General features: G+C 40.5%; 4 protein-coding genes and 1 long non-coding RNA gene across 5 annotated transcripts in view; 4 read left to right on the top strand and 1 right to left on the bottom strand.

Annotated features, from left to right (window-relative positions):
- Positions 1 to 3408, top strand: part of egln2 (egl-9 family hypoxia-inducible factor 2) — a 13739-nt gene extending 10331 nt beyond the window's left edge. Inside the window, exons 3-6 of the mRNA XM_006795401.2 lie at positions 82 to 201; positions 403 to 539; positions 1370 to 1437; positions 1568 to 3408. Of these exons, the coding sequence (XP_006795464.2) occupies positions 82 to 201; positions 403 to 539; positions 1370 to 1437; positions 1568 to 1620 (378 nt within the window). The 3' untranslated portion in view covers positions 1621 to 3408. The remainder of the gene's footprint in view (positions 1 to 81; positions 202 to 402; positions 540 to 1369; positions 1438 to 1567) is intronic.
- Positions 3409 to 28440: 25032 nt separating this feature from the next.
- LOC102777568 (uncharacterized) lies at positions 28441 to 30735 on the top strand. The gene is made up of 3 exons (XR_437082.3): positions 28441 to 28809; positions 28946 to 28973; positions 29121 to 30735. It is a non-coding gene; the product is annotated as an uncharacterized LOC102777568 (long non-coding RNA).
- An 8926-nt stretch (positions 30736 to 39661) lies between these two features.
- Positions 39662 to 46390, top strand: slc1a5 (solute carrier family 1 member 5). Its single transcript, XM_006795402.3, has 8 exons — positions 39662 to 40335; positions 43934 to 43976; positions 44124 to 44192; positions 44325 to 44491; positions 44965 to 45198; positions 45319 to 45513; positions 45698 to 45832; positions 45958 to 46390. Exons 1-8 carry the CDS (start codon positions 39800 to 39802, stop codon positions 46160 to 46162), a joined length of 1584 nt encoding a protein of 527 aa, XP_006795465.1. The 5' UTR covers positions 39662 to 39799; the 3' UTR covers positions 46163 to 46390.
- A 2240-nt stretch (positions 46391 to 48630) lies between these two features.
- Positions 48631 to 52224, bottom strand: fkrp (fukutin related protein). Its single transcript, XM_006795403.2, has 2 exons — positions 51852 to 52224; positions 48631 to 51598 (listed from the first exon to the last, which is right to left on the bottom strand). The coding sequence occupies exon 2, from the start codon at positions 51483 to 51485 to the stop codon at positions 49896 to 49898; it is 1590 nt and encodes a 529-aa protein (XP_006795466.1). The 5' UTR covers positions 51486 to 51598; positions 51852 to 52224; the 3' UTR covers positions 48631 to 49895.
- Positions 52225 to 53064: 840 nt separating this feature from the next.
- On the top strand, positions 53065 to 69823 carry strn4 (striatin, calmodulin binding protein 4). The gene is made up of 18 exons (XM_006795404.3): positions 53065 to 53567; positions 59854 to 59957; positions 60131 to 60207; positions 60381 to 60459; positions 60593 to 60778; positions 62203 to 62380; positions 62926 to 63082; positions 63610 to 63705; positions 64034 to 64152; positions 64259 to 64434; positions 64559 to 64606; positions 64782 to 64903; positions 64992 to 65159; positions 65336 to 65476; positions 65604 to 65702; positions 65779 to 65865; positions 66288 to 66476; positions 66743 to 69823. Exons 1-17 carry the CDS (start codon positions 53250 to 53252, stop codon positions 66455 to 66457), a joined length of 2325 nt encoding a protein of 774 aa, XP_006795467.1. The 5' UTR covers positions 53065 to 53249; the 3' UTR covers positions 66458 to 66476; positions 66743 to 69823.
- The last annotated feature ends 2096 nt before the right edge of the window (positions 69824 to 71919 follow it).

Raw genomic sequence — 71919 nt, 5'->3', positions numbered from 1 at the left:
TAAAAATCAAAAGTTAACTCTGTTTTTTGTCATAATGGTGTATCAAGTTATAACTAATGATCCCATTTCTTCTGTTTTTAGGCCATGGTTGCCTGTTACCCAGGTAACGGGGCAGGGTACGTGCGCCACATTGACAACCCTAACGGTGATGGACGGTGCATCACCTGTATCTACTATCTTAACAAGAACTGGGATGCCAAGGTACATTTTTTCCACTATTTGTTTCACTCAGTTGAAATGAGAAAAAAAAGTTAATCATCATTAGTTCATATGTGCATCTAATGTTATTGCATTATTATTGAAATTTTGTATTTGGTAACCCGGGTAAACCCTCAGGGATTCACATTATGTACTTTGGAAATAGGTATTTCTGTTTCTGTTATGCATTTGTCTTGTTTGTAGAAACAAGGTGGGTTGCTGCAGATCTATCCTGAAGGCAAAAATGTGGTAGCCAAAGTTGAACCTCTCTTCGACCGGCTGCTCATCTTCTGGTCTGACCGCAGGAACCCACATGAAGTTAGGCCAGCCTACTCAACTCGGTTAGTAACACGTGCATATTAATTCATGTGAAATCATGCAATGGGTTATTGGCAGCTAACTGTCTTCTGTTGCTCAGTTCTATAAGTACATCATAATTAACATACAGTTTAGGCTTTTTGTGCAGAAACCAATATATGTTTTTATCAAAACTATTCCAGCAGGTTAAAAAAAGATTAAATTTATATTTTCCCTTCTCCCCCCTCTCTCTATTCTCATTTTACTTCAGCGTGGTCATTGTCGCTGTCTTTCTACAGTTGATTACGTGTGTATAGAAAACTGGGTTTCACATGGGTTGAAGTTTCCTTGATGCTCACACGAGATAATTCGGGCCCACTTTACAGACCGATGTAAACGTTTGCATGTTTATAAGGTCACGTGACACGTAGCCTTTTACTCTCCCATCTCTTCTCCTCTGCGTCTTGACTGCTGGGGGGCGAGGTGGGGCCGGAGGCAGGAAATATGTGTTTCCTGAGGAGGTCGGTGGGAGGGCGTGGGGAGGAAGGTTCGATTGCAGGACTCGTGCTGGAAAGGCAAAGACATGAGAGACAGGAATAAACAATACAGCCCCACAGGAGAGATGAGAAACAGCAGGAATTAACCCTATGCTGCCTGTGACGTCTGCGGCCTGGTCGACTTTAGTTTTTATTTGTTTCTTTTGTGACATTGTGACTGTTATGACCATTGTGTTCCTGCTTTATCAATTTATAAAATTCACCAACAATGTCTCTTTTTTTTCTTCCTCCCCCCTTCCCTTTTGAGCCATAGTTCTTTGTCCATAAAAAGATGAGCTTTTATTCTTATTTCAGCCTTTACCTCTTGTCTCTTGCAGCTATGCCATCACAGTCTGGTACTTTGATGCCAAAGAGAGAGCAGAGGCTAAAGAGAAATACCGATTGGGTGAGTTTCTTTTTAGTTAAATGCCTGTTTTTACTCTTCTTGGTTGTGAGCAGCGTTACTTCTTGTTTCATTTGGTGTAATTTGTTGCTGCATGACGATTAATATGCCTTTTCTGTTCTTGCATCCATAGCAACAGGACAGAAAGGTGTTCAAGTGCCTGTCACTCAAAACAGCAGGACATAAATCTCATCTAGTGACTGGAGAGCACTCTCAGAGCATTACGTGCCTTCCTTAACTGTTAATGGACGTTGTGATCATTAAGAGAGATGCCGTTAAGCTATTCATCACCGCAGCTCTTCAAGTGTCGGCTGTCAGAGTCACATCACAGCCCGTGATGTAATATTTTTGCTGCCCTATGACCGGGCTGCTGAAACGTAGAGCACAGTGAGCAGGATTGTATGGCAAAGGTCATATTTGCACGTCGTGGCAGAAGAAGAAGGAAAATTACTCGAGCTTCTCACTGAATCGCCTATGAACACAGCAAGCTGAAAAACTTTATTGCAGTTTTTGCCTGCTCAGTTATCAGCGGTGTATTGAGATATCAACATTTTTACTCTGCTCTCATGTATTTTTTTCCCAAGCGAAACACAGCGAAGCACAGAAATCAACGCCATGAGATTCTTTGCTCCCTCTCGACTGTAAGACTGTGCCCTTGTCTCATAATGTGGGCAAGACAAAAAAAATGGGCCATGACAACGCAAAGAGTGGCTGTCAGCCACGATGCAGTGGACAGTCGCGCCGTGGCAATCATTTGGTCCTGGCTGAAGGACTAATTCTTGCATGAGGACAGCTCTACGCCGTAGTTTGACACTGTATAGCACACTATGTAGGGTTCATAACGTGTGGGCTCTTTTGCAACAGCCTCTCAAAATGTTAGTGCAGTAAAAACACGAATCCAGCATGAACCTCTTTTTTTTTTTTTTTTAATTTTTTTTAAAATCTTTAGTAGATACAATGTGTGTGTAACAGATTTTCAAGAAGTAAAGCTGTTCTACATACTTGATGGAGAGTCCTCTGTAAATGACTGAAATTCACGGCTCACATATGAGACAAGAGGCAAGATGTTCACTGACAGTGGACAATACAGGGTTTGAAGAAACAGACTGTGTGTGTGTGTGTGTGTGTGTGTGTGTGTGTGTGTGTGTGTGTGTGTGTGTGTGTGTGTGTGTGTGTGTGTGTGTGTGTGTGTGTGTGTGTGTGTGTGTGTGTGTGTGTAGATCCAGCTTGATTCTTAACTGTTCTTAACAAAATGGAAACAAGTTACCGTCAGTGTGGATGCTGTTGAACAAATCTACCCACCCCCTCAAAAAAAAAGAGGCACACAAAAACAAAAGATGGATAGGTAAAAGAATCAGATGACTAAGTTAAACTTAGCAGTAATTAACAGAACGATTAATCTCAGTCAGTCTGTGTGCTCGAGACCTTTTCATATACAAAGCACAGAGTAAACATACACTGTATAAATGAACAAACAGCCAGGTGAAAATATTGCCTACTCGTGTGTGGGATTGAGTATTTGTGTGTAAATGTGCGCGTGTCCGTCAGATTCCACTGTCTTGAAGAGGGCTGCAGGTATTGTCTCAGTGTATCTTAGATTGATTGAAGAGAAGGTTGTTTTTTTTAAATTAAAAAAAAAAAAGCACTTTATTGTTTAAAATTGCCATGCGTGAATGATAGAGGGGGGGAAAACATGATTACAAATGTAGATTAATGACTTTATGCTGTGTATAATATGATTCATTCAAATGCAATAGAAACTAAAACGATGAGAAAGAATGGAAGCCGTCTTTTTTTTTAAAAAAAATTTATTTAATTAAAATGTTTCTGTTTTGTACACGAAAATTGTAATTGATTTACTGGGCGGGGGAGAAAAAAAGTCTAACCTGAATTGTAGTTTAACTTGCTTTCTCTTCATCTCAGATGAGAGAGCATCTTCCAGTACATTTTTAAATAAACATGTTTTCCAATGCAGTAATCTCATGTGAACTTTGTAAAGCATTGTGACTATAACAAGTGACTTGTTCTCCAAATATCGTATAAATGTGTGCTTATATTAAAATAAAATGTCAAGCTCTTTTTTCAATGTTGCACACAATGTTCCAAGGCCAGTTCAACAAAGTGAGTATCTGTCTTTACACAGAGAGCATCAGGAAACCGATAACGTGTCGGTCCTTATGATTCATAATAAAAAAATCCTAACTAGCAGGCTCAGTGTTGCAGATTTAAATGTTCATACGCAAGTTGTTAAGGGTACGCCTGATCCAACAAGCGTCTCTAATTAAAGTTTATTATAAAGCGTCTTTTACAAAGTGCCTGACACCAAAAGAACCTTAAATAAAAGAAAAACTGCTAAACTGATGCTTAAATGGTACAAGGCCAGATATATGATTACCCAAAGTGTCTTTAGCTAGAGCTTTTTGTTTGTTTGTTTGTTTTTAAAACCTTCTGAAGCAAAATTAAGGGAACAATTAGTCAAAAAGTTTTGGAGCCTCCACCCCAAAACCCCCCAACCTCCATGTGTTTTAAGTGACTATATGGGACCAGCAGTAGCAAACAAAGGCCTAAGGGACCAGTTGGAAGAGTGGGTCGATAAAAGCTGTGCGATGTACTGGGGTGTGTTACAATTCAAAGCTTTAATAGTTAATATGAAACTGACAGGAAGCCAGTGAATAGATTTTAGAATCTGGGAGATATGAGGCCTTCCCCTTAAATCAGTTAAAAGATGTGCAGCTGCATTTTGGGCAGTTGGCAGTATAAAGATGATTTGTTGAGACGGTTAAATTGGGAGTTTAAATAATTTGAGTAAGAAAAGATAAAAGCATGAACAATTTTGATCCAACTCTGCCTTGGAAATAACACACATATGAACACACTTATCAGTGTTCCTTGGATGAAAAAGTGACAGATGAATTATCTTCCTGGCATAACAGTTTGAAGACAGGGAATTGTCCAAGATAACCCCAAAGTTACGTGCAGCACTGTGCGCTCACTTATTACCTTATTTATAGTTTGGACTTGAGCAATACAGCTCTCCAGTATTTCTGAGGATCTTTCAGGTTTTTTTCTTCAAAGATAAGAACATGTTTTTCTAAAAGTCTGTCACAAAACATATTTGTTCCCAATTCCTCAGTTGAATCTAATGATAAAACAGTTTAAGTTAACAGAAAAGGAGTAATTCCTTGTATAATTCCAAACAACTTTTAGCCAAAACCTAGAGATATCTCGGTATGGTGTGCAGTATCTGACACAGGACATAGAGATGCATCTGGCACATCAGGTAATCCTTGTACTGCTCATTGAGGCAGTTATAAAGGGAATCAGAATAAAAAAAACCTAAGATCTGCCAAATTACACAGAAAATCAGTGGCAACAGGTCTAATGGAGAGATGAATCCAAATTTGAAGATTCTGGTTTAAATCCTTCTCAATATACGTATATATATGGAGGAGGTCAGTAGAAAACATGGTGCATTTTAGCCCATGGTGTTAGGGATCTTATCACAACTGATGACATTGATTGGCATTTTAATGCCAAATACTGTGCTGCCAATATAGTAAAAACGTACCATGATAGAAAAACACTATCAGCCACGGACTGCCCTCCTCAGAGCCTGATCTCAACTTTACTGAAGGAGTTCAGCATCAAGATTTTTTTTTTCAAATCCTTGAAATTTGAGAACAAAGAAGTGTCTCTATGATGTAGTGGCTAAGACATTCACCAAAATCCCCAGTTTAAGGCTGGGAGGAAACAAATTTAACCTCAGGGGGTCACAAGCTAAGGTACTCCTATTTCCAGTCTAAGCCTGGATAAATGGAAGGGTTGGATGAGGAACTGTGCTGTATGAAATGCGTGGATCCATTTGCTGCGGTGAACCCTTTGGGAAATAAGGGAGCAGCGATGAGGTTGGTATCACAATGTTGTTATGAATTAGAACTTTCATGTGCCGTAATATGTTCAGACCAGATATCTACCCCACATGGGGATATGACCCATGAAAACTTACCCCATCCACTTTTTAAAGTTTCTCAGAAAAACATCAGAAAACAGATGTAAGAAAATCCAAGTCTCCAGTGCTTGTTTTTGTCACTCGGATTTAAAGCCGTTAAATTGCTGCGTCGTTTCTAATGAAACTATTGATATTGATGCTCAAAGTTGATTACAGGGGAAAAAATAATTATACAGCTTTAAATGTTCTTGAGCTATTGTGCATAATAATCTTTACATCTTATACCGACTATCTCCACATTCACACTAGTGAAATTGTGCATTCAGGGTCACAGTCATTTATATATTACTAGATAAATAAGTGGGTTTTTTTTTTTACAAGGATTAAGTAAATTCTTGTAAAAGCTTACATGTAAAAACCAAAGAAGTGACATTTCCTAAAATATTTTGTTAAAAAACACTCATATGAATGTTCAAGCTCATCTTGAATCCAATCTGGGTTTTTTTTGAATCAGACAGACTTTTTAAATCAGACAGAACCTTTGTCAGCCTGTACTTTCAAGTCGTGTTGTTCAAGTACAGTGATGACTGATAACTACCTTAACCTTTTTTTACTTTCTCATAGTTATGAGATTCATTATCGTTGTTCAATGCAATAGCTTTTGTTAACAGCCCGAGTACCCTTCACAGAGCTGGAACACACTGTTGCCTGAACATTAGGGGATGCTAATCCCTTTAGATTTTGATATCCTTTGATGTTTTAGTGAGTTTACATGTAAAAAGCCCAAACATGTGAGAATATTATTTTGAATTTAATACCCTTAGAATCTAAGCTGTGTCAAACAGGCCAAACGACAGCAAGTTGTCAGATTCTGTTGCACGTATTGTGGTGTATGATTAGTTGGATTTTATGTGATGACATTTGAGCTCCATTAGCTCGTCATAGTCATGTGTAAAACACATGACAGATTTTAGGGCTTCACTATTGACATGATACCTGATAGGATCACAGATAACTCAATTTGTTTAATGTAGAAACACAATGAAGGCAAGGAAACAATAGCAACATTTTACACAGGTCATCTCGACCATTTCGGTTATCGCCCTCACGACAGTGTAACCACGTGATCTGAATAGACTGCCGGCATAACTACCTCCTGCTGTTGGCAAAGAAACCCTCCACGGTGCTTATCAGTGTTTTTACATAACAATATTTTATGAATGTAGTACAATCTCACAATCTCTGCTATTATGATCCTAGTTACTTCCAAATTATCTTGAACAAATGTCAAAAATGAATAATAAAATGTAACCAAACACTTGCTCAGACAATGCACTTTTATGGCTCTTGTTTCTGTTTGGAAGCACTGTTACAGTTTCCTCTTTCCTCCTGCACAGTCCTGGAGGCTCACCTAAACTATGATTTGTACTTTTGTTGTTTTTAATTTTTAAATTCGCTGTTGTACAGTGTCCCTTCTGAATGTGTGTGATACTGGATAAGGAAAGATTTAAACCCTATCCCTAATTTTCTATATGTATATTTTATATACTATATAACCACATGTCCACACTGTCCTTGCCAGCACCTTATTGTTGGATGTAGATGATTGGTTGTTTTTAATATTCTTACTCATTGCGCATTTAGAGAGTAGAGGTTGTAGAGATTTCAAGAATTTCAAGGGGTTTGTGCATCGGTCTTCAGCTCTGTGTGACTGGGACTTAAGATTTTGCATTTGATAATGAATGTCAGAGGGAAAACAAACCAATGACGCACATATAAGTACATGAAAAAGTTTCTGCTGCACTGAACATTCCCAAGGTGGGGATGCTGCCAAATAAACTAAATAAAATAAATAAATAAGTTGCTTTTATGGTAAACTGACCAGATGGACATTCAGTCACTTAATGACTCACAGAGAGTTATTATGGAGAGAAAGTAATGTAAAGATTTATAGCAGTCCTGAGTCAAAACCTTTCTTGTCGTGTCTAGAATCTCAGGTTACAAAGCATACCATTGGAAAAATCTCTGAAGTGACTTTGGGAAAACTCTGTTAATCTTGCAGCGTATCCAAGTCCTGAAGCCAGATAAGCACCTCCTCATGCAGTGATTGAGCTTAGATATCTATGTCATCTATATGCACCCAATTACTTCTGGGGGGGAAGAAAGCAACACCTATGAACTAAGATCTATGAACTAATGGAACTATTTTGCTTGCTCACACAGTTTTGTATTTTCTGTTGTTTATTTGCTAAATCTTCAAATTAGCAAAGACAGCCTTCCTTGCAGCACTGCCACAGTATTTGTATCTGCTGGTGGGGTTGCTCAGGGGTTAAAACAAAACAAAAATAAACCAGAGTAACTTTTTACGCGTATATTTTACAATGTGACAGCATGTGTTTCAACAGCTTTGTGGCAAACACGTTTATTGCTGTCACATTGTGCCACCTTGTGGTTTATTTCCCTTCACAGACGAACCGTCTACTTGGTTGTAATGTAATGTGTAACCACTAGGTGTCAGCACTTACTATTCAAAGTTTTCATGATGCCAACCTCTCCCTGTAAATGGCGCGTTTGGCCTGATGTAATCTTCTCTCACAATTTCGCCTTTCCTCTGCCACCTTTGTTTGGTGGAGTGTATTGGCACTGTATTGGATCAAACACACCCAGATATATGTAGTACTGATTAAAACAAACCTGGGCCTTTGTGATGACGCTGTAAAGTGTGTAAATGTGGATTTATAGTAACGATCTGTGCCATGGGTGAGGGATAATTCTTAGTAGTACCTTGTAACTGATCACTTTATAGTAAAAACATTGCACATGTGCTACATTATTTGACAGTTTTGACAAATTTAAGCGTTTTCTGTCGGGTTTACCAACACTTCACATGTTCAGTCTAGTAACAGATGTACAATCTACACAGGCAGGACAGCATATGGTATTAAATATGCACATTTTTTGGGTTCTTGCACTTTATTTTTGTGCTTTGGTTGATGATGTGATTCTCCCAAGCTATTCGTCCTCAACTGTTACTGAAAGTTACTGCTGACTCAAAGTGGTCCCTCTCACTGCTTTTATCAGCTGGGATCTCCAGTGCAGGTTTTAGGTAATGACAGCAGTGTTTTGCACTTTAACCCTTTCAAAAGTACATGTTTTTCTTTCACTTTTGCAAGCTTCAAAATCACTTATTTGACCCATTGTTGTTGTTGTAATGTGATGTTCCACTACTCTGAGAAACTACTTTCCCTTTAATTGTTTTTTCTTTACTTTTGCTGGGTTTCACGGTGTCACATTGCACGTCCATGCAAATGTTTTATTAGTGTCCAGCTGTGTCTTAGCAACCATATCCCCTGATCTCACAAAAATGACTCTTACTTTGAAGTGAATACAGTTCCTGTCAGATATCGTGTATTTTGTTCTTTATCCTTTGAAATACTATAAGTATCAAGAAAACATGCCACATGATTAGAGATCAGACTTCTTATAGTGAGTACACAGTTAACATTTCTGTAGTCTTATGTTCAGTAAAAGCACATGGCTGTGACAAAGCTGTTGGTGGTATCATAAACAGGAAGGTGACAATTTCCACGCCATGTAAACTGTTCAAATCGTGCTATTTTAAGTGCATGGTGTATTGCCTGCTTTATCTTAATGCTAAGATGTTCCTTTGTCCCTCAGTTTCAAATTAATATATTATAAATATTCCAATCTGATATTTAAAAAAGGGAATTCGCAAGACACAGCAAGAGGAAAATGGGGCGCGACAAAAGCTGGCACTTCACTTGATAAGAAGGGCGAGTACCATTTATGGTGATGATTTACTATACAGTGAATAATTTTTTGTGAGAAATAGAAAGAAGGAAGTTCAGTTCTGAAACGGTTTGTGAGCAGGCACGCCAAAAATAGTTTGCTCTAAATAGCTTTTCTCCTGACGTGCTTCTTCTTCTTCTATGTACTTGTGTCTGTGTATGTGGTTGATTTTAAGTGATCATTTAACACTATTGTCTTTATTGAGGAAGTCAGGACCATATTAAATTATCAAAGCAAAGGCACCAGGAATGCTGTTATCAAGTATATAACAACATGATTCCCCCCCTGCAGTCTCTTTCCCGCCTCTCATTTGACCTTGGAATGTAGGCGCAGGTGGAAAATAATAAATGGAAAATTTTATGGGATATTGCAGAGTGTCCAGTAGATCGAGCCAAGATGGCCTTTCTGTGATAAACAAACAAACAGCAAAGGTTTTCCCATAAGTTGTGTTAAAGAATGAGAAAAGTTGGTAGCCTGATTTTTTTTAAATAACAAATATCAATTCATTAAAATAGAATATAGTTAGTAAAGGGAAGCAAGCTGGTCATGGTTGTCTACTTATGCCTCTTAACTTAATGTAGGAGTCCACTGAGATAGTTTTCACTATTAAGAGTTGGATCTGACTTTTAAACCCAGTGAAACTTTCTTGTACAGCAATTAAAGCTACTTGCAAAATTGTAAACATGATGAAATTATGTGATTATGCACCAAAAAAAGAAAGCAAAGCTCAGTGGAGATTAAATGTTGGATTATTGCTGGCACATCGGTGTGGCTCAGGGATGGGGAGCACGAGGCCATACTGACAGATAAAGTGAGCAAAGAACTGTACTTTGAGCACTAATTTATGATGCACTAGCATTAATTATTCTAAACCACATACAGTTTAGTAATAACATGTAAGGACAGGGTCAGGTTCTTGTTTCAAAAACTAAGAACTTTATTTGTTACGTTTTTTTTATTACGAGTGCAGAAGATGACTGTAAAATATTTCAAAGTGGATACAAAGTACCAAAATTCATGTGTTTGTCCCTGTGGAGCCTTTAATTTCAACAATCCCATTATAGCCACTTTCCTTTTCAAATTGGTCACCAATTTGACCATTTTGACCAATTCCAGCCACAGGATTGATTTTAGACTTTTTACTCTTGATTTATATTTTTTGAAAATGGGGAAACCAAATTGAAAACGTAAAACTTGTTACAATTTGAAACACATAAAAATGTAATTAGAAGAAAACTTTTATTACGACAATCTAGGAATACGTATCAAACTTTAAAACTGTTTCCATATTTTATAAATACACAGTTGATAAAATCGTGGTTTATCATGTCATCCTTAGACTATGATGACCTGGATGACTGAGAACCTTCACAGACACATGCTTTATCTGTATTCATTTTGCCACATGCAAAAACAGCACTGGAAACTTGCAATCTGTCAAATTCAGTGAATCATATGTGACTCATATTATAATTATGAGAGAGCACTGAAGCAGCATTTCTTAAAGTCTCTTCAACGGAAGTGTGAATTCTTGGTATGATGTTCCCCTTTCACATTTTCCTCTGTTCGAACATCCATCTTGCATCTGGACCAGTAAAGGGTGTGAAACATTGCAACATTGCAACAATGGTGTAGCCATCATTAGATAATGTCTGGGTAACGGTTTGAATAAGTTTGCTAGAAAAAAGATATTCAGAAATGAATCAATGCTGAAAACTACTATAAGATTAGAATCATATTTGCAACAGTATCTATAATGAAAATTGCCTCCTCCAACTGCCATACAAATTCACACAGCACTGCTGCAGATAGACTAGCACACAGCTCCTCCCCTCACTAGCAGCTGAACACATCAACAGTTCATGGCGGTCACAGCATTGAAAAACACTTTCTGAGGAATAATATGTGTTCAGCAAAGCTTCAAAGTTTCAACAACATTGAAAGTAAATGTTGGTCTGAGCAGCACACAAGTCAACATCAACCAATTTACTGTTAACAATTATCTAGCGGAACATTAGCCATCTGTCATCATTAACGTTAATGTGGGAGATAGGAAGCAAATGTTATCAGTCCTGCCCGTCTCTAACGTTAATAGATGGTGTAAATTTAAAAGGATAAAAAATTTATTTGGTCTAAAAAGTGTCACAAAGTCCCAAATTAAAGCTGAGAAAGTGCCAGGAACTACGCAGAAACAGCGGCAGCATACCTTATCAACTCAATATGATAGGGGTTGCTACAGTGGATCATATCTCTAGGATCCTTTTCTGACACACCAATCCTCTGCATGTGCTTCTTCATTTCATCCATGAACCTCCTCTCAGCTCTGCCTCCTTTCTCCTGTCTCAAAACTCCATCTTTAACATCCTTTGTCCAATATTCCCTATTCCTCCTCTGCACATGTCCAAACCATCTCCGTCTTGCCTGCCTAATTTTTGTCTCCAAACCATTCAGCCTGAGTTGTCCCTTTGGTGTGCTCATGTCTAATCCAGGCCATCCTGATCACATCTTAACATCATCAACTCTTCACACTGGCTTGTGTTCCCCTGAACCCATAAGAATAACACAAGTCAGTGTAACGTTGTGCCGGGCAAATAGCAAGAGTTGAATCAGGAAGTGCATCTGGTGTAAAATCTTGGCCAAATCAAACATGAGGATCATAATAATCGAGACCTGTATTGTACTCTTGCCCTAGTTTAGCTTGTGAGCCAGTGTCCCAGGTATGGCCACTGCTGTGGACAAGCAGCTTTAAAAGCCATAGGCAAGAGTTTATTAAGAATTGGAAACTAGAGCCAGACGTCCCTGCAGTCATTGTGGCTGAAACACAAGCAGCTCTGAAATTTCAAATGGCTAATGGGCTTTATCGAAAAGATTAGTTGTAAATTAGATTTTACTCCATATTGACATGACAACATCACACAGATTTGTTGACTGCACAGTGGTAATGCAAATCTTCAATTCTACCACATCCCAAAGTTTCTATTTCAGTAAGATCTGTGGACTGTGGAGGCCGTTTTAGTACTGTGAACTCATTTTAATGTTAAGGAACATGTTTGAGCACTAATGACACATCTGCTGTCATTGAAAAACTACAAAAGGGACCTGTTTGTATCACGATGGAAGAAATGGATGGACTACATTAAAAAACGCAGGCCAGTTTTTGATTTTGACGATGTTAACTACTAGAAGACTAGAGGAAATATTAGTTATATTAATGGAAACAAAAACACACTCCCTACATGCCTTTTGTATTTTTTTCCTTTTTTTCTGCTTTGCTTCTTTTTCTATTTTCTTTCTTTCTTTCTTTTCTTTTCTTTTTTTTCCTTCTTGGATATTTTAGTTGTTTAAATACAGAAAAAAGAAAAATACATGTAGTGGCAAATTGTTGGAGTTGATGGTATTGTACAGTGATTCCTAAATGTCAATTTAAAAAAAACCCAAAAAACCAAAACAAGTTTAAGGCCCCCAAAACGGTGCAACTACTAGCGACTCCACACCTCCTTACCTCAACATGAATCAGTGAAAATAGTTGTTGACAGCTCGTTCACCATAGACCCTGAAACACAAGAGTGTTTGGAATGCATCTTATTTTAGTCTTATGGCTCTTGGTCAAACCCTATACACTTTGTGTTATACTGAGTGATGAAGGACACACACAAACAGACACGCACACATGAAAGCAAGTCCTTGCTCAGGAAATTTGATGTCTGGCTCCTATTTTACTTTGATAATCTTGGTGTATGAGTGCGTGCCATTGCTGAGATCCCCACTCCGTCTGTATCTGGTCCGGCCTCACTCACCTCATCACCATTCTGCTTTGTTTCTTTCAGTCATTTTCCTCTTTAACTTTATCATTGTCTGAAGGTTGCGTGTTAAGGTTTATTAAGTGAATTTTCACTTATATATTTAATAATTGAAATACATTTTGTTCCTTGCGTGCCTGTTCCTTAAGCTGACTTTTTTCTGATTCGCTGCCCCTCATATACATGCCTTTAAACAACCGGTGAGTGGGGCTTCTGTGTTTGTGTAGACTCAAGTTTTAACTCACAGGAATTACTTGCCACTGACCACATAATGTGATTATTTGGTTATGTTTAGTATGAGCAACCACCACTCTTAACAGTGTGTACATACTATCAGATCCTCCCCAACACTGGATACTTTTAAAAATCGTCTAAAGACCCATTTTTATTCTCTGGCTTTTGGTTCATCATGAGTTTGTTACTATTATTCTTTTTTATGGTTTTATTCCCTTTTTAATGTTTTTATTCTCTTCTAAAACACTATTGTGTTTTTTTTTATGTTTATTGCCTTGTCCATTTTATTGTACAGTACTTTGGTCAACACCTGTTGTTTTAAAAGTGCTATATAAAGAAATTTGAACTTGAACTTGAACTACATACACCAGAAAATGAGGAAAGGCATAGGCTGACTTTAAAATTATGGATTAATTTACTTGTACTTGCAAAGCAAAGACTCCTTCTTAAAATACAAGAACTACATCTGTCACAATGTTTCAGTTTCAGTGCGAGGAGCTGCAGGATGTAATGTGACATGTAAGACAGAGACTCACCATTTTAGTGCACAATTTAAGCAGCCAAATCATGCATAGGCCATCAATTCCAAGAGTCTTGCAGGGTTAGAGCAGGTGGCATAATGAGCTGCTATTGATGTGACTTTCTTATGTTCAGTTACCTTCTTTCGTAACAATGGCACAAGAATTCCCATAGTTACCAAAGTATTTTTACATAACTAACTGAGTATGTGTTCTCTACTCTGTCTAAAAACAAATTTCTTTCACTCGTGGAGGTCATGTTTAATGTATTTTTTTTCTTTTTTTTTTTGCCTGTCCCGTGTGGTTCTTTTGCCATCAGAATTATTGTCCAAAGGCGAGGAAAGATGCCCAACGGATTTACTTTACCAAATTGACCATCCCAGCCTTGCCGTAATGGTCTATTTGATTCACCTTTTATTGTTTATTTTTTATTTTCACTCGCTAGATATGGGACAGACTTGAATAAGGAAAAGAAAAGGGAGAAAGGAAGAGGGGGAAAAAACTGCGGAGAAGAGGGACGGGGATAAAGGGCAAAAAAACAAAAACCAACAAAATAAGCAGAGAAAAAATACATATATCAATCACCTGGATCACCTGTTGAGAAATAAAAAAGAAAACAAGCAGAAGAAAAGGAGAGCAATACAATAAACAACATCACGATGATATATGGGAATATAACAGTAAATACTAAATATTAAACATTATTGTGCAGCACGTAATATCGACAGCGGACAGTGTGCTTTGAGGTAGGAGCCAAAAAGGGTGTCGTTTGTGTGTGTGAGCACCCGTGTGTACACCTGTGAGCATGGACGCGTTTGTTTTTAAAAGGTTCCTTCATGTAAAGATCTGCTAGAGGGTGTGGGGGGCCACAGCCCCGTCCTCCAGGGCATGAAGCAGGTATGGAGGAGATCAAGACTCCAGACATCCAGAGGCCCCCAGAACACAAGAGACCAAAGAAGACCAACAGAGGGGCAGCCGCGCCACTATCCCAGAAAGAGCTGAGGAGAGTCCCAGATGAGGGGTCCCTCAGCAGCCGCGGGGCAGAAGCCAGGGGGGTTGCAGTGACGTGCCCGTGAGCTCCGCCGGCAGCCAGCTGTGCCAGAGTGACCGAGCCCCAGGCCGAGAGGCTGAGGGCACCCCACCCCCGAAGTGGCCCGAGCGAGCCCCAGGCTCCAGGCCCCGATAAGCAGCCACCAAGGAGTGAGCCGGTGTGTACCTGGGCGCCCATCCCCGGACACAAAGAACCACCAACGCACCGATGTCTGAGGGCATCTGCCACTGGCAGGGGAAGTGGTGGGGGGAGATAGGCCTCCATACCTTAGAGGGCCTGAGATGTCCCCAGAGAGGTGGTGTCTGATACCCAACCTGACATATGGACACAGACATACAGGCACACACAGATACAAACATCCATTCCCACTCTCATGCTCTCATATGCAATTACTCAACACTCAACCAACGTGGAGACAGTCATAGAGAGACACTGTACACACAATCACACTCCCCAACCGTACTCCAAGAACCGGGTCTAGGTACCCTTGCCCCTGGAGGGGGAAACTGCACCCAGACCCAGGTGGTGTTACCCTTTTCCCTGCGGTGGGGAGAAGCAGACCGCCCCGACTCCGCAGCAGCAGGGAGGCCCCCACACTCCAGACCCCAGTCGGACAGCCAACTCCTCCTCCTGGTCATGATTAATGTAAATTAAATTATACCATATTAACATATTATAAAGCATACTCTGACCAGTATGACCAATATAACTCAATTTTGAATCATTAATAAATCATTGATAATTAAGCAAGCAGAACATCTGTCCTGGTCTGTAATCCATTGGTGCACCATTGTTTTGAACCTAGTTCCAAGTTAAACTGCCATTAATCTGATCGGTCTTTGCCTTGTGCCTTGCCTTTATTTTTTTTCAATGCCACTTTTAGACTGGTTACCCAAGTATTTAGTATTTCCACTCTTCTTCTATGAAATGTATTGAGTAGTTAGGTTTCAAACTGACACACTGTTGACAGTAAATGTGAAACAGTTGAGGTTCCTTCCTTATATTTGCATGTGACCTAGTCTGTCACTTTGTTCTTTAGGAAACAAAAAAGGTAAAGGATCGTTCGAGGTACTTCTTACCAAAAACGACTTGTTTCTAAGGCAGGAACACAGTCACATCCTCTGGTGAAGGACTGTATTAGAATTGGCAGATTAATATAATCCAGCACTAGCATAGTACTGGATTATTATAGCACAGAGTACTATGCATTTCTTTATATCTTGCTTCCAATGAGCTAGAAATTTCCTTTTTCATTTTTTATGTGTGTGTGTGTGTGTGTGCATTTTATCAAAACACTGCACACCTTGGCAAGGTGTAGAGTGTTGCGCAGTGTGGTTTTTTGTTGTTCTTTTTTTAAAAGAGGAAATTGGACAAATGTGAAGTGCAAAAGAAGCAGTGATCATAAAGCAGATGAACAGCATGTGAAATTCATGTCCTTAAGAAATAGTAAGAAATCCAGCAAAGACCTGACACAGGACCTGAGAGCTGCATTTAGGCTTTTAGTTTACTGAAACCTCATCAGAAATGGTCTCGGTGTAAGGGTGATTGTACAATAGATACAACAGTGAATGCCTCTGGAGAATGGCTCTCAAGTAGTTTGGGTACAGACTTCAGCCAGTGGTTTTGAGGATCTCATGAAAACTGATGGAAGTACAGAAGCATATCATTAAATTTTAATCCATTATGCAATCAGTGTTGGGAAGGTTACTTTTAAAATGTATTCCATTACAGAATACAGAATACATGCCCCAAAATGTATTCTGTAACGTATTCCGTTACGTTACTCAATGAGAGTAACGTATTCTGAATACTTTGGATTACTTAATATATTATCATGCTGTTTACAACTACATGAATGTACTATTGCTGTGATTTATTACTGTTACTGAAGGTCCGCGGCTCCGAACCGTAGTAAAGGGACCTCTGGCTAATACCTCGGTTCTGTGTTGGGCTTGTAGCTGAAAACTAGCTTTACTTTGTTGTCTGGGTCAACTTTGCTAGCAAGAGACAGAGAGAGGCGTTGAAAGGCTGCTCCAACGGAACTTATTTTTTTTGAGAAAACACGAACACGGTGTACAGTCGAGTCTTAATAGCTTACTTACAACTGGGCTCGTCAGGCACTCTTCTTGGCTGCAGTGGTTATTATTATATTTACATGCTTCCAGCTCCCGTTTTTGCTCCATGACAGCTCGTACTTTTCCTTTTTCTCCCTCCCTCGCTCACAGACACATAACGTGTATGGCAGTCCATTCTCCCTGCAGCACGGACTACACTGCCCATGATGCTACATTCTTTAGAGCTATACCTGTAGCATTCTGCCTATTAGCTTAGCACAACAACAACAAAAAGGCCTCTCTCAACCAGGAAACACGCAGAGAGAGAGCGGCACCCTGTAACCATGGCAACCGTAACGCTGCCACCTGGAACAACAGAACGTAGCTGTCAAACAAAACCCAAACAGTCCTGACCCGCCACAATATGAAACAGGGAAGTACCGCCGTGTAATCCATTTATTTCAACAAAGTAACTGTATTCTAAATACCACCTTTTTAAACGGTAACTGTAACGGAATACAGTTACTCATATTTTGTATTTTAAATACGTAATGGCGGTACATGTATTCCGTTACTCCCCAACACTGTATGCAATACCATCTGAGTTACCACAGAGAGATATTCACGCTCAATCGCCAATTTTGAATCACTAGTTAACATTGGAGGGAGCAGGCTGGAGTGCCTTGACAGAATCCACAGAGAGAACAGGGGAGAGACTCCGCACAGAAAGGTCCCGGCCAACTCGTACATACGAACCCAGGACCCTGTTTCTGTGAGGCAACAGAGCTAGACAGTGACCGGCAAACAAAACAACGATAAAATGCAATTATTCAGGTCAGTCTGTATGCTGATTTTCTTCTTATTTACTATAACGTAACTAATTTCTCTATTATGTGCACATTAGAACTTTAATAATAATGTAAGGTCAGAGTAAGTTTCATGATGCTGTGTTGTAAAGAGACCCAGCCCAAACCTTCCTAAAAAAAGGAAATAGATCATATCTGTTAGTGGTGTAAACTCAGTGTTTCTAGGTGCAACTGAAGCAAATTCTTTCAAATCATTCCTGCGTCAAAGAAAAATCTTGTTGGGATCACAATATTTATCACAAAGGAAAAACTACAAATACAATCAGCATTCTCTCTTCACTTTCCAAAAAAAAAAATTTTTTTTTTTTTTTTTGCATTTTGGCTTCATTCTGAGACGTGACAGATTATTGACAGAAGCTTGTTTTTTTTGTTTTGGACTTTTATGCCAAGGGAACACGGTGTCCCTCTGTTCACAGAGCAATAACATATCATTATGGATTGGAGGAAAACCCATTACTGTGATCTACTGGGACACACAACCAGAGTTGACAAACAATGAAGGTTCAAAAGAAAAGAAAATATCCAGTGCGTGGCAGCAGTTTGCCCATAGAACGAGATAAAAGAAAGGGCCAAAACAGTCAAATAACCTCCTGTTAAAAGTTAATGTTAAAGCTTGAAGCAGATGGGCTACAGCAGTAGAAGAACACACCTGGTGCCCCTCCTGTCAGCTAGGAACAGGAAACTGAGGCTATATCAACGGTTCAGGCTGCTGCTGGTGTAATGGTGTGGGGGTATTTTCTCGGCACATTCTAGGCCCCTTAGTAACAGATGAGGATTGCTTAAACACCACACCCTCCCGGAGTATTGTTGCTGACCATGCCCATCCCTTTGACCATAGTGTACCCATCTGCTAAGAAAAGGGAAACTGAGCCTTATAATTAGCATGGGCCTATGAAAACTGGACAATAGAAGATTGGAAAAATGTTGCCTAGCCTGATGAGTCTCATTTTCTGCCCTTGACATTTATTTGGTAGAGTCAGAATTTTGCATAAACAACATGAAAGCATAGATCCATCCTACCATATGTCAACGGTTTAGACTGCTGGTAGTGATGTAATGTGAGGGATAGTTTCTCAGCACACCATGGGCCTCATTGTACCAACTTAATAATGTCATTTAAACTCCAGAGCCTGCTTGATTATCATTGCTGATCATGCCCATCCCTTTATGACCACAGTGTACCCATCTTCTGATGGCTGCTTCCAGAACGATAACAACAAGCTGAACTCATCTTACACCAGTTTCTTGGACATTACAATGAGTTCATTGTACTTAAATGGCCTCCACAGAAATGAGATTTTCATTTAATAGAGCACCTTTGGGATGTAGTGAAGCAGGAGATTCACAGGGATGTGCAACAACTGTGAGATGTAATCATGTCAACTGGAGCAAAATCTCTGAGGATTCAACATCTTGTTGAATCAACATAAAGATGAAACAAAGAATAACGGCTGTTCTGAAGGCAAAATCAGAACTGTCTGTAGTGTGTCTGTAGTGTGGCTGTAGCTCAGGAGATATGAAGTGTGTGAATGTCAGATAGAAAGCAGTTACATAGAAAGTGGTTGCCTAAATGGGTGTGAATGAGGCAATTGTATAAAGACCTTTTTGTGATCAGGTAAACTAGAAAAACGCTATATAAGAACCAGTCCAATGTGGGATGAAACGCTAGAGTACTAGAAGGGTATACCTAATAAAGTTCCAGTAGTGATGGATATTACCATCCAACTAAAAATGAATAAGGGATTTCTTGTGGTTGTTAGTATCCTTTTCAGGCTGTGTACCAAAAACGTCTTTAAGTTTGAAGGACTTATAGTTTTGTTTCTATTTCTTTTCAAAAACTTTTGTTGGTATTAAAATAAGTTTATAACACAAAAAGACGGATTGTTCATTGGGCGCAACATTTTCTAATTATGTTTGCACAGCCAAAAACTGCTGTGTTGTTAGATTTGGCTAATTGAGTAACAGTGCATCAGCCATCTTGGTTGTGCCTGTTTTTATCTGACATTTGTCAGCGAAATCATGTTCTTCGGAAGAAAGACTAATCCATACAGGAAATTGACAAAGAAACGCTAAAGATTTCATGCAGTTTGCAACAGTACAAAGTGATCTAAGAAGAATGGAAACACAAGTGGGAGGATTGGTGGACAATTGAGCAAGAGGACAGATGTATCAGAATGTGGTTTGAGATGCCTGACAGTTTTCTCATCTCTCAGCTTCAGTATCTGGGATACACAGAAACAACTCTCAACAAGAGTGAAGAGCCAAGTTGTGAATAATGGTCCAATCCAATCCAGTCCAATTTTATTTATAAAGCACTTTAAAATACCCAGCACAGGAACAAAGTGCTGTACAGAAAATAAGTTAAAACAATAGAATAACCGAAAACAGCAAAAATAAATAAATAAAACACATAATACATAAAATTAAAACAGCCCTATATTAAAACAAAAACAAGATAAAACAGCATCGAATCACCTAAAAACAACTGAAATAAAAATAAAAACCAACATCTCACGTGGTGTCAAAGGCCAGGGTAAAGAGGTGGGTTTTCAAGAGTGACTTAAAAACAGATAAAGAACTGGCCTGTCTAATCTCTAAAGGAAGCTCGTGCCACAGTTTTGGAGCTGCTACAGCAAAAGCACGATCTCCTCTAAGTTTACGCCCAGTCCTGGGTACATTCAGGAGCAGCTGATCAGCTGACCTGAGAGAGCGGGTGGGTGTGTAAGGCTGTAGCAGCTCAGAGAGATGAGATGGGCCTGGGCCATGGAGAGCTTTAAAAGCATTTTAAGAAAAAATAATTTTAAAATGAATCCTAAAAGAAATGGGCAGCCAGTGAAGTGAAGCTAAAAGAGGGGAAATGTGCTCAAACTTTCGAGTGCCAGTTAAAAGACGAGCTGCGGCATTTTGCAACCTCTGTAGATGACTAATATATGATGCGCTGACCACAATATAAAGTGCATTACAGTAATCCATCCGAGTGCTAACAAAGGCGTGGATCACTGTCTCAAAGTGCTGCCGTGAAAGAATTAGCTTTATTTTTGCCAGCTGCCTGAGGTGAAAGAAGCTAGATTTTACCACTGCCTTAATTTGATTATTAAACTTCAGATCACAGTTCACTTTGACCCCCAGGTTTGTGACAGTTGGCTTAACATACTGGGCCAGGGAATCTACATACACATTGGGGGTCTCAGTGGGGCTACCAGAAACCATCACCTCTGTCTTTTTATCATTGAATTTTAAAAAGTTAACAGACATCCAAGCCTTAATGTCATCGAGACACTGAAGTAATGGCTGTGTAAGGTATCTGCCTTTTTTCTTTAGAGGGACATAGATCTGACAGTCATCAGCATAAAAGTGGAAAGCAATACCGTGCTTTCTCAGTACAGAACCAAGAGGAAGCAGATATAAAGAGAAGAGGAGGGGGCCTAGAACTGAGCCCTGTGGGACACCACACAAGAAGGGAGCGGAGGACGACACATAGTCACCGAGACTGACACAAAAAGTTCGCCCCGCCAAGTAGGACCTGAACCACTCCAGTGCTGTGCCCCTAATGCCCACCCAGTGCTCCAAACAAGAGAATAAAATGGCATATTCCACGGTATCAAACACAGCTGTCAAATCTAAAGCACAAGAACAACACAGTCCCCAGCATCAGTCGCTAAAAATATGTCATTAAAAACTTTTAAAAGAATACAACAATACAATAATCCTTTAATTGTCCCACAAGGGGAAATTTGGTGAAAAAGGGCTGATTCAGTGCTATGAAAGGGTTTAAAACCAGATTGTAAAACCTCTAACACATTTGTGTTAGATGATCTTCTAACCAGATGAAAGAAAAAGTAAATTAGTCTATTAAACACATGGTTTCTAAGACTTCTCTTTATTCTTGGATCTGTATGATGTCAGAGAGGGCAGATATCCTTAATTTGGTCATGTTACCTGTAATGAACCGCTGATCTGTACCATAAGTCATCCTTGCGGGGGTTGTCGGAACTGTATGCGCAGTCGCACTAAGGACAGATGTGCTCAGAGGCATGCCCCGTAACGTGTATGGAGCGGTCTGTCGCGGCAGGAATAAGTTGTACAAAGTCCATGTAAGTTACAATAATACTTTGATAAGTATGATAAGTGTGTTTCTAATGTAAGGTATGTTGCTGCGTTTGTATTGTGAGCTATCTGAAAACCTTTTATTCTTTACTTACGTTACTTACATCCATGTGCTATTTTTTAGCTAGACATGTGTGTCATGCAAGCTAGCAGCACCCCATGAGAAACGGGCCGAAGTGTTTAAGTGTTTACCGGAGTTTGCACCCTTGGCAAGGGTATATTTAACCGAACTGTGTAACCCCTTGATGCTGTTTGAAGTAACCCCTTTTGTTTTATTTAATCTGTGACTGTATATCTCAGAATTACTTGTTTGAACTTACCTGAATTAACTTAAGCTCATTGTTGTTATTACTCATTGTTATAGTTCAAAAGGACTGTACAGTTATCAATTTTTTCTTATTTTATAGTTTTCACGGTGCTCAATGTCCAGAAAATGAGCCGTATGTGGTGAGGAAATAAATGGCTGCACCCGTTAGAGACTCTTCTGTCGTTCTTGATGCCAAGGGCTGCTACATTACCTTCAATTCAAACCTACTATTTCTAAAGTGCAGCCAGTCAAAAGAAAGCCAGCTTAAAGGGAAAAATGGATTATGAGGGAGAGAAGCTGAAACAGTTTGTTTCAGACAGCTCGATAAACTGATGGGGCTGCACCACAGCCCAGTATAAGATTAAAAAAAGGGGGGGAATAGTGTGTGCATGCAAAAATGTATGTCTATAGAACGACAGATATAGTTAAGAATGGTTGGCTGACCAAGGCAATATACTCTGATGTGTTTGCATGTCCCGAGGGATCCATGCCGTGTGATTGTTCACACGGGATGGGGTGTGCCCAAGTACCTATCTCAGGGACATCTCCGACACTGAGGGAGATTTAGCCTGTCTGACCCCTCTGTCTGACCTCTGAATGGTCTTCCACCGGGCCCCACAAACCTCCTGTCTGCTGGCGTCTGAATATAAGCCCCCGAGCAAGATTCTTTCAGGTCTGGTTTATAAAAAAGCCGTGGGAGATAGTTATGTCACATGTACACAAACCTCTGTAAGATTGCAATATTAGCCAAACAATACAGTAAAGCTATCCGAATAGTCCAAGCTAAATCCAAATGGGTGTAGTCTAAGACAGATGTAAAACACGGCTCCGCACGTCATGACCTGTAAACTCACAATAGCTCTGGGCGTGCCACATAACTGATGTTCTACCTATGAAACAAAAAGACAAAATAAACATGGTAAACATGTCCAGCTTAGCATCCGCATGTTAGCACTGTCTACAAGCTAACATTAGCATGTAGCTCAAAGCTTGGTGGTGGATTACTAAAGTCTTGCTATCATGCCTTTAGACCTTTTCTTTTTTTTTGACTGCACCCTACTCATTTACCAAATTTTCTTTTTTTTCTCGGGGGGGGGGGCGCAGCTTTTCAAATCACGCAAAAATACATTTTGTGAGGCAAGACAAGGAAATCATGTTAGTGGGAGCAGGAGCATTTTTATTAACCCTCATGGCAGTGATTTTCATCCAGTCGACTACTGCAGCTAATAGCTCAGGCCAAGAGGCATTATCGGCTACAGTAAGGGGATTAGCTGCCATGTTGGTTCACACACACTGAGGGGGGAGAAGGGGTAAGGAAAAGCACGAAGGGGTGGGTGAATTGCGTGGGGGAGGAATGCTGGTGGATCTGGAGATTGGGATTGTAGAGATTAAGAGATTTTCTTTTTCATTCATGTTTTTACATTTTACGTGCTCACACCACACAGTGAACTGCCAGTGAAAACAAGCATGAAGTGACCTCCAGCTGTGTTTTAATTTAGAGCACAATCTTTTTAATAGTGCTGACTACTGAATTTATATTAAACTGACTCAACATTTGCCATCACGAATTTACAGCCCCCCTCTTTTCAATTTTGTAGGATTAAGCTAGCGTTGCTCTTTATGAGAAATGTATCTCTGTGGATATACTGAAGGGTTATGAAAGAAACAGTCAAGGATACGAAAATATTCAATTTATTAGCGTTCAGGAGGAGAGGAGCTGACGAGCCTTTACCATACCTTACCCATAGACTGTGCATAAAAGACGGCGCTAGCTTCTTGGTCTAAAAAATGATGCCAGTGCTGAAGTCCCTTGAAACTTTTATAGTCAGCAGGGGGCGACTCATCTGGTTTCAAAAAGAGGTCAATTTGTATAGAAGTTTTATTAGAACGTTAACATCTTGACCTGTAACCTTAGCCCTTCCCTGATGAAATTATGCCTTAATCATCAGTTTCAGTTGTCAGTGATTAGAACATGATGCTTATTTTGTATATAATGGCCCCCATTAGTGTCAGAAAGAGTAATAAGGCAGGCCCATCCCACAGATAATGATTTGGGATGGGCCTACTTTGTGACTCACCTAATGTGTTAGTTCTTGTCTCAGTCAGATTAACCTCTCACTGGTCACATTAGGTTTCAGAACACGAGTTACAATGAGACTTCACTAATCAGTGAGAGATGTCACCTGGCTATATCCATCTTTTATTGCAATCCAGTCAAAGAGAACAAAACAGATTTCCAGGCTAATGTAATCAACACACCTAGCAGCCTTAGTCTTTCTGACTGTATTGAACATCTTCCTTGCCACTAGCATTTTCCCATGAGTAGATGGCATCATTATCACTGTGGAAGCACTGCTGCTATTGCCCTGGGGTTAGGCAGGTCTCCAAGCAAAGGTCTTCTTTTTACTTTGTTCGTGCATTGCTAATTACGTTGATTAAATCTACTGGGCTTGCACTGTTGTCAGTGTTTTTGTCTGCGAAGTGTTTGAACAGTCTGTTTTTCAAGGCCGTGTGAAGGACACATACCTAGCCAAACAAGGCAGCAATCAAACCCTTGAGAAGGGAACAATAAACAAGGTGGTCACACCTCCAACTTCCTTTCATATCTAGTGTAAACTTACTTACAGGTCTGAGTGACCTCTGCTCTGGTGCAGAGCAGTTAGAGCCAGCATGTAAACAGGACTATTAATATACACATCTTGCTTACATAATGCACTTATATATAGACAGAGAGCTTTCATACAGCACACATACATACTAGGGGTGCAACGATACACAAAATTTACGGTTCGGTTCAGTTCGATACTTTGGTGTCCCGGTTCGATGTTTTTTCGATACAAAAAAATGTTCATGCCTTTTTATTAATTTGTCATTTATTAAATTTTCACGGCACATTCTGCACCACATCTCTGTGCGTTCATCATTTGTTTGAAGCCAGCTCACCTCCTGCAACCACTTTTCCGAGAATACGCGCTTCTTTTGTGGTTCGGACTCCTTCTGACTTTTCTTTGGAGGTGGAGGAACACCAAAGTAATTGCTTAAAGGAGCTTCTTCGACATCTTTAAGAGTTCTAAACAAATGTCTGTCCTCCTCCAGAAAATCTTATGTATGCAAACACGCGTTGCAACTTCTTATCTTGTGCGCGTTTTTTATTTTGACAGTGAATGCGCACCTGTGGACCACTTATGTGCGGCCCTGGTTATTTAGCTCATCATATTGCAGCCACAGAAATTCTTTTGTCCATGAAACCATAAAGCTGCACTTTCTTTTTGCCTTATAGTCTGATTTGTCATAACCTTTCCGTTTTGTGGTAAGCTTTTCTTTGGCTGTCACTTCTTCACCCTGACCTGTCTTATTTGGCTCAGCAGAACTAAAATATATATCTTGCTGCTTTTACACATGCACTCACATAACGCTCAGCAATTCTCTGCGCGATCAACCTCTCACATGTTTAAGCTTGCTGCGGGAGATTTCACTTGTCATGTTTGCATAGTAAGCTAACGATTGATAAGACGATGTCAGAGGAATTGGTGCGCAAATTATCATCACTCACCAATCAGTGCTGTCGCTCTCTATACACAGTTTGTGCAATTGCAAAGTGAAAGCAAAAACAAAGCGCAAATTCAAACGCGATTTCAATATGTCACATATTGACAGTGGCTCACCGATGCCAATGACATATTTACCCAGCTACATTTCCAAAAAATGCAAAAGCATTGACATATATTTTTCCTTCCTACAATAGGCCGACGGGCAGGGCAGGGCAGGGCAGCCCTACTGGAAAAATCGCTAGCCCCTGGACGTCGGGCTAGCGATTTTGCAAGCCCTGTATCTGATTGAGGAATCACTCATCTTTGGAAAAGAGAGTTTATTAAATGGTAAATGGCCTGTATTTGTATAGCGCTTTTACTAGTCCCGCCTAGGGACCCCAAAGCACTTTACACGTCCAGTCATCCACCCATTCACTCTCACATTCACACACTGGTGGAGGCAAGCTACAGTTGTAGCCACAGCTGCCCTGGGGCAGACTGACAGAAGCGAGGCTGCCATATTGCGCCATCGGCCCTTCTGGCCAACACCAGTAGGCAGTAGGTGAAGTGTCTTGCCCAAGGACACAACGACCGAGACTGTCCGAGCCGGGGCTCGAACTGGCAACCTTCCGATTACAAGGCGAACTCCCAACTCTTGAGCCACGATCGCCCTATTACAGAGAAATGGCTCTTTCCAAAATAAAAGCTATACTATACGCTTCTTCTGGGCTATATTCTCAGCAGCATATTAAACATATCAGGTCCCCATAAGGAAAATCATGTGCTAACGGCTGTCTAAATGACTCGGGTAAAGTTTGTAGCATGCGTGCTTGTTGTTTTTCTCTGCTTCCACTTGTCTTTGCACTAGGATAATGTCAGTGTAAATGTGCAGTCATATTCATTGTGTTCCCACTAGTGCTGTCAGCGTTAATCTGAAATGAGGTTAACGCCATAACACGGCAAATCTTCATTAACGAGCTACCGCGGATTGCCCCGTGCGTGGGGCTGGACGGCCAACACGTTAATGAGCTAACTGCGCTAACACACTAGTTCCCACCCATGTAATTGAGCATTGCTGGCACATCCAACATACTGTTTTACTTGACAAGCTTACCTTCGGGGTCATATGTCACATGAAAACCAAAATAGTTCCAAACGCCAGATCTGAATGAGGGTGGGGGGAGGTTCAATTTGCCATGTTGCAAGGAGAGCTTAACTTCTGTCTCGCTAGCTTGCCCTGCGCTCTGTGAATCTGTGTTCGACTACTCCGCCTAGGCTGCACTGTCGAGCGCAGATCCACTGAGCGCTCAACACAGACAGCACCGTCAGAAGGAAAGTTGATAAAATAAATTAAAAATGTTGTATTGTTCGATACATATGCGTACCGAACCGAAAGCACTGTATCGAACGGTTCAATATCGATACGAGTATCGTTGCACCCCTAATACATACATGTATGTCCAACAGCTGTACATGTGTTGTCTAGTTTTATGTTCCCATGTTTTCTGAGTAAACTTTGTGGTAACAACCTCGACAAAACTGTGATAATCACTTATTACAATATTGTACAGAACTATTTTCCTCTGACACAGTTAACCTTGATAATCAGGGTAGTGAACAGTCATTGTCACTTAAAGACTTAAATGACTAAACTAAGACTATATATATATATATATATATATATATATATATATATATATATATATATATATATATATATATATATATATAACATCAGGAAATTACATTTGGTAAATAAAGAACTGAATAGCTGAATCCTTTGATTTTGGGACAAGGTTAGCAAGGTTTTTAGGCATGTGTAAGATTTAGTGCCTTTCTATATGCAGTTTTTTGTATTAGCGACATTTAAAAGTCGCTAATACAAAATGATGCTAAATAACAATCCAAATAAATGTGTAGTGGTGAGATTTTCTTCTAGAAGTACAATGCATTTGCCATTCTTTACTCTTATGTGAGATTATAAAAGTATTTTTACCATTATACTAATATAAAAACACTCCACTTAAAATACTCCACATGGTCAGTGGAGGCGGTCTCGGGTTTCCAGAGTGTATGCTGCACATAGCGAGTGCAGAGAGCAGATATATGTGTAATAATGACTCAACAAAATGTAGTGACATTGCATGTTTCAAAAAGATAAAATGCGTCAGGGGTAAAGGCACAACCTACCCACAGCAATAAAACTTACTTTATGAGACCCTTTTGACATTTCCTACTGAAAAGAAGATGGAGAAAGCGGGATTAGAAAACAGATCAGTCACACAGCTGTTTATTCTTTAGGCCCATGTCATTATCTACACAAAAGAGCTAGTGAACAAGCACGGAGTAGGAGGTAGAAAACGAGACACGGAGAGAGGGTGGGCTGGTGAAAGAGAAAATTCTGAATGCTGTGCCATACAGTATCGTATGACTTCTAAAGCAAGACTGTGCAAAGGAGCTGGGAAAGGGAGGCGTTACAAGAAGGGAGTGTTGATCTCAGCAAATCAGACCTCTCACTTGTTCAGTCTGGTTTGTACTGCCCAGACCTGGATGTTCCCTGCAGATGTCCTGTGGGAAGATTGGATTCTGCCTATGTTTTTAGTCTACAGGTTGGCTGCCCTTCTAGGACCTCGTATCTCATCCAGCTCTCTAACTTGAACCCCACTGTGACATTCTGACCAATGGTTAGAGAGACTCTGTCCCTTAAATGGAGTGCTGCAGAGGAAAATCATCTATTTATACTTGTTCTTTTTAAAAAATACAAGACACAACAGACCTATTAAAGCCCTGATTTTTTTTAAATGTACAGAAGAAAGAAATTTGCTTATAACGGTTACATTTTAATAAGCTGTACAAGGTCAGAAATATTCTATGACATCAACCTCCAGTCAGGACATTCTAACTGGCTGATCTAAATGACTTTGTATAACCTTATGTGTCTGTAAACAAATTAACTTGACTTATTCATTTACAGACATAGCCTTGTTTATGTATGAGAAGAATGTTCCTTCAGAGCTTTCCTGCTCATGATGTCCAGCACAGGAAAAATGATACGGGAGCTCGACTTGATCTGCTGTTTTCTGTGCCTTATTCTGATATGTGTGAGGTCTGATCCCTGGGGGTGACCTTCAGTGCAGCCATCTGTAAGGGTAAGCATTGTGTAAATAGTCTTAATGTGTCTTCATTTCTCTTTTTTCCTGTTTGAAAACATCAGAATTGCCTCTAATGAGTTCTCAGAATGATTAAAGAGTGAAAAGACTACAAGCTGCATTGTCTTTGTTGCAGCAGAGCAGTGGTTCTCAAACTTTTCACAGTGAGTACCACCTCATAAAATATATGGCTCTTGAAGTACCACCCTTATGAGTAGTACAGTAGTATTTCTTATTTGAATGTTATTTATTTTAACTGTCATAAACAGGATGTAACGAGTGATAATAATAACAACTGTACTGGCATCCAGGTGACAGTTCCCGACTCACCGACGGCATCTCCCACACCTCCACCGATTCTCCCGGGGGCCTTCGACTCATTGATGGTGGCTGGGATCATGGCACAGCGGCACCGCGGAAAAGAGCTGTGTTTTTACCATCAGTGTGACAGTGTCGTGCCAGTTTTAAGGCCCACGCTCGGGGAGACGTTTTCTGGTTGACTCCGGTTCCCAGAAGAGCCTCGGGAACTCTCGTGTCATCTTTGCATGATAGTATATAGTATAGTAGTATAATATTTAATCTAAAAAAAAATTGGAGATTTCCCGCGTACCACCAGAGAGAGCCCAAGTACTACTAGTGGTACGTGTACCACAGTTTGAGAACCACTGCAGTAAAGGAGCACTGCTGCAGTGGCAAAAACAGCTGCACTGTTCTCTGTGCGATATTGATTGATCTCAGCTCAATGTGGGCCTTTTATTTAAATTCTCATGGTGAAACAAACTTAAATGGGCACAATGTGGTTATACTATGTACGCACATGACCTATGTAGTATAATTTGTTCTTGAACATTGGCTAAAAGGAATGCTTGTGACTGTGGGTGTGAACAAACAGCTGTGACCTTCCTCAGGTAACTCAGTGCACCTAAAACCAACTGACAGACGCAGGGAGAGAGACAGGGCATGCAGATAGATTAGATTACCAATCTGTGAAGAGAGACAGTGCCAGAAAGTGTGCTACTGTATTCTTATCAGATGATAAAAAAGCATGCAAGTTTGAAGAAGCACAGGTTGTCCAAAGGTATTTATGTAAGCAATGGTTAACAAGAACTTGCACTAGCAGAGTGTTGAAATCTCCTTGTTGGCTGCCACAATCTACAGTTTTAAAAATACATCATCAATTAACTCAGCAAAACCTGTCAGACTCAGCTAAAATACCTCACACTGTAAAATCTAATTAGTTCCCAGAACTCAAAAAAATTGAGGAAACTCGTTGCCTCAAAAAAACTGAGTAAAGCTTAGCTAAAAATGACTAAATGAGGACAACTTATTTATTTTGAGTACTCTGTACAAGCTCATTTGTCCCAGAACTCAAAAAAATTGGATCAAGTTTACGTAAGATGACCAAGTTAGGGTAACTTACTCATTTTGAGTACACTGTACAGCCTTGTTAGTTCCCAGAACTCAAAAAAATTAAGGAAACTTGTTGCCTCAAAAAAACTAAGTAAAGCTTACTTAAGATGACTGTTAGGACAACTTATACATTGCAAGTCTGCAGTATTAAGAATAACTTGATATTTCTGACTGTACAATACGAATTGTTTACCTACTGACAAACATTTCAAGTTCAACTAAATGAAAAAACAATTTGTGGTAACCTGAATATGATTAAAAATAATTAACAACACTTTTTGTAATGATGTTAAAATGAGCCCAACTTTTATTTTCAAACACAACAAAGTATAACAGCCAACATACTGGACACTGTTCTGCTGACCAACAAACAATTATATGCCATCACTGTTATAATCTTACAATGAAACAAAGTCTCAGATGTAATTATTCTGAAAATAAGTTTAGGCCTACCACAAGTTTGTTTTGTACTTACATTACTTATATAATCAAAATAAAATAATTGTTGTTCTGTCACAAGTGCAGTCTCTGATTTAAACAACACATTTGTTTTTCATTCCAACACATGAGCTGGAATGTTGTAATATTTTAAGGATGGCTTGTTTCCAGTCCAGGCATTACTGCCTGAATGACTATCATGGATCGAGGTGATTCAAATGTAGGTGCAGAAGAAAGTCTTTAACTTCTCTTAAGTACAGTGGCAGTGGATGTGGGTTGGAGATGCTATGAGCTTGAACCTGAAGGCGACCATCTTCACTGACCACACCATCTGTGACGGAGGACTCATCTCTCCTGTTGTCCTGCAAACAAACAATCATATTTTTTGGAACATGAACTTAATTGCTTTCTTAAAACATTTTTTTTCTGTATTTGGTATAAAACAGACTCCAATTTGGACAATCTTAGGCCCCCTCCCCACCGGAGAGGTGACATTCAATGTCCCACTGTCAGTCTGGATAGCCGTGACCACCACCCAACACACAATAATGTCATGAAAGCATCATTTTAAAAAGGGCTATGCAAACATGGCCAATAACTTTCATTCTAATGATGTGCAAAATGATTTGGGCACAAAACAAATTTTGCTGTTAGAAAACTTGCAGACTTCACTATATACAGTGTAGACCCTCTAAACTAAGTTTGGGGGATGTGATCTTTCAAGAAATGCAGACCAAACTGTTGTTGGTTTACTTACACGGCATGTCTTGTAGAATTAACTGGAGTCACCAGCAACAGCATAGTGCAGTCATATCTCAAGTCTAATAACAGAAGACAGGAAAAGATCAGTGAAGAAACAACTTCCCCAAACCAAAGCACAAATAAAACAATAAGTAAAACAGGCTGATCTAAAGTATGATTAAAGTTCAGCCTGATTAATATAAATGTCACTGACAGTTGCTAATATATTGGAAAACCAAAATACTTACCACTGAGTTGATGTCTTTCTGTCCAACAGCAGGAGTGCTGGTCATAGCCTCAAAGACAGTAAGAAGCAAGCAGAGGGAGAAAAAGCAGAACATTTTTCAGAAACTGGTTTGATCCTTAAATGGCTGTGCAATCATTGTAACATAGAGTTTGCTTATGTTGTTAAATAAAGGCTAGATTTGACATTAATAGATGCCACAGATGTTCAAAAACTGCCACAAAGCATGAAGAAAATGGACGTCTCCGAAAATGTCGGAGCATTTTTGCAAATATGTGATGTCTTGATAAATCGAACAGATATTTTAACTTTATACAGCTACATTCTCACCTGAAAATATCTTAAAAGTTTATTTTGTGACCCAGAAAAAGTAATAAGTTTTTTAGCCGCGCTCTGCCATTGCTGCGCTTACAAGTAGCACAGGCTCCAACAACCATGGCGACAAATGCAATCCTCCTTTTCCCCAGACTACCCTTTCTGGGTCACGAAATAACCTTTTAAGATATTTTCAGCCGAGAATGTAGCTGTGTAATTCTCAAATATCTACTTAATTTATCAAAATATCACATATTTGTAAAAGTGCTTCCACGTTTTCGGAGAGCTCTGTTATCCACCAGCACGATAGCTGACCGGGAGGTCAAGGCTTGATAGAGTCCGCGAGCACAGCTAACTCCTGCAGTCTTTTGCTACTCAGGTTAAACATGATATCTATCTATCTATCTATCTATATATATATATATATACATATATATATATATATAATTAGTTAGTTAGTTAGTTAGTTATGGCCACCCCTAACGGCTGCACCTCCCGAAGAATTTTGTCTGGGCTCTTATCTCACTTTTTTTTTTATTTCAAACAATCAACAGAAAATTTCACCGACATATTTTTATGTAAGGTTTTTAAGGCTGTGGTGTTAATTTTTAAGTAACATGAGCCCAGCGGCAGCAGCAACGCTAGGCTAACACTAACTAGCTAGCAAGATTATAAACCTGGTGCTAAACTAAGAGAAGCCACAAAATCAGTTTGAATAAGAGTAAACATTTACTCACCAAGTCAGTGTATCAGGTAAAGATTCACAGCAATGACAACAATAATATCTTGAGCTGACGCTTTTCCAGGTTTGCTACGGAGCCCCGCAGGGGACATGGGAGAAAATAAAATTAAGACGGACTTTTGCGAGATCTCGCAAAACTAACTCGGGATCTCGCAAAAGTTTTGCGAGATCTTGCAAAACAAACTCGGGATCTCGCAAAACAAACTCGGGATCTCGCAAAAGTTTTGCGAGATCTCGCAAAACAAACTCGGGATCTCGCAAAAGTTTTGCGAGATCTCGCAAAAGTTTTAGCCGCATTCTTCCCATTAGCTTCGAGCTATTGGGAGGTCGAGACCTACTACAGCCGGGAGGAACACCGCTTTCCCGGCACATCGTGCCTCGACCTCCCGGTCGGCTTCGAGCCAGCGTCCGAAGAATGCGGCTAAAACGTTTGCGAGATCTCGCAAAACTTTTGCGAGATCCCGAGTTTGTTTTGCGAGATCTCGCAAAACTTTTGCGAGATCCCGAGTTTGTTTTGCGAGATCTCGCAAAACTTTTGCGAGATCTCGCAAAACTTTTGTGAGATCTCGCAAAAGTCCGTCTTAATTTTTTTTTCTCCCATGTCCCCTGCGGGGCTCCGTAGTTTGCTCAACATATTCCATAACAAATGCTGGCACCATGAACATGCGGACTGATCCGAGAAGGAGGAGGACGGTAGTGACGTGGCATTTTCAAAACACATCTTTTATCCTTCCGCACTGAGAAGCAAAACTTCCAGCTTACTTAGTTTTTCTAAGTTAAGACAACTCAAATAAATTGAGTTTATCAGCGTTTTTGCATAAAATGCACTGGTAACTTATTAAAATCTAGTTCTAATAAGAAATTGATAAAAACTGAGTTCAGCTTATTTAATATTTTTAATTAAACACAATATTACATTTTACAGTGCACTTGCTAACAGCAATTAAAAGTCTGCTTATTCTTCAAAACAAGTCTTAGTTTATCCTGAGACTAAGGCAGGCAAAAGGGAAAAGAGCCAAGGGAAGAGGAGTATGTGGTTAAACACTTAAAGCTAAAACACATGGAGTAAGACAACAGCTTTCCAACACATGGTGCATTTAAGTACAGCCCATGTGTGGATGCACACACTGTGTGGGTAATTATCTCAGAATGTAGCTTTATCTTATATAGAGGAACAACAAAATACAAGCATGGCTATGTAATGAAATGCAGATGTGATGAAAGAGCACCTTGGCCATTCAGCTTTGTAAAAAAAAGAAACGTTAAAAGGAAAATCTGGTGCAGCGTATTTTTTTCACAGGTGACAGAAAGTCAAACATAGTTTACTCACTGAGGACAAACTTGACCTCTGAAACTACTAATGTTAAAAGAAAGTGATTGGACTTCTACTGTTAGAAATATTTGTTGTCCCTTTAACATCAAAGATAAGCAACTTTTCATCAATGCATCTGTGAGGACCAAAGAACTTTTAAATCATAAAAATCCCTCAGGAATTCTCGTTGGACTGTTCTCAAATTCATTTTGCAGCAGCGACAACAAATGTCTTCAGTGACCAGGTGTCCACAGAAACCCGATCACAGTGAAAGTAGAAAAGCAGCAGATTTTAATCAAACACCTTTTAATCAAAAATTCTTTATTGATAAACCAGGTAATGTTAAAAGGTTAAATTATTTAACAGCACAATATTTCCAAAATTACATCAAGATAATATTTTTATGAAAGATTATTTTTGTCCCTCAGGAAATGTCATAGACTAACTGTCGGTTTAGAGAGTGAAACCACAAAAGGCTAAAAAAGGAAATAGACGAGTTCTTTATTTGATGTTAAAGAGCTGATGAGCTCTTTGAGTTCTCTTTTCATTCGTAATGACTAACTGGCTCCCTTTGTCTGTGTTTTGTCCTGCTACCTTTTCTTTTCTTTTTCCTTTCCACTCACTGGTTCTGCCGTAGGCTTCTTCCTGTAAAAGTAAGCACTTTCCCACTGTTGCAACGTATTTGCTCACAGGGGTCGCTTGATTGCTGAGGTTTTCTCCAAAATACAATATGGTCTTTACCTTACAGTATAAAGTCGAGGCACTTTAATGACTGTCATTGTGATTTGGCAATATCGAAATAAATCCTCACTTATGCTGAATCCATTCAACCATTCATTCATTTTCTTCAACTTATCCAACCATCCAAAGCCGAGAGGTAGGATACACCCTGAACCGTTCACCGATCTACCGCAAGGCTTTTGTCCCGAATGCTTTTCAAGTATATCATTTAGGATTAAACTCTTGTTGAATAACTGAAAGTATTTCGCATTCAAATGGAAGTTTATTTGTCATACATGGCTGTAGGCACAGCATGTGAGTCTGACTGCACAGCGCAAATCTGTAAATAAGTTCGGGAGGCCCCTTCTGATCACAGAAGGTTTTAAGAGATCAGACAGGCTTTAGGTGGCCCTCTCATCACTGCAGGGACAGTAGTGACAGCGAATCTACACATGGCACATGCATAAGGAGCTTTTTTGTAATGAAGTTTGCTTTGCAGCATTGTGAGGCTGGGCTTTGTGAAAGCAGTGCTTTGAGCCAAAATCTAATGTAGAACATGCACGCTGTTGAAAGTGTACAATCCTGAGGGTGACAGTCGAGATAATGTTTCACTAAAAACCACAACATCAGTTTTCTTTGACATTTGGGTATAAAATGCACACTTCCCTTTTTTTTCTCACATAATACTGAATGTAGAGCTGTTCAGGAGTCAGGATCAAAGTGCCATTTCAAGAGTGTTTTGTATAGCTGCGCACACACAGTGTATGATTGAACAGCACACCTCACTTATCGCAAAGCAAGAAGCGTAAATGTTTGCCTCATAAACATTATGTTCTAGCCAAACAGAGTTCGAGCCTAATGGCCTAATGGCAAGGCTTTCTCCATCTCACTCTCTTCTTGGTTCCTTGAATATTCAGTCATGAAATTTCCCCTCAAGGGGTCTTAGTGGGAAAAAAAAGAAATTATTTCCAGACTTTTCCTCTGTCCAACATTCCTTCTAGATAAACATCCTGGAATCATGACTCTGCACCTTATCATAACTCAGTACCTTTCACCATGAGTCAGCACTTTGAGGATTATTTAGTTTGTGGACAGCTACAACCTGGTTTGCCTCTTACCTGTAATTATTTTTATTTAATTTAATAACTGCACAGTACTCTCTGTTTATAGTAACCATTGTCCTTAATGTAAATATGTAAGAAAAATTGTGTATGTTTCTGTTCCGTGTCCTGTGTACAACCAAATTTCCCCTTTTGGGACAATTAAAGGATTGTTCTATTCTATTCTATTCTATTCTATTCTATTCTATTCTATTCTATTCTATTCTTCTAACTACTCTTAATTTTGTCTTTATTTATTTATCTTGTTTGAAAAACAGCGTGGAATGAGTGGAAGTGTTTTCATACTTCACCCTGATCCTGCTCAATGACCGCAGCAGACCAGGATAGAAGATAGGGCATTGCTGCACTGACACATTCAGGTGGCGGGGTATCAAGTTTCCTTTCAGCCTTTCTCATTTCTTTTCTCCCAGTCTCTCACTTGCTCTTCTCACGATACTTGAGACAGCAACGTTTTGTTGTTCACGTCCCCATTTCATAGGTCACATGAATTGCCCCCGTTTGTGTGCCGTGTCCTTATTCATGCTTGATTATCAAGCATCAAACTGTAGAAAAAGAGGGAACTAAACCTCCGGCCAGATGCCACGTGATGATAAATGCTAATGTTTACAGCTGAGGTGGTGCTGAATTTGCCATGTTCACTGCCTTGGTTTAACGTGTCAGTGTTAAAGACATTTAGATTCAGCTGAGGTTTTCTGGACATATCATAACATATTTATTCCAATTTCTTTAAAAAAAAAAAATAAAACCTCATCTCCAAGTTAAGTCAGTTACAACTGCAAAAACGTAAGGGCAAAGTAAACACTCTTGGGCTCAATGAATATTAAAAAACCCCCACTTAGTGCAATTTTAAAATGCCAAAGGAAGCCTTATCCTTATCACAAGGCTGACTGAGATGAATAAAAAAAACCCTCTCCAACAAATATTTACTAACTTAAGTGCTGCCTAATAAAAGTCTTATATAAGACTTATAACAACGAGCCAAGGACATCGGTGTTATTGAACCTGTTCCAAAAACTCTCAAATACAACTTTACTGACACACAGATGTATGACAAAATGCTACATCCACCCACCAAATTTCGGTCTTCTTTGAAGACTTTCTCTACTTTCTTTATGTGGTCGGAGGGTAGTGAGTCAGTTAAAAACTCCAGCCTTCACATTTAACTAAAGTTGAACTAATAACTCTCACCCATACATGTGTTATCAAAGCATTGCTGTTGTTTTTGCTCTGAAATATGTGAATTTAGAAGTCAGCCACTTAAGTTTTAATATATTAAATAACAGCAGAAACTCATCTTCACAGCGTGTGCATTGTGTGTTATTATAGATGGGGCCTTCTCAGCTCTTGTGCGCTAGCTGGCTTAGCCATTGAAGTTGTCCTTTCTCACAGGGTAATGCACTTTTCACAGAATCACGGTGATTCCTTCAATCATTCACACAGTCAGGGGGAACAAAGCCTAAGCTTTAGATAACAAACTTGGCTTGTAGAGCACAGCTTCCTGCCAGTCTGAGATCTGGTCCTGTGGGCATTATTTGGTGTTAAAGGTGTTTTTCCCACAAATTTCAGCCAGTTGGAGTCTTTAAAAAAATCACTTGAATTGTTGTTTGACTGTAAGCTATCCTCAGTATGTCCTGAACACTGACACATAAATTATAAGCAATCAGACTGTAGGCCTCTGTGGCCCAGACAATGAGTCTGTCTCTTATTACATCTTTGTGCACACCTAGCCAATGATTGGAAGTCAGGATACTAACATTTCATGGAGGTTTTAAGCTTTTATTTTCATCTGAAAGTTGCTTTCTTACTCAACACTGTCTTACTCACTTTCATTCTTAACTGCTGTCAACACATTTCCAAGAAAAACACACGGCCCGTTGCTTCACAGTCATCCTCTCATCACTACAACTGGGTGAGAAACAGTTTGCAAAGAATATACTGCTCCTCAGTGGCCATTCTTTGCCATCCAGACACGCCAGATGTCAGATTAATGTTATTACTGCACTTGTCGTTCCACGTGTGTTACCCTTTCATGATCTAAGAGGTTTCTTCTTCGTTGATTTGCGACTTGGGGAGAAAGCAAATAAACCCGCAGAGGAGGGAGGTCACATCAAAGCCCCAGTGGCTCCCCCCACAGCTGTAGAGACGAACCCCAGTGGCTTCCTCCACAGCTGTAGAGACGAACCCTGTACCTCTCCTCCGCTAATGTGCCCTAGTTTAACTGCTGTTCTAATGAAAAGAGGTAATCTGGGAAGGGATTAAAGCTGACAGATATTCCAGTGGATCTGCATCATTTTTAAATGTGCCACACCCTTATTTAAGAGCCCCAATACAAAGTAAATGTAAATAGTGGTATTCACTGAAAGTTGGAGACTTGAAACTGTATCGTCACACATGGTTGTCACTTTCAGCCATGCCCTCAATGGAAGTGTTGTGATGTCACTGCATGATGCAATATATGTTGCTTGTTTCAATCTAGTGAACACCACACATCATAAAAGCATCTCATTATATAATATGAAAGTGCTGTTAATATCTACAGACTTTCTCTGTGCTGTAACTGATGTTAAATTAACAAACTTTCCCTTTTTTAAAATGTAAAAGGTCTAAAACGTCTCCTTACAGAAACACTGCTTTTTTCGCAATCATCCAGCCAGAGGCTCCTTCATAAGGCCCTTATGAAGGAAATCTGAGTAAAACAAAAAAGGTGTAGGTTGAAGGTTTATATACATATAGACACCATACACTATGACAACAATCAGCATTGCGTGTTGACTTTGGGGTGGGGTGGGGTGGGGGGCGCCCTAAGCATATTCTTTATTCTTTCTTTCTTTAATTAATGTCATGGAACATGTCCCTGTTAAAACATGCCAAAATCTACGTCAATATAAAAAAGCAAGAACATTTTCTTTGTTGATGTGTGACTTGATGAATGCAGTAGCAGGCTCCACACCCTGTACCTCTCGTCAGCTCATTCGATCTAGTTGTTTAACTCATGAAAGGTAGTAATCTAGGAAGGGATTAGAGCTGGCAAATATTCCTGTAGCACTGCATCATTTTGAGTGTACCACGCCTTTAATTAAGAAACCCATTATAAAGTTAATTTAGACCTTTTTTATTTATTTGATAAAAGTTGGACACTTTTCAAAGACTTTTTAACGTCTTTTGCACGTGGTTGTAATTTTCAGTTCAGGTGGTTAGGGGAAATTTTTATGCTGTCTTGCTTTTAACAACGCGTGACGCAATGATCGCCTCTTGTTTCAGGGTAGTGAAGACATCAAGCATAAAAGGCATTGCTGTTACATTAGTGAATTTTTTTTATTTTTTATTTTTTTTTTTATGTTTCCATCCAAAAACGCTGTTTTTCTCAACCGTTCAACCAGAAGTCGTCACAGTGAAGAAAGATTTTCCCTTACATCTTTATAACTGTTGGCAAACGCATGTATTATTTTGGTCATTATTAACAGTATTTTAAAAAATAACAATCAAAAATTGCCAATAATTACATGAAAGAAAAGTAAATTAAATTAAAGCTGTACGGTGAAGCTCTATATGGATATAGATTTGAGCAGTCTACACACTCCACGTGGTAGTAAAGGTCTTTGAGGCAGCAAATGTAGTATAAATTAATGTCATATAATATCTGCACTCTGTGACCTAAAGGCTTAAAAGAAAAGCATTTTTATGTGAATAAAATGCGAGAGAAAATACGAAAATTCGGTATTTCCTTTTCATAATGAATGTTACAGCCTTGGTTAGACACGCCCAGGTTGCCAAGAGGTGGGCGTGGAATACTTCCCGGTAGATAAGAACCCACGCGGACCTCAAGCGACAGTCAAGGAAGTTTGTATGCAGTTGCCTTAATTTTAGAAAGGTCTCCTGCCACGTTGCTGCTAGTTTTCAGACACGTTTTCCTTCGTTAAGTTTTAGGGGAAGTTTAAACGCGCGTCATGGCCTCGACGGTAGACATGATAGAGAACAGGAGGGAATCCAACGGCGAGGCTCACCTCGACGAGCCCATGACCAACGGGCTGGACATCCCCAAGAAGAGCACCCCGGAGACGTTGTCTCAGCGCGTGCTGAGGATTGTCAAGGCCAACCTGCTGGTGATTCTCACCGTGGCCGGGGTTATCGTTGGTGTTTTTATTGGACTTGGTGTGCGTAATGTAACACTAACGAGAACCCAGGTGATTTACATCGGCTTCCCAGGTGAGATTCTCATCCGGTTGCTGAAGATGATCATCATTCCTCTGGTGGTCTGCAGCCTGGTGTCCGGAGCGGCCAGCATCGACCCCAAAGCCCTGGGCAAACTCGGCGGCTTGGCTATGCTCTTTTTCCTGATCACCACCTTGATTGCGTCCTCGATTGGGGTCGTGATGGCTTTCATCATATCGCCGGGGTCTGTGTCCGTCAGCAAGCCGGCCTACTTGGAAGAAGACGTGCCTGCGCATAAAGAAATTATAGACTCCTTCTTAGATTTGATAAGGTAAGCGAAACCCTAACTCTTGCTCACACACAGTCAGTCTACATACTCTCAAAAAAGTCGTTAAACTTTCACGTGTTATTAGGCCTGTATGTAATGACGCGCATAGGACGCTCCAAAGATCTAATAATAGTAGCCAAGTTACACAGAGTAACCTGTTGTAGGTGTAGCAGTACTTGTAAGAACCAGATCGGGCACATGTCTTATTCGTTGTCCACTACAGCCGGACAATGCAGTGCTGTAATGCCAACAAACGGTTGCATCAGCTGTGTCCTCGCTGAGGGTTAACTCCCCGGCACAGTCCTGTTGTCCCTTCTCGGGCGCTTTATAAAAAAATGAAAAGATTTTATTTTGTGTTAGTGTTTTGTTTTTGTTTTTTTTGTTTTTTCCCAGGACAACTAAACCCATACACTGACTTATTTGGTAATATTCCACATCTTGTCCAGTGTGACGTTTACACGTGGAATCAGAAGACGTGCGTGAAACTTGTCCCTAATCGCAACTGTGGTTCAAACACTTCCTGCTGGGGGCTCGCGCGCGTTTGTACCGCTGCTACACGTGTTTCATCTTTAGTCTGACTCGCTTCACGCTTACGCTCACAGGTTTTCTGTTCGCAACTTCTGTCAAAGTTTACTTTGAAACACATAACGTGGCACAGCGGCACCGAACATGGCGCAATGCCGTTTAAACTTGTTGAACTTGTTAAGTAAAAATGACTTCTGTCTGTAGGTGCCCATGCGCACCCACCCGCCCGACATTTTTATTTTTTTAAATTAATGCGTCATGTTCACAGGGCATTCATGTAGCATGTGTCACCTCTATGGTGTGGGTGAGGGGACACCCGGAAGCATCTATGACCATTGTACACAAACAACTGCGTCAGAAGGAAATGTTCCACGTCATCTAAATAACTATTACATGTTCCTATTGATGTTGGTCCACTGTGCACGCTTCCCCTGTACCTGCTGTGTTTTGGTCTGACACTAATTGGAGGTGAGGGCTTTTCTTACATGTCAACAGCAATTCAGTAGAAGCTTAGTTTTTCTATTTTTGGATTATTATTTTTTTATTCTAAAGACATTACTACACAGCATGATGCAACAGCATAGTACAGTACATAAAGTAAAGTACAGTGTCAGTGTTTCCCATCACAGAGGTTAAAAACGTGTTTAGAGTGTAAACAAGAAGACTTTGGGTTTACTGTTTGGATCTGTAATCTGAACCATGAATCATGTTAAGCTTATTTGGTTTGCCTCAAGTAGACGAGATGGAACACAGACCACCTGTAAGAGTCTGTTTACATCCAGTCTTAATAATGCTTGCAACTATTGCATCATTATTCCTGGTTAGTTTGACTGGTCTGTTCATGGTTTGCTCAGTCTGGCGCTCGGTGAATCATTGAATTGTGCGCTATGAAAACCAGAATATTCCACTCGCCACCCACCCCTTGCATCGTGACTTAGCCTTGGCAACACATCCATAAAACAGTCCTTGTGCCCTGATGGAGATTAACATTTTTTACCTGACCCTAATTAGGACGTTACATAACGTGGGGGTGGGAGGTAAAGACAAGATATGATAAATATGAAACAAGGGTAATGTTTGTCTTGTATTGGACACATGCCACCGTTCCACGTGCACACACATTATCCCAATAGACGACCCGTGCCTCTCATTAGCGCGAGCCTGGTCAGCCGGTGTCCTGGTTACTTTTGACAACAAAGGCAGCGTGGAACTTACTGGGTGGAACTGACTGAAGAGCTGTTCATTAAAGCGCAATAATGGCCTGGTCATTGTTTGCAGACGCACACTCATACCAAACAGAGCAGGGGGAAAAAAGACAACACACCAGCCTGAGGACAAATATGGTTGCAGCCACTCCTACACATCCTTGTTGACATATCTTATCAGTTGCTTTTTTTTTTTTCTTTTGACCTACAAAACCTGCAGGTGATGGCTATCATTCTGTGAAGCTAGAACTTGTTTTTTTTTTTCTTAGCAAACTTAGTTATATGAAGATCTTCTATCTTTGTCATCCTGTCCTTAGCTGTCAGGAGCTCAACAGGCCTTTGAGATGCTGGGATTCATTCCCATTCTTTAGAACCATAATCCATTTTTCAGCTTTTAAGCGTTTCATCCGTTTGTCCACCTTATTAAGCGCCCCGAAGTTTCTGTTGTTGGGTTTGATACTAAACATGTACCATTTTCCCAAAGCAGCTGAGGGATGGTGTAACAGGATGGTGTCAAGACGTCAGAAGATCTGAGCACAATTGTCCGTTTGACATAGGAGACCCACCCGCCTAATAGGCATGTGATGGGCCATTGTTTTCATACCAACATTCCAGTTAAACAATAAAATAAAGTTTATTTACATTCAAGTTGCAAGTTCACCTCAGTGTGAACAGTTTCGAATGAGCATGGCATCCACATGTAGACTTGATTAGGATAAGGCGGAAAAAACGAAACATTGTGTTCTTTTTGTTTTAAATTTCATTAGCACTGCGGTTTGTACCTGTGCCAAGAATAAGTAATCACAGCAGTGAACAAGGAAGTGGAAGTGTACGAGTGAGTCACGCTTGTACTCGGGATTGCCATCTCTGTGCAAATTTAGTGTACGTGTACGTATAGTCAGGAGTCCTGCCTCCCATTAATACTATACAAGGATGTGATGGCACGTGAATTCTAACAATGCTTGAAGTCTGGATTCTCTTTAGATTCTACACACAGATTATTATGCGGCTCACTTTTGTGCTGACGAAACATTAAATACTTAAGCCTCTTTCCTCTCGTCATCTTACTACACTCAGACTATGCCAATCCATTTGAATATCCAAATGGTGTGAAAGCTTAGCAGCCGTTTAGTCCCTTTTCACGGCTGTTTGTGACGCAGCCGGTTTTCTAGTTCTGCCACGTCATGCAGTCACATGATCCTTAAGCTTGAAGCACTGCAGCACCAGTGGAAGGGACTGAATGACCGGAAAGCGGTTGATGAGTTAATGCCTTATTACTCTAGATCTGTTGCAGACAGCTGAGCACAGGGGTAACGGGTGCACTTTGGGTTTTTCGTGTGTTCTTGGGAGATTTAATACGCAGCTGTACCTATTCTGTGGAAGCCAGAGTGTATGCATGCACTCATTAGCAGGTGATGGATAAGGTCACAGCAACACGGGCTTAGAGGGGAAAAAACCGAGATTAACAGTTAAATTCTCTGAGCTGTTTTCACATGACGAGCCTCGGGCTTCTCTCTGTTTGAGCTGTCACTGATAGTTTGAAGAGATAGCATTTGTGCTTTCTATGTCACAGGATCAGTAGCAGTATTGCTCTATAGTTAGCTGAAACTGAGTAATGAGTCAAAGCAGGTCAGCCTGTGGTTTTTAAATTAAATTTCCAAGCAGCACATGTGACATTACTTAGTGTTACTATTCTGTGCTTTTTAAAAAATAAATAAAATGTATTTTGAGAACAAACCCAAACAGCCAAACCTGTTTTCTGCACTTTAGTTCCCAAACCTGTCTTTTCTCTGCTCTCTATCACAGCCAGTTCTCCACTTCACACTGAGCACAAGGATTTGAATGTGTTGTATTTTTGTTTTTATCCACAGAAACATCTTTCCCTCCAACCTTGTGTCTGCTGCTTTTCAGTCTGTAAGTATTTGATTTGAATTTTTTGGTTTTTTTTTTTTTAATTTTTTTACATAGTCATTCCACTGAATTGTGTAACAGAACTATGACGATAAGCTGATTATGTCCTAATTAGTCTACTAAACTAACAATTTGTTGCCTCCTGTACAGTATGCGACCTCCTATAAGCTGATGAAAAAGAATGGCACAGATGGAATCACCAATATCACGGTGGAGAATGTGAGCAGAGTGACTGGCTGGAAAATGAACTATAAATACACTCCAAAACTACCTGACTGTATTCTTAAACTGAGGGCGGAATAAATGTGTTTTCTTACTCGGTTTTTTGTTTTTAACATGTGTGCTTTTCAGGTGCCTTTTGGAACAGACCAGGATGGCATGAATATTCTTGGTCTCGTAGTGTTTGCCATCGTGTTTGGGGTGGCTTTGCGGAAGCTGGGAGAGGAAGGAGAGATCCTGATCAAGTTCTTTAACGCCTTCAACGAGGCCACCATGGTCCTGGTGTCCTGGATCATGTGGTAAGGACACCTGGATGCTTTTTGGGTTGGGGAAGGAATAAAAGAACAGAAAATGTTCATGTGTGAAGAGCAAAATATTCAACTACAGCAAAGTGTTTTTTAAAGAGGACCACGCTGCTGTTTTGAACCTGCTATTTGAATGAATAGAAGCGTCTGCATCCTGCAACTACCGTGCATGTGCAGTTGCATAACATTATGGCTTTATTAAAAGCTTGATTCCCAGTGTCGACAAGATCCCCGTCTCTCCTAACATTAGAGCACTCAACAACATCTTTGCTAATTATTTTTATGGATGCAGTACACCAAGACAAAATATTAAAAAACGTTTTGCTACATTTCTGGCTGGAGTTGTGTATTTAATGGACAGATATGAGAGGAATATTGTGTTTTTTAATCTTTAAGTGTGCTTTTATCCAGAAGTGCTCTGTATCAGAAACTTAAACTACATCACTGTCTCGTCTCGTCCCTTGCAGGTATGCCCCAATCGGTATCATGTTCCTTGTAGCTGGGAAGATTGTGGAAATGGAAGATGTTGCAAGCCTGTTTGCCAGTTTGGGAAAATATATAGCCTGCTGCCTCATTGGACATGCTATCCATGGAGCACTTGTGTTGCCAGGCATCTACTTTATCATTACAAGGAAGAACCCTTACACCTTCCTCTGGGGGATATTCACAGCTCTAGCCACAGCCTTTGGAACAAGCTCCAGGTAATAAACGCGACTCTCAGGTTGTTAAATACTGAATGACTTAGATTTCTCTCTTTTAAAGCAACAATGTATCTATACATCTTTTCTGCACGCTCACGGCCATCGTTTCTTACTTCTTAGCTCTGCCACGCTGCCTCTCATGATGAAGTGCGTGGAGGAAAAGAACGGCGTATCCAAGCACATCAGCCGCTTCATCCTGCCCATTGGAGCGACGGTCAACATGGACGGTGCGGCTCTCTTTCAGTGCGTGGCCGCAGTTTTCATTGCACAGCTGAACAGCATTTCCCTTAACTTCATCCAAGTCATTACCATCCTGTAAGTCCCAAAGCCACCAAAACACACCTTCAGTTAGACAGTGACATGTAATACTAAATCAATTGTACCACTGGCTTACTTATCAAACAGTTACCTAATAATATAGGTGATTTCACAGTGTCTTTTATAATCATGACAATAGATTTGTGTCTAACTGCTACTGTCCATGCTTTTTGTACTTTAGTGTTACAGCTACAGCATCCAGTGTTGGAGCAGCGGGAATTCCTGCAGGCGGTGTTCTGACTTTAGCTATTATCCTGGAGGCAGTAGGACTCCCCACCACCGACATCTCTCTTATCCTGGCTGTTGACTGGCTTGTGTGAGTATACAAACTTTGGACGATGTTTACCGTGATGCCCTGGATTTACAACAATGTAGGGCACACTGCTGGCTGTAAATACCCTGACATTAAAATGGCATGCCATCTGTTTTGTCTTCCTTCAGTGATCGTACCTGCACGGTGCTCAATGTGGAGGGTGACGCTTTCGGCGCGGGGATCTTGCAGTTCTTTGTGGACAGAGATGCCAAACGAAACGGAGCAGAGCTGAGCGAGGTCCGGCTGGAGGCCGCCCCCGATAGCTCGCCGCTCATTAGTAAACGAAGCGATGCTCAGAAATCAGGGTCTGGTGAGAAAGAGTCAAGTATGTAATGCGACTGTTGACATTTTCAAGGACTCCTGGCTCAGTTCTGATACTCGTTTGATATTGTGGGGGGAAAAAAAGAACTGAGCATCAAGCCCCTCATTTTCGTTGTCTGCTCTGAAGAAAAGAGTATAGAGAGAGACTGGACAATGTCTCTGACTTCAACACTTTTCTGGAGGGGTAGCTGAAAACTCACATGGGGCACATTTAGTGACCTTTTCAAGATTTTTTTTTTTTTTTTTGTGGGTGAGACTGTATTGTACACTAGAGTGGCTGCTTTAACTCCAGTCTGATGTTGCACTCGATTGGTCCTCATCAGCTCTCATGTCAGAAATTGTTATCTTGTGTGTAGATTCTTTACTAGCGAGTAAAGAATATGATTGGTGAGTAAGTTTGTCATGTGACCAGTGCATCCACCCACAAAAGCTGGACCAATGAACTTCAAGACATAGGCATGTTAAATATATAATATAATGGCGGAGCTTAAGTTACATGAATGCACTGGTCTGTCACTAAAGTTTGGCCCCATTTCATTTGTATTATTGAATCTGCGTCTTAGCAAATTACCGGCAAACACTCCACGGGACAACGGAAAAAGCCTCTGACTTTATAAGTAGAGGACCTCCATACTGTTCACTGCACCCACTGTGTAATTATTGGAAGTTGTCAACTTTAAACATGTTTTTGGCTACTTTCATGCAGAATTCATCCAGTGATGTTTTAAACTGCAAGTACTTCGTATTTGAGTTTAAGTGCATTCTTTATACTCTGCATGGAAGTAGGGTTTTTTTTGTTTGTTTGTTTGTTTGTTTTGTTTTTATTTATATATTTTTTTTTAATTTGTTTTGGTGGAAGCATCAGTTAGTCTTTTAGTGTGTTTATGGTTATTATGTGAAATGACCTTCTCACCGTGAGGGGATGAAACGGCAATAAATCTGTCCTAGAGCCTCAGTTCGTCTTCTGAAACACACCAAATGAAAACACGTCCTCAGTAATCACCCAAAGTTGAATGAAGGCCTCTTTACTCATGGACCTGCAATATGTAATAAAATGGGCGCATGTGGAGAAATGCTGCGATCACCAACACATCCTCAGGTTTTGACTTTGGCTACAAGACTTTCCTCTGCGTGCTCCTTAAAATACTCCAGGACCAAAAGTTAAATAGACTCTGCAACAAAATTCTAGTCACACTCTTTGGTTTGCTTTGCTCTTGTGCAGGTACAAGTGGTTTAACACACACTATGCAACAGTGACTGTTTGATGTTATATGTCATATATGAGCAACTAACTTCCTTACACTACAAGGATGTCTCTATTTTATGAGAATGAGAGGTGTACACACCTAAATAACTTTGGTAAAGGGAGAATCTCATAATCTGTCTTGGCTATCATGGGCGTAAACGTGGAGTAATAGCTGGGTGGCCTCCACCCAACCAAGAATTTCTGGTAGGCATTTGTAAATTTATTTCTTTAAGCTCCAAAGACATTTGTAGTATTTAACTTTGTAAATGCTAGTAATTCCAAGCTTTCTTTTTCCAGATTCAACTCTTAGCAACTTGTTGGATTTGGGTATTTTTATTTATCACACTCTATTTGGTGTGAGCTACAGTTTTAAATATATTTTATGAGATGCTTCTTTTAAAAAAAAAAAAAAAAAAAAAAAAAAGTTTATATCAGTGGGGAAGACTTAAGGCTCTGGAGAGAAGTTGTTAGATCATAGATACTAAAGAGATACTGTCTGGGGTTTGGGTATGGCGATGTATCCAAGAGAACAATGCAAGTCCGGCTGGCCGGGAACTGAACCTCTTCCCTAATAAACGCTTGGCTATTGAAGTACCCAGACACTTTTTAAATGGATGAAAGTAATATAGCACAATATCTTTTGCATCCATATCAATTGTTAATCAATATCTTATATAGACATCAGTAGGGCTAATACTGTTAAATCCAAAACCAGATATTTTTTAAGCCCGCTTTCTTAGCCTTCTCATTACATTAGCTTTGCAGAATTTCACATGACAATCATTTAACTGCAAGCTTGAGGTCTTAGCATTTCTTATGTCATAAGAAAATTCTTTATTTTTTTCTGTTCCTTTTGTGGTGCAAGATTACTTCCTGAACTCGTCCATTATGTGGCTTGATCATGGTTTTGTTTGTTTGTTTAAAGTGGGCTATGGTTGTAAAATAACTTATTGTCTGAATGTACTGTCAGCAACCTTTCAGCAATAAATGTTTTTTTTATATATATATATATATATATATATATAAATAAGAGGATGTGGCTTTTTGTGGACAAACCCTGTTTTTAACTCTTACTGCAGAGACTAATCAGAAGCACACAGTAATACAAATCAGAAAAGACACAAAATACTTTGTCTTTATGTTGAGAGACTGTAAAATAATGCAGCCTCTCACTGATACATAAGCCTGGGCACATTAACCAGGCCATATATGAATACTAGAAGGAAAAAAAAAAACAATATAAACACACCTCTAGGGATACAATATGTAGAGCAACAACATGGGAGAGGCTTGGTTGTAATGCTAGTTTGCATCACACTTTGGGTTTGTGATGAACACGTGAGCCGTGTTCCTGTAGAGTTGCATTCCTGCCTCTTGTGAAACACTCCACCCCTTTGGTCGTCACAACAACAGCACTTGGCGTTAATTAGTTGTGTTGCGCCATCTAGTGGCAACAGCTATTTACAAAATACATGAAACTGTTATTCTTTTATTGTAGAAGTACATGAAATGATTTGACACCCTCGTACATTAGATACAGGAAAAACTACAGGAATCATGTGGCAACCAGGGGAACTGAGTAGTATACTGAATTAAATTTCCTTTTCATAATATTTATAAATATGTAATTATTTACTTGAATTCTAAGGCCTGGTAGAGCAATCGTCCATAACAGCATGAATAACACAGGTTTGCTTTCATTTCTCATTTCATTAGATGGAAGTCTGCTCAGCTGCAGTTACCAGCTGGCTCTACCACAAACTAACATTCACTCATAAACTGAGACGTGCAAAACAAGGCAACAGAGTTCAAAAATCATAAAATACCTGTTAGGCTAAAGCCACTTATTTAACACACATAAGTCTGTATAATACCTTAAATCCTGCTTAAGATAAAATACATTTTAGTTTTAAAAAAATCATTTGTTTTTTTTCAATTATCTATCTTTTTTTTTTTTAATTACAGCAGTAGTAGTTCAATGTTTCTGTACAACACATACACACCACAGCCTTATGTCAGTACACTAGTGTATGGATTTAAACTTTTCAAGTGTGTCTTTCAAACAAAATGCTACCGCTCAGGCAAATAAATAACGTGTGTTCAACATTAGACTTTACATCCGAACCACAGGAAGAACAATCTAAGCATGCAATACAGTCTTCTGATACACATGTGGTGAAGGTAACAGTAAATGCAGTCGTTTTGGCACCATATTAAATCTTTTTTTACACATGAACTCCAGAAAATGTTGAGATGATTAGATGTGGATGTCACACAGACAAGAGGTACTCGACCATTTATGGTCAGATAAGACTGTGTCGGACATTTGTGCTCTCATGTGATTCTCAGTTTGGTAATGTCTCGAAGCATTCAGGGCTGCAGTGCATGTGTGTAAAAGGCTTTACTTTCCAGGCATTATCTTTCACAGACAATTATTTGAGGCAAGATTTTCTTTGTATGTAGGTAAACCTAAATGGGTCTGTAGCCCTCCGCTATGACTCATAATTTGCTTCTGTCCAGTCTCTTTTTTGCAGGGTTGGGATACTGGGGGTTCTCAATCGCCCCCTCTCCAAATTTAAGTTCCAAAAAGGCTCTGTGGTTGTTAGGGCCATAGGCAGTGATGCCAGCAAAAGGCATGGGTACCAGTGGCTGCAGGAAGTGTTCTGGGAACTCGACATCTTGTTTATGTTCAGTCCACGTATCTTTGGTCATGACGCCATTACGTGGATAGAACGGCCACAGGTCAACGTGCAAGTGGTTAGCCTCACTGTACTGGACCCTGTAAAAGTCTCCTTCCACCGCACGCTCCCACACGTAGCCATTAGCATCCACCAGAGAGCCTGAGTCCAGGTTCTTTAAATGATCGCAGTTGGGTACATCCTCCAGATAGATACCAAGGTCTACATCATAGTCCCATGGGATGATATCTTGATGGCGAACGGCGCCCAACAGAGTACCTCCCTCTAGCCAGTAGCGCACACCTGAGCGCTCCAAGATATTGACGACATACTTGATGGTTTCCCTGAGCGCTCGCAGACAGCAGGGAGGTGTCCAGCGGTCCAGATAAAGATAGTCTGGAGTGTCATCCTGCACAGTGCCAAAGCAGCGTGGTGTCTCTTTGCTGCAGCCGTACCACTGTTCCCTCCCATCAGGCAGCAGAAGACGCTTCAGACCGAAGCTCCTCATTAGCTTCCCCGTGGCCTCCTTCAGTCGAGTGTCAGCCTTCCACTGGTTGTGAGCAGAGCTGAAGAGAGGCCGATGGTTTGCAGAGAAACAGGGGCCTTCCAGGAGTTTGACCTTCCAGCCTCTCAAAGAAGTCTGGATGAAGAGTGAAGAGAAGAGAGGCTGTCCAAGAGGGACAGAGAGGTTAAAAAGATCCTCAGTCCGAATGAGTACGACTGCATCTCCCTGTAAAGCTGTACATACACTCCCACTGCTCCCTGATGCAGCTGTTGAATAGATAGCTGTCCACTCTCTGAGGTTCACCCGCAAGTGGAGACACTGCACAGCAGATCGAGCCAATACGGGTGCAGCTACTAACCTCACAGGCCCTCCACCCTCTCCTTCCAACTCTCTAATTAACCTCTCAATAGCCCTTGGTTGCTCCAGCTCCACTCCATCAGGCACTAGCAGCACAAACTCTGTTTGCACATGAAACTCAGGCCTGTGAGCTTGTGGTGGTTGGTCTGGGCTGGGGGAGAGGATAAGAAGCCGAGCACCCTCCGGAAGCACCAGTGGAGGGTACGGTGATGTGTCAGCTACAGCCAGGAAGGGAAGCTCTGGCCTCTGGTGAAGGAAGGAATTAGCCACATCCCCAACATAGTTTTCAAAATGTTCAAATTCCCGAAGTAGAACAGTTACACGTGGGCCTCGACTGTGTCCCTCCACTCCAACCACTCCAGGCTCACCTCCAGCTCCTGCAAGTAACCCTCCGAGACCAGAGGCTGGTAGGGCAGCCCTTCTGGTGCCCCTGCCAAGTTCTTTCCTCTTCTCCATCATTTGCTGCTGGGCTCGGGACACATAATAGAGAATGAGGAGGTTGAGGATGATGGCGATAGTTAACAAGCCCTGACAGAAACTGATCCGCATGGCAACTAATATTTCCTTTGCAGTTTATTTCAGGAGAATAACTTAAGTTTGAATCAAGAAATCCAGTGGCTGGTCTCGGACCCCCATCAGTGTAACAGAGAGTCGCATACAACCTGTAAATGACAGAAAAATGTTGTGTTTTGGTTCCAATACCACAGGCTTACGTATAAATATAATGTATTGATCTGCATATGTACATCACAATTTGCACAATTTAATTTAAACAAAGTAGTCAGTGAATGACCCAAGTCATAATCACATTCTTGTGGAACTAGGACATGATTGCCCAATGACAGGTTTTCTTTTATAAATAAAATGTTGCTAGTTGCATTAGAAATGAATGAAAATGGGATAGTAGCAACTCACCTTCATCTGAATGTATCTGTTTTATTTCATATAAGACAATCGTTTGCAGGGCCATCATATCATTCAGAAGTTAAAAGAAGCTTTACCAACGTTAAGCCAATTATGCCCGTTATGCTCGCTATATGTGGATTTCATGATGATCTTTTTGAGCTGGTAGCGTAGTAGCTACCGAGGTTGAATCGGCAGCAGCAAACACAGATATTAACTTGAGTTTAGCTCATATTTGTACGGCTGTGGAAGAAATAGTCTCCTATATTTTTTGGATGAAACTCACACTTAATGATCAAAAGAATATATCAAAAGCGCAAGGCTTAACACTATCCCAAACAAGAAACCCAGCTGCACGAATTTAGCATTAAGCTATCGCATTGTTGCCCGCAGCAACAGGACAACTTCCGGTTGAAATCCTTCAGAATAAAGCTATTGTAGGGAGTGTCCAAATCTGGACCAATCTATGAATCTATTTAATAAAAGGCACACATTTTACGCAATAACCGCTTCAGAGTTATCCCAGTTACCTGGCGTCTATACCTAATCTCTTACGTTTTAAAATAAGAAAAACATATTACTATAATATAAAATATGAGATATAACTGCAAATGTTATTGCAGAAGTTATAAGGATATAAGCAATACAAAACAATATAAATATAAAGATGATATGGAGAAAAAATATAATTCACGTTAACATGTTATATATTACAAATGTGTCCTAAAGGCTTTTTTATTGCTGTTTTTGGCTATGGCTGTCTTCGTTTCACAATTTATTTTCCAAAAATAAAAAAATAAAAATCAAAGATTAAAATCTCGACCGGAAATAGCATTGTTGATCACTGCAGCTAACTTTTTCGTTCCCGAAACCATTCCTGCTCACAAAATGGCAGGAAATTCATTCCCCTAGCGACATGTTCATTGTCTATTATAGAAAACATGGCCCTTTATTTGTCACCCGCACTGGGCATTTCACGAGGAGGAAACTGATCTGGGATCCGGGATATACAAAATAAGAGCAGCAAAAAAACCAAAAAAAGTTAACGTTTATTTTCAGGTGCATTACATTTAATAAGCGCTGTCTGGTGTTACTTTATTTTGATGTTAGTTTTAAGACTGCACGTAAGACGTTTTGTGAAAAGGGATTTGTTACGAAATCAATGGGGCCACGATGGGTCTAACTGCGGTTAGATTGTGTTTTGCGCTGAAGGCTTGGAAGCGGAAGTGTATTATTTTACCAACAGAATAGTAATTTTTCTCCGTGCGTGTGAGAAAGGAAGAAAGGAGGGTAGCTTATAGTGAAGTGGAGCTGGGTTTGGAAAAGGGCACGGGGTACTTTTTTATATTTATATTCGTCCATTCTGCCCGTTCCCATCTCATTATCCTGGCGAAAGGTTGAACAGTTAAAATGGAGGCGGACAGAACCGGCGGAGGATCTAACCCGAACTCCGGAGGCGGCGGCGGCGGCAGCAGTGGAGCGGGGCGCAACCCAAACGGGCCTAAAGCAGGACCGGGCCAGGCGACATCAGCTGGTGGGACCGGGGCAATGGCAGCGGCCGCAGCAGCAGCCGCCGGGGCCGTCCCCGGACCGTTGCAGCAGTCACGGGAGCCGCAGGACGGGGAGTCGGGGATGACGCTTCCTGGGATCCTGCACTTCATCCAGTACGAGTGGGGACGCTTCCAGGCCGAGAAATACCGCTGGGAGGCTGAGAGAGACGAACTCAGGGTAAACATATTCATCACTAACCCCGCGTTTATGTAGCTGTAACGCCAAGGAAAGGCCTGGAAGGATGTCACCGGAGCTCCTCCGGTGTTGCTTCGCGGATGTACACATGCCCTGCTATCGGTCAGTTAGAGGATGACAAAATGCTAATAGGGCTAGCATTACAGTTGACCAGGATGCGTTATTACTATACAGTAGATGACAATGTGGGAGCTGTTTGACCTCCAGTTGGAAGAAGAAACAGCTACCAGTACTCTTTTAAACATAAAATATTTCATATATATATATATATATATATATATATATATATATATATGTATATATATATATGCATGCCTTCTGGGCTTCTAAGGTCGATACAGTCAATACAGATACACACCACAAGATTAGATAATAGACTTTTATGTCTGCCCGGAATAGCAAGCAGGTTGTGGTGCAAATAAAGAGGTAGGCAAACAGTTTAGGTGTGGCTACCTTGTCTTTCCATATTATTTCATGCAGGTACACATGGAACTCACGCTTGGGTCACACGTTATTTTAAGATTTCTGGTATTTTACTAGGATGTGCAAATACACGTTAGTTTGTAAGGAGACACTTATCTGATTTTTTGTACCCCACAGAGACAACTCAAGTGATCTGTGAGTCTGTTGTTGTGGTTAAAAAATGATAACAGTGTTAACCAGCTTTGATTTCCCTTTGCAGTTGCTGCATTCAAAATAATAAATGTGTAAGCATTCCTAAACTGCCCTTACTTAAGACAAGTCTCCCTAAAAACAGTAATTTGATGGCTGTGATATGTATTCATAAAATAATTTGCACAATGAGACACAATGATCAGTTTGACCTTTGAACTGAGGCGCACAACACAGAGATGAAGTTCATGAAGGGATAATGCGTTGTGATCTGTAGTACCAATACCTCCGTACCCATGGCACACATACAAATCACAAGCATTTTGAGCTAGGACCAGTTACACACACACACACACACAGTGGAGTAAAGTATTGTATTTTCATTAGCAATGATTAATACATGAGTATTGATGAATAACAAGTGTTAGGATGAAAATTTGTAGTAGTCTATCTGCAGCCAAACTTGTGTTTGTACTTGTGTTTCTATATATTGTCTTTACTATGAATAGTGTGTGATTAGTGTAGATTGACCTTAAAAACAATGGATCCGCCTGTAGGCTAGAGAAGTTGACTTTCATTCTTAAAGGTAAATGGTTTAAAGCTGTAAAATACCCGCCCTCCAAGAAAACGAATGTGAGCTTGTGACTCGGTGCCATAGGAAACCCCATGACCAATACCTGTCACAGTTATTCAGATGCCAACAGCAAAAGACAGACGTTGCACTATTCACCTCAGCTGTTTGCATAAAATTAAAAGGCAGAGAGCATTACTGGACAAGATTGTGCATACTCATCAGAGTACCTCTGCATTTGGACAGTTCATCTTTTGTGGTTATTCCTCAAGTAACTAGTTTTTTTTTTTTGTAATAAGAATGAACTGTCCTCTGGAGTTCATGAGTTTGACAAAACCACAGAACCCCCCCCCCCCCCCCCCCAAAAAAAAACAAAAACAAAAACAAAAAAAACAACAAAAAAAACCATATCATGTCCCTCTCCTCTGTCACTGCGCTTCTCACATTGCCCCTAACTCAAACATACATAGTTATAAATAATGGCTTGATAAAATATGAATGAACAATAACAAACGGGCAGTGCTTGCTGCTTTTATAAAAACGAGGGAAGAGCAGGGAATGGAAAGCAGAAACAGCCGATTGCTGTGTCCGACATGCCATTAAGTGCTTGTTATGGAACTTTGTATGTGCACATTGGCTGCACATGGTCTGGCTTCACGGGTACAATTAGCACCATGCTTGTGCTGAGAGAAAGAGAAGATAACTGGAGTGCCACGCTGAAAAACTGACCTAGCTTACAGTTTAACACCCACGGGCCAAAGGCCTCTGGCTTTTGTTGCCAACATGCTTGCAGCTCTCCTCTCACTGAGCCAGTTAGTGTGCCCCCTGGTCATAACCTGCACAGTTAACATGCTGTAAATGTTTCCATAGTGTAGTTTGCTCACATGTTGTCTGCACATGGTATTTTCCACACTTTAATTTCAAAGGCTTTACTGAGTCACATGCAAAATTAACTCACAATCATTTGAGATCTGTGTGACTTTGTGTGCAACCGAGTAGATCTCTTCATGTGTAGCTTAGCCTGTCTCTGCGAGATCACGACACGTGCGCCGCTAATGTGTTGGTGTGTAAAGCCACCTGTGGCGCTGTGTCTTTACTGACAGGTGGCTGTGGCTTTTGCCTGTCTATAATTCAATTACTTAAGAATCTGCTCTGTGAAAACACACACAGTAGCAGTCTTGTTTCTAACTAGGCATTGTTTTTGCATGAGAACAATCCTAATTTAATCTACAGGGTATTCCTCAGATAGTCATTTATTCTACAGGGAAAAGGGATGACCTCAACCTGTTCCTCTTTAAAGTGTTCTCATTTTCAGCCATTTCATTTTATTAAGGATGTTAGTAGACATGTAGAATAGATTACTGGTGACCCAAATTACATCACGTCCTGTTTGGTGTGAGTCTTGCAGTCCCTGGGTACATATCTCTAATTAATAGCTCTGTGTACTCAGCCGTGACACACATATGATGTCCATGTGTATTGTGTTGTTTCACAGCACTGCTCTTGCAATTGCAGTCTTCAACATGCAGCGTTCATCCTTTATTTTCCTTATTTAAAAATTTCCATTCCCCTTCTCTTTAAAAAAAAAAAATATATATATACTGTTTGTCAGTCAAGCATGCTGTAACCTTAGTCATAAAATCCAACTAATTGGGATGTCATTATCTATCTATCTAGCTACCACTCTTGGACTGCACACACAGTGTCACTAACACACTCCAAGCACACTGTCCCAGAAAAGTTTATTGCTCTACTTGTTTGCTCATGGATTCTCTCACGGGGGGCGAAGGGATAAAAAGATGGAGGATAGCCAGTGGAGGAGGAAAGCTGCCCTTGACCCTATTCTGCAGCTAGTAGAGTAGGACTGACAAAATAGGCTAAGTGTGGATGCGCTCCATGCAACAGCAAACTGTGGAAAGGTCAGCGGCAGTGGGCCTCATGAAGGAAAACCACCCACAGGAAGGCTAGATCAGGTGGCGCGACAGGTTTGCTTGCCCCGTAGGCCCTTTGTACTTTAGCCTTTGTTAGTTTACCAACATATTATGAAGAAAGTAACCACGGTGTCATTGTTAGCTGGGCTATGATAAATGACACCCTAGTGGTTTTATTACTCTTTGACCTGTTTATCAGATGGAAGCAGATAGTTCTTTTGCTTTTGATATTAAAAGCAGTGATAGGTTTCTATCTGCTGCTCCACATCTGTTGTGATTGTCTCAACAGCTTCTGTTCTGACGTTAAGTGACAGTCTTGCAATAAGAGCACCTTGACTAGTGGATGAATGGACGGCCTTGTCTTAAAGCTCCTGGCCTGGATCCCTCACATGAGTGAAAACAAGAATTTGAAGCAGGCAAAGGGCAGAATGACAGAGACAAATGAAAGTGAAAAACAGTGCAGTTATTACATCCCCTTGTGTAATTACACAGTCTGCTGTAGCAGTCCCATGGTACAGCTTTTTTTTTTCTTGTCCGTGTAGAAATTTTTAGTTTTAGGACCCTATTTTACTCACAAAGTCAGACATAGAAAGCAGCATTTGTTCTATTTTTAAAGTGAAACTGTAGAAAGGAAGAGCTGTTGGTAAGTCCTGCATAAACACTTCCATATAACAATAAACCCTTTGAACCTGTGTTTTGGTTACCTTTATGTATCAGAGAAAGGTTGCTCTTGCATTGTACTTGGGGTGTGTGTGCACAAATGCAGCCTTGTCTCCAACTTCGCCAACAAGACAGTGTCAAGGCTTTGAGGCATGAACCTGTCCTTCTAGGAGCACAGGGCAAGACTGGTACACAGGGGTGTGATGGTTATCCGTGTCCAAAGACAAGCTGTAGCTTGTCTGTGTGTGAGTAAGAGTAGAAATGTGTGTCTTTGCCCCGCGAGGGTGAAGTAAACACATTGATTTGATGCCTTATTCTTTTACTCAACTGATCAAATTTACACCATTAAAAGAGTTAAGTCATTATTCAAGAAGAGATTTACTGTTACTGTGTCTGTCTACAGGAAGCTGCTGCTGATTTAAGCACTTTTGTTCACTGAAGTACAAGTCTGGCTTATAATTAAGTTCACAAAAATCACCTTTCTGCATCTGGTGTTATCTACATAACTTTTAGTCACAGTCTTTTAGTAAGCTTTTAAGCAGGACTTGTGTCAAGGCTGTCAGTACACTAAAAAATCTGTCTGAACAACTTTGCATACACAAAACCTTCCTGAAAATTCCTCAAATACTGACCTCTACTTAAATCATAGTACACAGAACTGCTGATGTAAAACAATTATAGCATTTAGATTTGAAGTAGGTTTTTTTCCAAGCTCGGACTGCATTCCATCTGTGCTCAGCCGTTTATAGTACACAGTATACAGTGTACATGCTGTGCCCGCACCATGACATTGCCCAGCTTTGCCTATCTGGTAGTTTAATAAGTTTATGCACATTTACATCTGATTATGTCGCTCTAAAACAAGTGTTTTTGCGTGCATGTAATGTGCAAAATACATCTTCTGCATCTTCTATTACAGAACCCAACTGCACAATTACTGCATGCATGTGTGGGAATGCAAGCCACAGAAATAGAGCAAATGAGTGAGACTGTGTCTTATGGATGGCTAAGCTAAACTGGTTTTCATTTCATCTCAGTTAATGGCTTAGATGTTATTTCAGTTAATTCATTAATTATTCTACTTGTGAAAAAAAGACTTTAGATAATGTACATGTACTGACCTGCTCCTCTTAGTTTAGGCCAAGAATAACCCCACAAAATCTCTGTATTTCATGCCCCTATTAGCCCATGTCTACAGTGTTAATGTACTAGCTTTGAGAGTTCTCTCCAAAACTCTCAGATAAGCATATAAATTCACGTGGCATTAATCAGGATTACTCAGCAGCAGTAGCAGCAGTAGGAAGGTTTGCTTGGCAGATTATCCTGTGTTCCACTAGCCCTCCTAGCTGGTTACATGACTCTGTGTGTATGTGTGTCTCTGTGTGTGTGTGTCTGGATATATATGTGCGCTTTTTCTCAGAGATTGACTACCCTTCCGAGCAGACCAAGTGTCTGCCCCATGAGACGGCGTTTTTAGATTGTTCTAGTTTTATAGAATTGCGTATGTGTGTGGGAGCAGACTCATGGACACAGACAGGGGCGTGCAGAGGAGAAATGGGCTGTAAAACAAGCTGTATTAATGCTTCAGCACCACTTGGCACAGAGAGAGAAAATGCCTGTTGTGCTTGCAGTCACCATCCTGGGAGTAGAGACAGGGTTAGGGCTTTTTAACCTACTTCTGATAGGGATCACTGTTTAGTTAGTTAGTTTGTTAGTTGTTTTTTTGTATTGTTTCTCCTCACTTGGGCATTTTTTTTCTCCTTGTAAAAGCAGGCAGGATGTTTGTTGCCTGATGTTAAATGGGTTTTGCACAAAAGTTGCATACTGTGAGCAGGCACAGCCGGGTTGAAACCTGCATTAGCAATCTTTGTCATTAAGTCTGGCAAATATTTCACATTTTTGTCAATTCTTGCATTATGATGGCTTACTCAAGGGAAACCCTGTCTCAGTGTAGTGCTTGGAAGCTGTGTCATCACTCTCTAGTCTCTTATTACCTTTCTATCTCTCAGAATTCACTGGGGAAAAGTCAGAACAGGCAGAACATGTCTTTCCTCAAGGTAAGAATTTTATCAGCAGTGAGGAAGGAAATGGACAGGAAATGAGAGAGGAAACACAGCAAAGGATGGGTCTTGAAAGAGGGTTTTTGAATTTGGCTGCTCCACGTCTCCATGTTTTTCCTCCTTTGCAGATGCGCAGTGAGGCCTCGGTTAGGAAAGTTAAAATAAGAGCCCTATTCCACAACCCTCTACTTATTGCTCTTGGCTTTCTTTTTTTTGCACAGTTAGTCACATCAAACCTTTTTGTTCAGTCTCTCATTGCGATGTTTTGTTGATGTTGAATGATTTACTTTTCACCCCAAACCGAGACGGTGCATGCATTTTGTAACTAATTCTTTTCCAGGTCCCAATTTATCTTACTTTTGTTTATGCTTATGTGGACAGATGTGGTGTGCGTGTGTGTGTTCCTCACCATGCTGTGTATATGTGTCTTTCAGGCTCAGGTTGCGTTTCTTCAGGGTGAGAGGAAAGGGCAGGAGAATATGAAACAGGACCTGGTGAGGCGAATCAAAATGCTGGAGTACGCCCTCAAACAAGAGAGGTAAAACGAATGCCTGGAAAGCCCCCCCTTTCTGTCCTAGTCTCCTTATGTCTGTTACTCTTTCAGTCTGTCCTGGGAGTTTGCATGCTCCAGGCATAATGATTCTTCTAGTGAAAGATGTATTTGTGGAAGCTCAAAACGTTGCCCTCAAGTGTTCCTTTGTTGCGTTACAGGGCTAAGCACCAAAAGCTGAAGACAGGAAATGACCAGAGTCCTGGGGACAAGAAACCAGAGACAGAGGCAGATCAACGTATGTTTGACCAAGTCCTTATGTGCTCTGTAATTTGGTAATTTGTTGTCTGCTTCTGTTACATTTAGATTCCTGTTGAGCGTTGAGCGCAGTTCGAAGTTTCTGCTTCTCTCTTTTTCTTTTCTTCTCGTGCCTTGCTGTTGCATCACTATTGAACAATCTATTTTCTGTAGTTCCCAATGGGCCGGCTGAGTCAGATTCAGAGCCAGCCAATCAGATGTCCTGGAAGGAGGGACGTCAGCTACTACGCAAGTAAGGCTTCATCATCATCCGTTCCTTTTTATCTCAGTGCCATATTAATGTGTTCCATCACAACTTCATCGTTGACATTAAAATTCTGGTCTAGGCTTAAATGATTCATTTATATGACCATGTGTGGATGTAGATATCTCGAGGAAGTGGGTTATTCAGACACCATTCTGGACATGCGTTCTAAGCGCGTGCGCTCCCTTCTTGGGCGGAGCAGCCCTGAAGCTAATGGACCCCCACCCAGTGAAAGCTGTCCTGAGCCTGAGCCACGAGCAGGTGGAGAGTCCTTGTTGGTCAGACAAATAGAGGAACAGATAAAAAGGTGAGACAGTGGAAACACACGCCCCTCTTTGATCTTACACCACAGAAGAGCTCCAATGTGAACATTGATGACAGAGTAAACATTTGGTTTTTGCAGCACAAAAGCCTTTTTCTTTTCTTCTTCTTCTTCTCCTTTTTTAAATAGATGTACTTGATGTAAAGCTACTCCTTAAAAACGGAACTTTTCACTGCTGCTTGTGAAAGGCTGCAACTTTTAAAAATTTGTGTCTTTCACAGAAAGCATTTACTTGCAGTCTCGTGCCAAACTTTACAGACAAAGTGCAATTTTTACGTCACTTCATAATCTAGTTCACTAACATGGCAGACTTGCATATGAAGCCATCCCTTAACCTTCCAACAAACACTTCTTACATAAAGTGTGTCTGCGTTTGACCTCATATATCAGGATTTGACCTGTCTGACTATTTTCCAGTATGGTAGTAGTTCATGGTATCCTTTTTATAAACAGTGGACAATATCCAAATTATAAATCCATTTGCCTCTTAAAAATTAATTAAGCGATGGGTTGGTGTATGAGATAACTGTCACTGTATCATGAGACTGCTTAGTGAACAAGATTTGTGTGGAATCTTTCTGCACAAGCAGAAATGTGAAGCCGGTGAAACAAAAGCACAGCTTAAACTCCCAAACTGGCAAAATAACACATGACAGAAGAGGTCTAAAAGTGAGGGGATTCCTCATCATGCAAGTCAGGATTTCTAATGAGCACTGGAGGTAAAATTAAGATAGATGTCACTGAAGTGTGCAGAGAGGCTCAAAAGTAAATTTTATAGCTAAATGTGGCATGTTTCATTTTTAATTCATGATAAATAGGGAGTTAAAAGGTCTGGGGTTGATTCTAAGTATTAAATTTGCATTTGATAGCTGTTCATGGGACTCTCAACCTCCACTTTGAGTTAAGGAGGCTACCATTCAGTTGAAAATAAACCATACCAAATAGCAGAGATTTTAGCACTAACCAAATCAACAAACTGGTACATTCTTAAGAAAGAATGCAGCATAAAATAGCCCACTGAAAACAACTAAAGTGGGTGATTGCAGAAATATTTCCAGCCAAGTCTGTGGAGAAGGTAGTTTTCAAATCTAGAAACACCACAAAAGGGTTTACCACAAGATGCAAACTAGTGGGAACACACAAGAACAAAAGAGCAGGCTTTGAACAGAGAAAACCAGCAGAAGGAAACAACAGATCAAACGGTCTTCCGATGAAGTACTCTGATGGTGTTGTCCAGAGGCTACTGTGCTACCCATAATTCACAGGTAGCTCACAGATGTTGCAACTATGGGGTTTGAAATAATTTAAAAACAGTAAAACAATGTATATAATATATAAATAAGCAGTCCTTCTGTTGATCTTTGAGTGAAACATGCGGTCGAGATACTCAGCTGTGCATCTCTTTGTAGGAATGCGGGCAAAGAAAGCTCTAAGGAACGTGTGGGGGGTTCAGTGCTGGATAAGATCCCCTTCCTGCATGGCTGTGAGGACGATGACGAAGACGACAGCGACGAGGAAGATGAATTCCAAGGCATGGCCACCGATTGCATCGATGGCCCGCGCAAGAACAAAAAGTCTCGCGTGAAGGTACGGCAAGCTAAATAAAGAATGACCAAGAAGCCAGCAGAAATAAAGGGGCGCCCGTGCTCAGGGGGTTGGGAAGCGTATTTGTAACCGGAAGGTCGCCGGTTCGATCCCTGGACTCTCTGACCTGGTCGTTGTGTCCTTGGGCAAGACACTTAACCTACCAAATAAAATAGACAAAAAACACCAACTAGCTTTGAATTGAAATATTCACAGTAAATAAATATTTAACAGCATGGAGTGTATAAAAAAATAACACAGACATATACTTCAGACATGCATCCAAGCACATTTTGGCTGGCCAGAGGGGCCGATGGCGCGATATGGCAGCCTCGCTTCTGTCAGTCTGCCCCAGGGCAGCTGTGGCTACAACCGTAGCTTGCCTCCACCAGTGTGTGAATGTGAGAGTGAATGAATAGTGGCATTGTAAAGCGCTTTGGGTGCCTTGAAAAGCGCTATATAAATCCAATCCTTCATTATTATTATTAAATGTTTTCACAAAAAAATGAATAAATAAACAACAACCTTGCTTTCTGCTGTGCTCTCAGATGGGATCGGAACCTATGACCACAGATATGGACCCTGAAGACGAAGAGGACGAGGACGACTCGGAAGACGCCCTCAATGAGTTTGACTTCCTGGGCTCAGGGGAGGATGGGGAGGGGGCGGGAGAGGCCCGGATCTCAGGGGATGGACGGGAGTTAGGTACGCTGTTGCCTTAGCAACATCATGAGCACAAGCACTGCCAGGATCACTGCCATAAATGTATCTGTCTTTATTGCCCCTATCCTTGCTCACCTTTTTTTTCCTTTACTTCTCATTGTGTCTTGACATCTCTTCTTGTCAATAAAACCAACCTCTTTTCCCAACCACCTGTCTCTCTGTCCTGTTTCACAAGCTGTCGGTCTGTGACTCCTCAGAGCTGTGTAGCTGTCATCTTTGTCTCTAGATGTACTTTCTGTGGTCCAGGGCCATTTCAGAGGTTACCACGCATGCTGCCTTTTTTTTTTTTTATGTGTTCACATTTCATACTTAGAATCATATTTGCACTGTAGATATGCTTTTGTAAATAAAATTGTACAAGTGTATGTTGTCATTACACGTAAAGAATGAAGTTTGCCTTTTAGCTTCTTTCTGCCTTTGTCTCTTATCTGTCCAACTGCTGACCTCCCCGGCCTTCCTCGACCTCTCCGCATGACGGTATTGTGTCTCTCTCCTCTTGCTGGGTTCAGAAAACCGCAGGAACAAGTTACAAGGAATGATGTCAGATTTCCCCCCTAAACCTACCCCGCCCCCTTCTGTATCCGGACAGGCTCGCTCCGGGGAAGGTAAGACTTCCCTACAAAATATGCCAATAAAAACATCAATTATTCTCTGCCGAGCATTGCTTTTTTAGTCTTCCCCCGTGCAGTTGTAGCTTAGTTGCTGAATCTCAAATTTAGATGTTTGCGTAGGGGTATGCTTGCAAGGTTTCTCCTGCAACTCTAAATATTTCCTGTGGTACACAGTGTGGGAGTAGGGAAGTGGAATAAATGACACTGTTCTACAACTATCTAGGACTTATCACGATATTTCAAAGTGATCTCCTTTTCTAGATCCCTGACATTTGTCAAGATGAAATCATATCTCTTGTGCTTTTCCATTTACAACCTCCAGGTGGCGCCCTGGGTTTCTCCTCTGATGTCTTCATCATGGATGCTGTTGGCGGAGGTGACATGAACCTGGGAGAGCTGGCTGATCTCACTGTTGCCAATGACAATGATCTTTCCATGGATGTAATTGCATATTTTGTTCTGATCAATACAAACTATGCAATACAAGCTACATACGTACAATGAAAACATTTGAATGTTCCCTCTTTTCAAACGTGTGTCCCGTCAGTTGCAGGATAACAGAGAAGAGTTTAAAAAGACATGGAACCCCCGATTCACACTACGCAGCCACTTTGACGCCATCCGCGCTTTGACCTTTCACCCGAGCCAAGCAGTGCTGCTCACAGCCTCTGAGGATGGCACACTAAAACTCTGGAACCTCAACAAGGCAATGCACTCTAAAAAGTAAGAACCCTACTGGTGACGAAGTTTTTAAAGTAAGACATGTTATTCTCTGCCATGCAAATATAAACTGAAATGCAGCAGAGGAAAAAACTCCAGATCTCATTTTAACGGTGTCTCTCCACAGGAATGCGGCTTTGGACGTTGAGCCCATCTACACATTTAGAGCACACAGGTGAGTTCAGCCTGAGAACAATAAAAATGCTGCACGTTTTTTTCTAAAAATGAATGATTAATGCAATCATTTTCAAATTAAATGCTGTGTTTACAAAAAAAAGGTGTTTAGTTTGTTTTCTTGGGGGGAAAGGGTGATGTCATTTATACCTGCTTCTCTCTTGGTCTTGCTCTAGTGGAGCTGTTCTTTCACTGACGATGGGTGAAGATGGAGAGTCCTGCTACAGTGGAGGTCTAGATGGATCCATCAGGTGTTGGAAGATGCCTGACCTGAATGTGGATCCCTATGATAACTATGGTAAGTCATTCTTAACTGCTAATTATATAGCAGAATCACAAAGATGAGTTTTTCTTCTTTTTTTTAAATTACGTGACTCTTTATCCAGATCCTGGTATTGAAAGCAGTGTACTAGCAGGCCACGAGGACAGCGTGTGGGGTCTGACTTACTCTGCAGTTCACCATCGTCTTGCCTCATGCTCAGCAGATGGCACCATTCGTATCTGGGATCCTCAGAACTCATCCCCCTGCATGTCTGTCTTCAATAAGGAGAGAGGTAGACATTTGTCTTGACTTTGTGGGTTTGCTTTGGCGCTTTTTCTATTCAGATCCCACATCCTCATCACGTTCCATTGTTTGTTTGGGGTTTTTTTTTTGTGTGTGTGTGTGTGTGTGTGTGTGTGTGTGTGTGTGTGTGTGTGTGTATTTTATTTATTTATTTATTTTTCCTAGAGCACGGAACACCCACCTCAGTGGCGTTTGTGGCCACTGATCCCAACCAGGTGGTGGTGTCATTTGATGGCGGTGAGACCCTCCTGTATGACCTCAACACAGAGCAGAGCGTCACTATGCTAGATACACAGACCAAAGATGGTATGTTCTGGACGCAGTCTCCAACATAATGTGCAACACTTTTCTTTTTTTTGTTGCCACAAGTAATAATTTGGTGAAAAATCATTAAATTCTTCTATTAGACTGAATGTAATGTCTTCCTTTGCAGGCAGTGAGCTGATCAACCGTGTCGTCAGTCACCCATCTGAGCCCATCTCCATCACTGCACACGAGAACCGCACCATCCGCTTCCTAGACAACAAGACAGGTATGTGCAGGAGGTGTACTGATGATTACTGAAATATGTTTTCTCACATGCATCTGAATAAACTTTTTTTGTGCAGGTAAAGTTGTCCACTCGATGGTTGCGCACTTGGATGCGGTCACCTGTCTTACTACAGACCCTAAAGGCACTTACCTCATCTCTGGCAGTGAGTACTCTGCTTTACTGTGTGCTTACTTAGCTAAGTATCCTAGGCTTAATTTTTAAAATGCTCCTCTGTACACTGAGAAACATCTGTTTAACATCACCTGCAATCGTTATACAAGTAGCTTTTTAAATCACAAATTAATTGATAGTAATAGCAAATTTTAAACAGGGGAATTAAATGAGTTTTTTTGTTTAGTTTTTTTGAAGAAGTAGGAGATTATTTATGGCTTATGAGCAAAAAGTACCTTAAGTCTTAAATCCTGTAAAATCTGTAGTAACCGCAAAATATAACATATCACACTGTAGAAGAGGCGTGTGTTAAATCTAGGTTGTAAAAGGATTCCTTTACATTGTTCTCCGCAGTCATCCCTGCCCCTAGTAACACTGCTGTCTTTGCTTCCTCCCACTCCTCAACTCCTACAGGCCACGACTGCTCGGTGCGCTTATGGATGCTGGACAACAGGACGTGCGTGCAGGAGATCACTGCCCACAGGAAGAAGCATGATGAGGCCATTCATGACGTGGCCTTCCACTCTTCCCAGCCCTTCATTGCCAGCGCCGGCGCAGATGCACTTGCCAAAATCTTTGTCTGACATCACTGTCGTCGTTCTGGTGAGATGGAGGGTGCCAGGAAAGAAGCAGTGTGGGGCGAACAGGGAGCGGGTTTTTTAGGAGTTTTTTTGTGAGGAGCCATAAATAGTGAAAAACAGATGGCAATGTCCTCTTGTTATTTACTAACAAGAAAACATCCCTTTATATATTGTTGGATTTTTAAAATCCCTTTAAATACCAAATTGTGCTTCTGTTGTCCCCTTTTTTTATTGGTGTTTCGAGTAGTTCTGAAAAGCTGCTTTCTTTCCCCCCCTTTCTACTTTTAGAGTCCTACATCAATAACGGGGCCAAAAGAGACTGAAGACTACAGTGGATACATTTCACCTGCTCATACATACACACACAATTAGTCCTGCACCCCACTGGCTGGGTCATCGCCACAGGACGTCAACCATCAACTTCCTCCCCCTCCGCTCCGAAAACTCCTCACAGTTCTCTAATGCCTCAGTGACTTCTTGTAATACTAATCACATCTTGTAATGCTTTTTTATAACTTTCAAACTCTGGCTGCTCTGTTTTCAAGTAATCATATTTGGAGTAACACTTTTCTACACTACAATATTCTGTTCTTTTTTTTCCTTTCCTTTTCACAAAGTACTATGTGTGTACGCTTGTGCGCTTCAAGTGCTTGCACATTGCTTGCATTTCACTGAGAGCCGAGGGGGAAACACTTGATTTTTAATTTTTTTTTTTTTTTTAACAGTTGAAACATTGCTTGTGGCTAACACACATACGTAGGCTTGACTTAAAGGAATAAAAGTTCTCGGCATTGACGGAAAACACCTGACCTAACCTCTGCATTGGGAATCAATGTGTTGCATTCCAAAGACTCGGTGAGGAGGATGTGTGTGTGTTGTTGGAGGATGTTTGAGTTAGTCGTGTGTGCTGTGAGGAGGCACTAGAAAGCTGAATAGTGTTGACTGAACAACCTAGTTTCATTGTATGTCTGATTGCTATAGCGTCCCCATGATTCTGCCTCTACGTGTGTGTGTGTGAGATTAGATGTCACTTAGATAACTCTCACAAACTTATTTCTACAGATGTACAGTGCGTATAGAGTCTGTCACACCGCATGAAGCAGCTTAGGATGGATATGACTGAGCAAAGTTCAAGTCTGTAGACTAGAGAGGTGTGAGGCTGGTCTGGTGCTTTTTACTGTACAGAGGAGTGTATATGAGTGTGTGTGTGTGTGTATGTTTGTATATGCACTAGTTCAACCACGGTGCTATGAAAGACTTCATCAGTCTTGAGTCAGAATCAGGGACATGTTTTGTGAGTGTTTCTCTCTCACTGGTCCACACGTGTACGTTCAGTAAAATCATCATTCGCGTGACATTTCACTGTTGGATCATTTCATTAACTGTGGTCAAATTTCAGAATTGACAGTCCATCCTAGTTATGTTTTCCATTAGAGGGATGTGCATATGGTCGGCTTTGAGTGTCTCCGGCTCGAGCAGTGCATCGAGCTGGTAATTATTTTACAGTGGAGGAGCTCGGATGAGAGATTGTCTCTTTGAAGTCGGTGCCAGTTTTTTTGCAGGCTGCTCGTGTCTCGTGATTGTTTTTATTTATTCGGGCTTTCACAAAAGCCTGACATCACCTTTACTCGAGTGATGAGGTGAGGATTTCTTCTTCTTGAATGATGAACAGGTAGCACATTAGCCGCAGAACTAATCTAGTGAAGCGTGTGTCCTCTTCCTGAAGAGGGATGCTGGACGGGTAAAAAAAAAAAAAAAAAAAATACTCCATTTTAAATTCAGCCATACAAAAAAAGTTTTGATTTAAGACGTCTGACTCAGTTTAGGAGGTAAACTGTCCTGCTAATATGTTATAGTTCTGCTATTTTGAGCAACTTTTGGCTCAGCTGGAAGCATTGTTATTTTGAGACCCATGTTTGTTGATGTCCTGCATTTGTGCTGTTGACTACAGGACAGTTTGTTTGCTTTAAGTTGCCTCTTCACAGCTGACCTCGTCCCAGATTATTTTTTCATTCACACTGTGTGTCACACTGTTGGTCAGATGACAGCTTAACTCTTTACCCCTTGAAAGCCTACTAGAGGTAACCCTTGAAGCGCTTTCCTGACTGAGCGGCCTGCTTATAGAACAAAATGACTGAGTTTGCATCAGACATTTATGAGGGTGGTCTCTGCCTATTCAGCTACCCTTGGAAAAACCCAGAACTATTCTAAAGGTCATCAAACCACACCTGCATCCATATGTACTGAGGCGGCAAAGCTTCTTATTAAGAATACAGGGGAGGTCGTCAGATGTTGTCTTTATGGGGGAAAGAGTTAAAGTTGGCTGGAGCTAAACACTTTTAATCACTGGTGACACTAGCATTCATAGTTCATTTATATATATATATGTAGTGAGAGATTTTTTCTTCTCTCCAAACAGAGTGGTAGACTGTTGTGTGAAATTAGACAAGATGTCACACTGCTGTTCCTTTGACACAAGTCTGTCAAAGAAAACAACACGGGGCAACTACATTATTATACTGCTGCTGGGCATGACGTCCTATTATCACGTATTAACTATTTGACCCCTTGTTGCACTATATCTAAAAGTGAATGCTTTACATTACAAGAGGATAGACAGGGTGCAGAAACGATGTATTCGATCTGTAGCGAATACTACAAACGTGGAACTGTTGCCGTTCACGGTTATATGACAGCGGGCGTTACTGACACTTTCTTCTCGCTCTGAGCTACTATGTCCCCTGTCTGAGAATGACGACAAATCAGTGTGACACATCAATAAGAGGAAAACAAGAGGAACTCGAAGCAGAGGTTGTAAATGATGGTTAGAGTTGCCATTATGTGCTGTAAATGTCCATCATTTCTTTGTTTTCTTTCATTTTTTTTCTCTCTCCTTTGGTTATGAATATGATTATTAAGATGTAAGAATACTGTAGTATCATAAGTGAATCATTCTTCCTTGCTAGGCATAGAACTTGCTTGTGATTGATAATGGCAATGTAAAACTTGTAAAAAAGCAAAACAATTAAAAAACACGAAAAACAGACGAAAAGAAGATTTAAAAAAAACAAACAAAATCTGTTACCAGTCGGAGGCCAAGGTAAAGAACTCTCATTTCTTTGTGTTTTTATTTTTTTATTAACAATTTATCACTGTGTGATATTTTGTACATCATATTAAGCTGTATTCAAACAATTTCCTCCAACTACAAGGGATAAGAGACCTGCTTTTTATTAATTTTGTTTTATTATATATTTTTGAACTGCATTTTAGCTTGTATCAAATGACTTTTCTCTTTTTGTTTACGGGTCCCCTGTTGTATGTCATTAAGGAAGAAAAGACAAAAAAATGAAAATTTTGTACAGTGAATTGAGAGTTGAGTTTTTTCTTGTCTGTCTGTCTTTCTTTCTACTAAAGGATGCCGTACTTGGAAATACATGAAGATACATGAAGGTGTGATCACTTACACTATAATCCTTACTTATGATGATCCGGTATAGAAGTAGGGTGATGAATTACTACTTTATGGCTATTCACTAGGAATTTATTTTCCAGCTTTCACACAGTAAAGTTAAAGATTGGTCTGAAGATTTACATCAGAGACTTTCCTGACTTTCAGTCCTTATGTATACAAACTCCACATGTCCTATAACATGGCTTGATGTCGTCTTTCATGGACTCTCCGTGTCTGGTAAATTTCATGACAGTCTTTTTGTGTCAAACTCTGCATACATTGTTCATACAGTGTAACCTCATAATGAGTTAACTATTCTTGAAACTAGTGTATAAAAGAAGTTAGGTTTTAGTCGTCAAATCTTGCAGTTACAAATGCACTAATTTTCACTGAGTGTGTTCATTATTACATGTTCAACTGCATAGTAACACAAATAGCTAAGCAGCCAATCACGTGGCAGCAATTTACAGCATTTAGGCATACTAACATGGTGAAGATGGCCTCGTGTCAGCAGAAGGGGGGAATAAAAGGGGTTTAAGTGACTTTGAACATAAAGTATTTCACAGATCACTGATCTGCTGGGACTTTCCAACATAACCACATAACAGGATGTACACACTCACCACTTCATTAGATGCACCTCGCTAGTGCTGGGTTGGACCCCAGAACGGCCTTAATTCATCATGGCACAGATTCAACAAGGTGCTGAAAGTATTCCTCAGATATTTTGGTTCATATTGACACGATAGCAAAACACAGTTGCTGCACATCCATGATGTGGCTAGCAACAATACTCAGCTAGACTGTGGTGTTTAAAAGAATAATCATTTGATACTAAGGGGCCCAAGGTGTGCCAAGAAAATGTCCTCCACACAAGGCAGGATGGACCCAAGCTTTCATATTGTTCTCACTAAATCCTGACACTACTATTTGAATGTTCTTTTGTCCAGTTTTAGTGAACCCCTGCACGTTGTAGGCTCAGTTGTCAGCTGACAGGAGCGATACCCAATGTGCTGCTCTGCTGCTGTAGCCCATCTTCTTCAAGTTATGATCGTGTTTAGCGTTCAGAGATGCTCTTCTGGTTGTAACAAGTGATTATTTGTGTTACTGCCTTCCTATCAGCTTGAAGCAGCCTGACCATTGTCCTTTGACCTCTGGCAAAAGCTTTTTAACATAGGGAACTGCCACTCTCTGGATATTTTCTCATTTTCTCTTTGGACCATTATCTGTAAACCATAGAGATGGTTGTGTAGGAAGATCCCAGCAATGATGCCACTTCAAAATCACTTAAATCGCTTTTCTTCCCCAATCCGATGCTTAGATTGAACTTGTCTTGATGTAAACCATAACCCTAAGTGTACTGAATTGTTGTCTTGTGATTTTGCTGGTTATTTGCATAAACAAGTATTTGAGCAGGTGTGCGTGTATGTAATGAAGTGGATGGTGAGTATAAAATAAATAGAAAGTATTTATTGTTTGGCTAACATGCAACCATGCAAACATGCACATATGTATTTAATGCATACTCATTGTGGGCTATAGCATGTTCTGGTACATGGTGGTTTAGTTTCATGCCTTCATTCAGTGGTTCTAAAACTTGTTCTTGCAGTTCACACTTCCTGTCCCATATGTTTAAAATAATCCTTTTAAAAAGTGAAAAAAAGAGGATTTAAACAACATCACAGTTCCCCCTCATCAGAGAGGAGGCGGCAACTCACTGGGGAGCAATTGCCTTTTAAGGAACATCCTTTAACATCATTAAACACCTGATTATCAATTTCCCCTTATGTCCCCATGTCATTTGTAACCTAAGATGTAACTTGCAGCTTAACCAATGCTTGGGAATCAAACATTTTAAATCCAAATCACACAGGGTCTGTAAGATCCGATTTTATCCAACACCGCCCCCTTGTGGTGGCAAATCGAATCAATTCAAGCGTTTTGTTTTCTATCTTGTTTCATCCAAGTCTAACTCGCCTTATTTAATTTGTATGAAATGAACGTCGGGAGA

This window comes from Neolamprologus brichardi, chromosome 14 (genome assembly GCF_056152115.1).
Source record: "Neolamprologus brichardi isolate AB-2024 chromosome 14, ASM5615211v1, whole genome shotgun sequence".
NCBI lineage: Eukaryota > Metazoa > Chordata > Actinopteri > Cichliformes > Cichlidae > Neolamprologus > Neolamprologus brichardi.
Note: the sequence above shows the minus strand (reverse complement) of the source record. Positions and strands in the feature narration are given on the sequence as shown.

Bases quoted from the DNA above. Each gene is read 5' to 3' on its own strand.
- slc1a5 (XM_006795402.3), top strand. From the start codon at position 39,800: ATGGCCTCGACGGTAGACATGATAGAGAACAGGAGGGAATCCAACGGC. The intron at 44,193-44,324 runs GTGAGCAGAGTG...TGTGCTTTTCAG, and splicing joins CCAATATCACGGTGGAGAAT to GTGCCTTTTGGAACAGACCA. The intron at 45,833-45,957 runs GTGAGTATACAA...GTCTTCCTTCAG, and splicing joins CTGGCTGTTGACTGGCTTGT to TGATCGTACCTGCACGGTGC.
- fkrp (XM_006795403.2), bottom strand. From the start codon at position 51,485: ATGCGGATCAGTTTCTGTCAGGGCTTGTTAACTATCGCCATCATCCTC.
- strn4 (XM_006795404.3), top strand. From the start codon at position 53,250: ATGGAGGCGGACAGAACCGGCGGAGGATCTAACCCGAACTCCGGAGGC. The intron at 53,568-59,853 runs GTAAACATATTC...TGTGTCTTTCAG, and splicing joins CTGAGAGAGACGAACTCAGG to GCTCAGGTTGCGTTTCTTCA. The intron at 65,477-65,603 runs GTATGTTCTGGA...CTTCCTTTGCAG, and splicing joins AGATACACAGACCAAAGATG to GCAGTGAGCTGATCAACCGT.